Raw genomic sequence first — 62,384 nt, 5'->3', positions numbered from 1 at the left:
CTGCCCACCTCGGCCTCCCAAAGTGCTGGAATTACAGGTGTCAGCCACCGCACTGGCTCACAAGTGTTTCTTAATTCCCCTTTGTACCCCCTTACATGACCCAGGAAGGCTAGAGGGGGCTGGAATGGGAGAAATGCCCTCCTCCAGATGGGATAAGGCTCTGTGAAAAAGTGCTTTCCTCTGGGGAATAAGCTTTGTTATGGAGAAAGCTCTGGTTACAAAGATGATTCTCCCTTTCCCGCCAGAGCCACCAGAGGGTCTTTCTCAGTTCTTCACCAAGAGAACCAAGTCGAGTAAAACCCAGGAAAGCGTTGGGGGTGAGGGAGAGTTGCTCACTCCCATGCTAGTCCACACTCAACCTCCAGCAGTTCCTCAAAATTACTATTTAAGTTTTCCTACTAGCTATGGCTCCCATGGCTTCTGCTCCAATCAGATCTTGCTGACTCTCTGGACTCACCTCTCTCCAGATTTTGGGATGGCAGTTTGGCTTGCATACTCAGCTCTCTAATGGGACCAAGAAAGGCCATTGATTTGGTTTGCCCAGCTTTTTCTTGTGGTAAGGATAGGATAACTTTCAAACTCTATGTATCTGAGCCAAAACCGGAAGTGCTTTCTGAAGTATTTTTACAACTACACTAGGCTTCCTGAAGAGTTACGCACAAGTTTTTCATCTTAAAAGTCCACTGGAGGCAGTTACTAGGGATGAAACACCCCATTCCACGTTAGAAACATGGGTGTCCACATACAACACAATCTAGGGCCGCTTGGGTTTTGCAGTCAGACAGACCTAGGCTGGAAACCCAGCAGTGCAACCCTAAGCAAGCTTAACTTCACCACTCACTTATTTCCGCATCTGTAAATGGGTTGTCGGGAAGACTGAGGTAAGCCATGCATAATACTTAGCACTCAGTCTAGCCTATAGTGAGCACTACATATTATACTCTCCTGGTTTAAGAATCTACATAGGCCCTAAGGAGATCTGTTTCACAGACTCAGGTAAAGTCACTATCAGAAACCAGCTCAGCAGCACTCAACCTCATTCCCCATTGCCCTTTTCTGCCCTCTTTGAGCTTGACAATGGTTGAGCACCCACCACCACCAAACCACCACCTGACCCAGCTACTTGTTACTGAGGGCAAAGTAAGCCAGGCAGATCTGGATTTAAACCCTCATTCCACCACTGACTGGCTGTGTGGCCTAAGCCAGGCTAATCTCTCTTAACTTTTCTGCATCTAGGGTCAGAAGAACAGCTGAGTAACTACCTCCCTCACAGGCATGCTGGTAGAGCCGATGGAGGGAAATGTGGTCATGCAGGGGTGGTGACTGGCAGATGGCAATCACAAGGTTCCTCAATCTCTGAGCCTCAGTTTCTTCCAGTGTGAAACAGGGATGATAGGATCATTAAGGGATCTGCACTATACTGTGTAAAACTGTTCATTTAACCAGCACTGCAGGAATAACTGGGAATAAGGGCAGAACTGGAACCCGTATCTATCCCCTGTTCAGAGCCCAGTGACCTTCATTTTTTCCAGAGGCCTTAACCAGACAAACAACACAGGTGCTGGAACTATTCTGATACTCAGATGGTTGTCATCAAGAAAGAAGAGATGTCATCTGATGATTCTCACTTGTAACACACGTGCACACAGACACACACACCCCCAACCTCTATCTCAGATTTTATTTTTTTTAAAAAAGGCTCCAATACAAGGCCCCAGAATAGTGCATGCAAATCAACGACCCTCAAAGTGACAGTCATTGTCAGATAACAAGCACAATCTGCTACAGTCTGTGACCTGGTAAAGAGACCACCTTTTCATTTTGAGTCCCATCACCAACTATGACAATGTCCAACCTACTGCACAGCTCACAATGACTCAGAGATACATTTTAGTATCTGAACAGCAAAGACATATTGAGCTGCAAGTACAATGAGTAAGTATCCTTAGTGTATTAGACAGGGGGAAATACAAACAAGGCATAAAAGGGAAAAGCCAACTTCATCTGATGCCTGAATCCCTAAGTCTCTTCTATCTTTTCTCATGATCTGTGTTTAGGGAGATCTGCTATGCCGTATCAAGACCTTGCTCATTTGGTGATGAGATGGGGCTATTTGCCTTGGAAGACTAAAGGAAGGGTGAATATTCACATGAGGTAAGAACTTGAAGTTGTGGTTACAATACATTGGCCAAGTTTTCCCTGCTGTCAACCCATCTCTGTAACTCCAACTTTGTGCCTGCATGAATTCTGCGACATGGTACAGCTGATGGGTAGAGAATTCTAACTCCTGTGATGTATATATTTACAGGAGAAGATAATCATGGAAGAATTAAATGGAAGAATTCATAGAAGAATACAGCCATGGATAAACTTAATCAAAATAATATGATTTTAGTTTGGTTTAGTATATTCAATGAGTCAGTTTTGTTTGTTTTTCGTGAGATGGAGTCTTGCTCTTCTCACCCAGGCTGGAGTGCAGTGGTGCAATCTTGGCTGACTGCAACCTCCGCCTCCTAGGTTCAAGCGATTCTTGTGCCTCAGCCTCCCTGAGTAGCTGGGATTACAGGCGTCTGCCACCACGCCCAGCTAATTTTTGTATTTTTAGTAGAGACGAGGTTTCACCATGTTGGCCATGCTGGTCTCAAATTCCTGACCTCAGGTGATCCACCCGCCTCGGCTTCCCAAAGTGCTGGGATTACAGGCATGAGCCACTGCACCCAGCCGGGCCTTTAAAAATAGGTTCAAAAAATGTTTCTTGTGTGTTTCTCAATGCTTTTAGTTACTTACAGATTGTTACCTGAGGTGATTTGAGGGAAGGGGTATGTTTAGTGAATTAGTGTTAATCAAAATCACTAGCTAATTAAAAGAGAAATGTTCTCACAAGAAAAATAATTATGATGGAAAGCAGCAATTAGCTTCTGAAACTACCTGCTTTTCAGTTCATCCTCTTTTCAGAGAAATGAGAGCCTAAGCAGGGAGGAGCCTACTGGCCATCTGGGAAACCCTCTGGAGTATCAGAGAAATGTCATGGGCCTCAGGGAAGAAAAGAGGCCTGTACCAGGCAACATCTTAGATGCCTGGTTGCCAACTTCTCAAAACAATCCATAACCACCAGCAGGGCTGGTAACTGGCTGACATTCGTTAACCCACTCGTATGGCTGTTTGTGAACAGATCCCAAATGCAAAGGGTCCCCACTCCCCGTCTCCACACCCTATACAAGACCTTTTCATTCAACCAAAAGGATAAGAAATGTGATACAGAAATGTGAACATCAACACAAATACAGATTATTTTTTCATCAAGAGAGTTCAAACATTCCCATTATCAAGAGGGATCTTCACCAGAATGTAACAAAATTAATTTCAGCTCTCACACCAGTAACCAGTGAAAGTATGGCCTAAAGCTAGTTACAGGGCATAAAGTGACCAGTGGTCAGTTACTGTTCATTAGTTAAGATGAGTAACTGCAGAAACTCCACCCAGAGCTGAGCACATGTGGCTATCATGATGTCAGATGTCAGTTAAGGGTTATGTTCCTGTAAACCAAAGCACCAGAGCTAAATTAACAATTTCCCTTTCTGGTCTTAATTGACTAATAGTTAAGTACTGTGGGTGCTACCAGCACGATCCTGGGTTGTGCTTCTTCAAACATTTCAGTTTCTTAATACTAACGTTGGTAATAAAACATCTCATCAGGGCGGGCACAGTGGCTCACGCCTGTATTCCCAGCACTTTGGGAGGCCAAGATGGCAGATCACTTGAGGCCAGGAGTTCAAAACCAGCCTGGTCAAAACGGTGAAACCCCATCTCTACTAAAAATACAGAGATTAGCCAGGCATGGTGGTCCACACCTGTAATCCCAGCTATTCAGGTGGCTGAGACACAAGAATCACTTGAACTGGGGAGGTGGAGGTTGCAGTGAGCTGAGATCATGCTACTGCACTCCAGCCTGGGCAACAAAGTGAGACTCTTGTCTCAAAAAAAAAAAAAAAAAAAATCTCATCAGTGCCCCAGGTCAGAACACAATGAACCAAAAGGGAAGAAGGCTGATCAAATAGCCTTGGAAATTACTTTAATTTAGCTTCTGACTCTGGGAAGCTTCCCTTCTTCTGATGATGTTTTGCAAAAGCTTCCAGATCACCGATTCCTAAATTAGAGACCAGGCCTTTTAAACAGACCCAGATCAGAGTAACTTTGCCAAAGCTCTGGAGGGAGATTTCTCCAATGACAGACAATTGTTCCATCAGAACAAGGGTGGGGAAACTCTTCTCACAAGTAATACTAGTATCAACCAAAAAGTTAACCACTCTTATTTTCTAAAAAGCTCAGGACCAGATTCACATTGATACCCTGCACTGGCAGCTTAACTTCCTGAAAGAGACAAAAAACAACTTAAACTGAGAAAATAGACCCTGGTGAAATGTTCCCATCACCCCACCTTAAAAAGAGGTGCTGGGCTCTCCTGGGTCTAAACTCTCCCCTTCATAGCAGCACTTCCCCCTGCTATTGTACAGACAGGAAGCGCAGAGCAGGGGAGAGGCGGCCCCAGGTGAAATGGAACTCACAGCCTACTAGGGATGGACTTCTGTCAGAGCAGAATATAGCTCAGTGGAATCTATCTTCTCTGTCTTGGCTAAAGAAGGGCTCTATAAAGGCTGCCCTATAATACTGCAAAAGGAACCAAGACTAGGCAGTAGTAAATAGACCCAAGAGGTACACAGCAGCCATTTCTGCCCTGGGCCCAACAGAGCTGCATTTAGTTATATCTCGATAGTAAAAATGTAAAGTCCCTTCAAAAGGGGTAAACCTCCAATTACAAAAGACAGTAATAATAAACAGGAAAAACAGCAAATAAATGCTGATTCTCCCTGTTCTAGTTTCTATTCTATTATTCAACTGTAGTGGAAACACCTCAAAGTGCACAACACAAAACAGCAGATTCCTGCCCCTCACCTGTGTGCATCTGACTTCTCACCCTGCCACCTTCCCCATCCACCCTGCCACCTTCCCCATCCACCCTGCCTGCCCTCTGTNCTGCCACCTTCCCCATCCACCCTGCCACCTTCCCCATCCACCCTGCCTGCCCTCTGTCCTGCTCCACTGGCTCCTGCCAGACCCCTGGGCCCAAAGGTGCCCTCTCCACTGCCGATCAGTCAGTGCCCCCCTTCTGCTTGGCCAGGGTGTGCTTCAGCTCCCGCAGGTTCTCTGTCAGCACCTCTACCTCATCTAGGCGGCCACACTGCTTGGCATCAAAGATGTATGCCTTGATGTTATCGATCTGCTGCAGGAGGAGCTCTTCCTCTATGGGCTCCTCAGCCTCCGGCCCACTGTCACTGTCCATCTCAAAGGGGTTGGTACAGGTGGGTTCCTCAAAGGGGTTGCCAGGAACCAGAGGGCTTGAGGGCCTCTGCTGGGGATGTTCATCTTCCTCGTTGAAGGGGTTAAGAGCTGGGCTGTCTGGCTGAATGAATGGATTCCCTGCCACTGCCTCCTCCTCCCCGTCCTCTTCCTCGAAAGGATTGTACTCTTTCAGCATGCGGGCTGAAGGGTCGAAGGAAACCCCTGCAGCAGGAGGACTAGTAGTGCCCTCTTCCATGGGGCTGGAGAGGTCTTCCTCATCAAAGGGGTTTAAGGAGGGCCCCTCATGTTGCTGTGGCATGCTGCTCTGGGTTAAGAGCTCCTGGCCAAGGGCTGGGGGCCCAGACCACACTCTGGTGGGCTGTTGAGTTGAGCTAGGTGAAGGGGTCTTGGGAGCTGTATTGTTTGGAACTGGGGAAGAGCCTAGATCCAAAGCATAAGCAAGGTGGGCGCGAGGCTCTCTGCTGGGCTCCAGCTGAAAAGGGCCGATTTCTCGGAAGTCCAGGGACCGAGTCCGTGTGTGCAGGGATGCCACCCGAAACTGCTCCCTTTCTCGTTCCAACTCCCGTTCACGCAGCATCTGCAGCTGTTCCCGCTGCAGGTCCTCCTCCTCAGCCTGCCTCCGGGACAGCTCGATGGCCTTCTCTGTCTGCTGCTGGTCATACTCGTCCTGCAGCTGCCGCAGGTTCTCCTGCAGGGTGCGCACTTCATCCGTGCGGCCCGCGGCCTTGGCCTGCCTGATGAATGATGTGATGTTGTGGATCTGCTGGAGGAGCGGGTCTGAGTCCTCACTCTGCCCCTGACCTCCTGACAGCGGGAGCCAGCCCTCAGCCTTTCTCAAGGGGGCAGAGCCCCTGCGGAGAGATGCCACCTCCCCGTTGGCTGCTCGAGAAGCCAGGCCACTCTGCCTTTCCTCAAGCCTTCGCTGAGACTCCAGGGCAGCCTGGGGAGAGAGCAAAGCAGAGAGAAGAAATAGTCACCATGCTGGCAGCTGTCACCAGCTGTCACCCACCCTCTGTTGTCCCTCTATCCCTGTGCCAGTGACACTCCAATTTCTCACCTCAGGACAAAGATATCCAACTGCTAAAATCAAGTCATGTTTTTGTGTATATGTGGGCAGAAGGGAGACCCTGATTTTCAAAAATAAAAATAAAATATAATGAATAAGTTAGGGCATCAGATTTTCTCTTTCTCTTAGATTCACAGGCCATATACTCTTCTTAAACCTCTGAGGTCTGTTCCCCTCATCTACACTGGAATCTCACACAGCGTTAAATACACATATAATTTTCTGTTTAATATTGCATATACCAATATGTTCTACAAGGAACTTCCTAATGTCTTGGTCCTCTGCAACTTCTGCCATAGGGAGAACTGTCAGTCTCTGTGATATTCTAGCCATGAGAGAATCAGCAGAAGCTCTGAAAGAAAAATAGGACCTGGGGAGAAAAACAATTATTCTAGTTCCCATAGATAAAAGTGAGGCTGAAACACAACAGAAGAAATATGCACATTTGAGAGAGAGGTTCTGATTCACTACAACCCCACACAACCTGGGAGCTCACGGCAGCCTCTGTGCTTGAGAGCCACAGGAGGAAGCGGGCCCCGTATCCCTGGCTTCACTCACTTGTCTCTCCATGGCCCTCTTCCTCTCCATTTCCTCCTTCCTTTTCTTTTTCAGTTCCTCAAACTGTTCTTTGGTTGGCAGTGACATCAAACCAAGCAACTTTTCCTGCAGGGAGTGACAGACAATTTTACACTTAAACCCTTTTAGAGAAAAAATGACCCTTAAGCCCCATGATGAGAGTTTGCTTAAGCTGAGCCACTCTGTTCTCCGAGAGTGACATCATTTGACAGCAGCCGGAAAGGAGCACACTCTTATATTGGGTGAGAGTCAACTCCAAATGGGCCTGCATTTTCCTCATGAAATGATCAACATCAGATATCCCAGTTATTCACCTGGCTCCAATGTTAGCTTCTCTATGAGGTCTTGTCCCTGCCCATCCTATTAGCAAACCTCAATCCCAGTCCTCTCTCCCACACTTCCTTGCTGTAAATTTCTCCACAGCACTTTTGCTATCTTATATACTAGATATTTTAGTTGTTTGTGATCTCTCCCCTTCTTTAGAACACAAGCTTAATGAGAACAAGAACACTGGTCTTTTTTGTTCACTATAGGACATCCAGCACCTAAAACACTACCTGGTATATAGAGGCGCTCAATAAATGATTGCTGAATAGAATCACTAATCAAAGTGAGGAAGGACCTACTTCTCTGTATTACAAAGTCAGAAAACTAACCCAACAGGACTCCATCTATTAGATCTCTTTGTTGGCTGGGGGCAGTGTGGTTCATGCCTATAATCCCAGCACTTTGGAGGCCGAGGTGGGCAGACTGCTTGAGCTCAAAAGTTTGAGACCAGCCTGGACAACATGGTAAGACCCTGTCCCTACTTAATAAAAGAAAAAAAAAGAAAAAAACACTTTGTTTTAATTAAAAAAAAAAAAAAGAAAAAAAAAAGATCTCTTTGTCAGGGAGCCCCAAGGGTGGTTAACTGTGACTCTCTCAGAAGGGGCCTTCACGGGTAGAAAGACACAATTCAGACCTAACCACTTAGGTTAGTCTGCCCTTAATCAGCTGTTTCCTCCCAGCTGATGGCTCAGGAAGTCTCTTAGGAGATTATCCTAAGGAAGAAATACTAAGTACCAGTATTACTATCACGGCAACAATTAACAGCAGCAAAAAATTAGTCTATCAAATGCTCAACTAAAGGAAAACGGTTAAAGAATGGCATATATAGTCAATATGCACTATTGTAAATACTGTATATAAAAAATACAAACAGGAAAAAAGAAAACATACCAGAATAATGAGTGATTGTAATGGGGACATAGGATTAAAAGTAGTTTTAGTCTTCTCTGAAATCCAGATTTTTCTCTAAGTGTGGCATCATGCATTCATAATTTCAAAAAATAATACAATGTATAAATAGGAAGTAAACAAGTCACTGGCATGGATCTGCCTCTGGGGAAGCAAAAGAGCAGGACAGGCCAAGCATGACATTTATGCCAACCCAGGATGGCTTTACCTGCACAAAAAGTGTAGCTGAGTATCTGATCATTCTCTGCAACCGCAAATTGCTTGGATGTGGTGGAGGGTCCTGGTTCAAGCCCAAGGTTAAGATCTTCTTACTGAATTGGAACAAACACATGAATATAATGAGCACTGCCAGCTTCAGAAACAAGGGTGAAAAGTATAACATCTGGAGTTGCCAGGCTTTCATGCCAGGAAGGTGTGTAAAGATGGGCAAGTGACTCCATCGAAGTTTCCTTGAAGGCAAAGCCCATTTCTTACCCTTTGGCCCTACACAGGCCTCAGCACAGGGCGCACAACACTGTCATGGAGGGACTGACTACACATGCAGAGCCAGCTTCACAGGTGAGCAACCTATGCAACTAGAAAGGACTGGCACTTCAAAGAGCCCTATGCTTAGTTTAATGCTCTGCTGTTAGTGTCTTTATTCTTAATAATTTTTGGACAGGGGACATGCATTTTCACTTTGTACCAGGCCCTGCAACTACGTAGCCCATGCTGTATGTCTGGATGGACAAAAGCGCCTCATCTCATTCTCCCTCTGAGTCACTGTACTTCCCATAAATCAAAGGGCTAATTTAACCCCAATGGCCAGTCCACAGTTAAAAAGCAGTTGTGGACTTGAGCACAGACACAAAGAAAGAACCCAAGTTTCTATCTTTGCTCCGCAACTTTTGCTATCTGTGACATGATTCCTCACCTTTGACACAGGATGTTAATCCCTACCTCACAGGGTAACTTCAGAATAAATGAGCTATTCTAGAGAAAACAGCCAGTGACTAGCACATGATAGGTGTCAATAACTAGCTCCTCTTTCTTTAACAATAACAAACATTAGAAATCCTTAATGAAACAAAAGTCACTGAGATGCATTAAGTGCCAGAGTTGGCCCCTTCCTTGCCCTCCTCCTCACCCACTGCCCCATCACCAGAAGTGTGAGTGAGTGCAGGTCTACTTTCGCCATTTCATTAGAACAGCATCTTCTCCATTCCACCAGCGGGCAGGATACCACTTAATGGACCTTACCTTAAAGCGTCTATCAGCTCATACACTTTCTGCACTTCCACTCGAAGGTCACTGGCATGTTCCAGACTGTAGGTTGTCTCCCCAGCACTAAGGAGAAACCACAGAGACACGTGACCTAAGTTTCATAGTGCAGACTGGCCAGCATAGTGTAGAAGGACGCTAAAGGTGTAAGGCCTCACAAAGGCAGGTAATTCTCTAAAGGTGGCATTTCAGACTTTTGGATATAATGCAGTGTCCATCTCTTGGAATGATGAATCAAGTGGAAGTGACGTTTCGATTTGCAGACACAATAGGGACAGACTCAGGTTGACGCCTCCAAGGACTAGCCCTTATGCTCATCACCAAAACAAATGCGGCTGAATTTACTCTGGCCTACTTTCTCTAAACAATTCCACTGCCTCTAACAAGATGTAAGAAGTGGTTTACTAAATCAGTTGGTTACATTAAAAGCAGAAAACTACTTGGCTTTTCTCGCTCGAAGGTACCCAAGGAGGTTCGAGACCAGCCTGGCCAACACGATGAAACCCCATCTCTACTAAAAATACAAAAATTAGCCAGACATCATAGTGGGTGCCTGTAATCCCAGCTACTCAGGAGGCTGAGGCAGGAGAATCGCTTGAACCAGGAGGCGGAGGTTGCAGTGAGCCAAGGTCGCACACTGCATTCCAGCCTAGACGCAGAACAAAACTTGGTCTCAAGAAAAAGAAAAGATATATATATATATACACACACACACACACACATATACATGGTTTTGTTTTAAACAAGGCACATCTACTGCTACATGCATTGCTTTAAATGTGGCAGAGAGGCAACACAGGTTTAAGACAAAGTCAGAAAACTCTGAAATTAATAACACTGGATACCATAATTAATTCTTTTCCTCTAGGTTGGGAAAACACTGCTGGGATCTGACTCTAGTAGTTAGCACTTCAACTTCTAGGTCACAAACACTAAGCTTCAGAAAAAGCCATGCCCTTAAACAGGGATCAGCAAATTTTTTCCATAAGGAGCCAAATCATAAATGTTTTCAGCTTTGCAGGCCACAAAGTCTCTGTTGTTGCTATTCAACTCTGTCGTGGTGGTGCAAAAGCAGCTACAACCAGTAATCAAACATGGGCATGGCTGTGTTCCAATAAAACTTTATGCAAACAGGTGGCAATAACTAGTATTGGTAAGGCTAAAAAGAAAGTGAAACCCTCATACACTGCTAGTGGGAATGCAAAATAGTGCAGTCATTCTAGAAAACGATTTAGCAACTCCTCTATGGAATGTTACTCTATGGTAATATATAGTTAGCATAAAACCCAGCAATTCCACTCCTAGGTACCTACCCGAGAGAAATGAAAACATGTCTACACAAAAACCATAAAAACTTGTACACAAATATTACAGAAGCATTATTTATGACAGCCAAAAGTGGAAAAATACCAAATGTTCAACAACTGATGGATCAACAAAATGTCACAAGTATCCACACAACGCATTCATACAGATGCAATGAAGTACTGATATATGCAACAACATGGATGAATCTTAAAAACATTACACTTTGTGAAAGAAGCCAGACAAGAGAGATTTTATATTTATGATTCTATTTATATGAAATGTCAAAAACAAACAAATCCATAGAGACAGGAAACAGATTAGTGGTGTCCAGGGAGATAGGGAAAGGGCAGTGGCTGCTAATGTATGGGGTTTCCTATTGGGGTGATGAAAATATTTAGAATGAAGACAGTGGTAATGTTCGCATAATTTTGTGAATACACTAAAAACCACCGAACTGTACACTTTAAAAGGGTAAAGTTTATAGTGTATGAACTACATCTCGATTTTAAAAAAGAAGCAGATGTTGGCCAAGGGCAGTGGCTCACGCCTGTAATCCCAGCACTTTGGGAAGCTGAGGTGGGTGGATCATGAGGTCAAGAGATCAAGACCATCCTGGCCAACATGGTGAAACCCTGTCTCTACTAAAAATATAAAAAAATTAGCAGGGCATGTTGGCGTGCGCCTGTAATCCCAGCTACGCGGGAGGCTGAGGCAGGGAAATTGCTTGAATTCAGGAGGTGGAGGTTGCAGTGAGCCGAGATTGCGCCACTGCACTCCAGCCTGGGCGACAGAGCAAGACTCTATCCCTCCCCCTGCCAAAAAAAAAAAAATATATATATATATATATTAGCTGGGCGTGGTGGTGTGTGCCTGTAGTCCCAGCTACTTGAGAGACTGAGGCAGGAGAATCACTTGAACCCGGGAGGTGGAGGTCGCAGTGAGCCGAGATCACGTCACTGCACTCCAGCCTGTCAACAGTGAGACTCTGTCTCAAAAACAAAAAAAAAGCAGATGTCAGGATACATTTGGCCCATGGGCTGCAGTCTGCCAGCCCCTGCTCTAATGGACATGCCTACTTTAAGCCCTGACACCTCAATGTGACACTCAAGTGGCGTCTACCCAGGCATGAGCATGAGACCCACTGCCCTTCCTCTGCTCTGTCCAGATGCTGCACTCAGCAGCAGTACCTATTGTCTGAGGCCCTTCCCAAACCTGCTCAGTCAGAATAGCCAAGGTCAACTGAATGTGGCTATCTTTTTACAAGCTCATGTGATGGTAACATGTACCCCACTAAAAGACAGACATGAAGGTGATTCTCTTCATAACAGCCAAAAGTGGAAAAAAACCAACTTCAGCTGGTCTCAGAAAAAAAGCACAGTTGAAGTTAAGATTTTCATTTTTGGCTACTGGAGAACTGACCTAAGATGCCAGAAAACAGTCACCACTGGATTAGAAAAACATAGATGAATAGCTTACTTTAATGATGCTGCCATCCTGATGTATTCTGGAGCTTTCTGGTCAACTTTCTCCATGCAAAGTCGTAATTTCTAAGAACAAAAACAAAGCGGTAAGTGGTATGCTCAAGATACAGAAAAGCCTACCCAGAAGCTAGGCTCCATCAATGGAGATATATAAATGTTCACTTTTCCAACATATTAATTGTTGTTATCAATTTCCTGATTTATAGACCTACTTTCCAAGCAGAAAATTTTGTAGGAAGGAAAGAAAGAGAGAATGGAGCTTCTGACCAGATGTTTTGTTTTGTTTTGTTTTTTGAGGAGTTTTGTTCTGTCACCCAAGCTGGAGTACAATGGCGTAATCTCCGCTCACTGCAACCTCTGCCTCCTGGACTCAAGTGATTCTCATGCCTCGGCCTCCTGAGTAGCTGGAATTACAGGTGTACCGCCACCACGCCCGGCTAATTTTTATATTTTTAGTAGAGACAAGGTTTTGCCATGTTGGCCAGGCTGGTCTCGAACTCCTGGCCTCAAGTGATGTGCCCACCTTGGCCTCCCAAAGTGCTGGGATTATAAGAGTGAGCCACCACACCCGGCCAGATGTTTTTGAGAGGAGTAAGGCTTCCAGGGCACAAGCCGAGGTGTCTACCAAGACAAAAAGGAATTAGCTGCTACTTTCTTTCTCTGCCAAGTGATGCCAGGCAACATTAGGAAACCAGCACAAGGCATTGCCAGGGCTCACTTCAAAAGAGGAAGTGGCACAAGCACAGTGGGTATTCACAGAAATGAGATACCAGGTCATGAACTCCACACAAAGGATGGAGAATGGCTACATCTGCAACCCAACATGGGGCTTAATTAACACCATTTCTAGTAGCCTGAGTATTTACATGGGGATTCCAGAAACACTGCCATTATGACCTGCAGAACTGCTAACAATGACTATTCAGTGGTCATCAGACAAAAATATATCTTCCTCTGTTCAGAATGTTGCACAAGCTGCTTCCTCTGCCTGGGCTGATCTCTTCCCTGCATCTCTTACTGCCTGCCCACCCAGTCCACCTGGCTAGTCCTCCTCAGCTCACAGGTCTCACCTGGCCATTAAGGGACCAAGCCAGTCTCACTCCCAGATAGTCTTTGCACACTATTTCCTCTCAGAGTATGCATCTAGTAGGGGGGCTGTGGGATCGCTCATAGTAATGACAGCTGAGGCATTTGGACAAACTTAGAAGGGGACACTCAGTAAACTGGTAAAGTCTGAAAACTTGTAGAACTTTCTAAAACTTGGAAACACTCTTAGACTTGGGAGTCTAACACTCCCAAGTGAGTTTCCCGGGATTCTTCTGGCCCACTGTTTATGAACATCTCTAGCTTCTGCTCTCCCCACCGAACCTGTCTACACCACGTGGCAACTGCCCTTCCTCCTCTTGCCTCTGGGCCACCAAAGCCTCCACCCTCCTGCTTTCAAGTAGCCAAGGAAGGCCACTTGAAACAAGTTTGCTGCAACACACCCAGGATGACTCTGACTCACACAGGGCCCTAGCTGGGAAATCATAACATGGGCCTTTAACAGGAACTACAAATAATTCAAACGAACAACTTCCCAAAGCATTCTCCAGAATCTGCAGGAGTGTACATAACAAACAGCCAAAATCTGCCTAAGAAATTAGACCCAAGACCAGACAGCACGAATCACCTCGTAGAGCTTCACGATGTCGGGTGTGTGCTCCTTCTCATCAATCTGCTGCTCTCTCTTGAGCAGCGTGTCCTTGCAGTGTGTACAGCAGCGGATCCGGTCATCGTCCTTCTCATCCAGGACCGAGCTGACACTGCTCATGCTGCTGATGCTGCCTCGGCGGGAGCCATGGACACTGTTGGGTGACTGGCTGGGGCTGGTGTGGGTGCTCAGGGACTCCTTGCTGGCACTGGTGAGCTTGTCTGTAACCACAACACCAACAGGCAGCAATGACCCCCACAGCATCCAATTACCATACCCACGACCTCAAGGCGGCAGTCCACAGGTGTTTGATTTAGAGAGTAACAAGATCAGGCTCCAGCTGTGGGCAAGTACTGCCCCTCTGCCTTCCTGGTGTCAGACTCTGGTGGGAAAGGACTCCACTGCTGCCCCTCCAAATCCAAACAACCTTGCCTTTCCACCTGCCACTCTCTTCCATTTGCCTTGTGCCTCCAACACAACAAACATTCTCCCGGGAGATTTTCCTCCACAGCCTTCTCCCTATTCCCAAACATCTGGCTCCTATCCTCTCTGAATGGCAGGTCCTCCAGGAAAGCCTTTTCCAATTCCCTGAGGCAAAAACTATCCATCCTTCCCATCAGTTCCCACCACATTGCCCATTTTGGAGCACTTTCCACTCTTCTCCCTGTGTACAGTTACATGTACACCCCAGAGCTGCCCTAGGAACCTATGACTCTTTGTGGGTACAAACTGTGTCTTACTCACACTTGTACCCTTAACATATCCAGCAGGGCCACCCCACAGCAGCTGCCCAGTAAATGCTGGCTAAAGAGCTCAAGAGAAGAAGGATGAATAGTGTCCCAAAAAGGCTGCTTATAGTCTTATGTACATGAGACAGGGAGTTGGTCTCAGGGAGGAAGTATCAAGGTAAAGTGACCTGGTATATGTGAGAGTTGGACAGAAGAAGCATCTGTTTTTGTCCCCACATTATCCAGACACCCCATGGCCAACAGCATGCACAGTCAGCAGAACTCTCTAGTGTAAATTTATCCCAAACTTCCCAGAAGCCAATGAGATCATCTTCAGCAACTTCTACTCAGCTTGGTTGCAAAGTCCTGGAGGATCGGGTTCCACCTAAACTTTGTCCTCCACACACCCCCAACTATTCTATTTGCTCCTCTATTAACCTACCCTGGGCTTTCCAGAATTCCATGCCTTTGCTCCTGCTGTTCATTCTACCTAAAATGTCCTTTCTCCATCTCTTTTGCAATCCTACTCATCTTTTAAGGCTCTTTTCGAACATCACCTCCCAGCCCTAAGCATCCATGCTCTCACTGTCCCTGAACCCACAGCACTCAGCATCTCTCATATTATATTCGTCTTTTCTATATGACAGTGAGTTGTGTGTGACTTATCCCACAGGAAGGGACTAGCCCACTGTTTATATTCAAGACCCTCTTCTCAAAATCACACTTGCCACTTCCAAGCAGAGCAGACAAAGAGTTGGTCAGCCTCTCCTGAGTGCCTGACACAATCTCTTTCACTGTACATCTCTCTTTAGAAAGCAATTATTTATTTGTGAGTTTATGCCCCCTGCTAGATGCTAGACTCCTTGGGAGAATGAACAATGCCTTATAGGCTTATAGGCCAGAAATGGGCAAAAGATGACCTGTGAGCCAAGTCCAGCCTGCAGGCTGTTTCTATATGGCTCTCAAACTAAGTATAATTTTCACATTGCTATTTTATTTCTTTATTTATTTTGAGATGGGAGTCTCACTCGGTCGCCCAGGATGGAGTGCAGTGGCTCAATCTCAGCTCACTGCAGCCTCCGCCTCCCAGGTTCAAGCAATTCTCCTGCTTCAGCCTCCTGAGTAGGTGGGACTACAGGCACATGCCACCACACTAGGCTAATTTTTGTATTTTTATAGAGACAGGATTTCAACATGTTGGCCAGGCTGGTCTCGAACTCCTGACCTCAAGTGATCCACCTGCCTCGGCCTCCCAGAGTGCTGTGATTACAGGCGTGAGCCACTGTGCCCAGTCTAGTATTCACATTTTTAAAAGGTTGTTTAAAGAAAGAAAAAATGTCACAGCAACCATATGTGGCCCACAAAACTTAAATTTATCTACTATCTGATCCTTACAAAGTTTGCCAATCCCTGTTATAGACTACTGTATCTGCCCCTAGCATAGTACCCAGCCTGTAGTGGGTTTCACAGAATCAGCAACTTAATGAATGAAGATTCCCATGAGCCATTAATGTAACAAAAAGGTTCCACGGTCCCAGTGGTGATTAGCAAATAAGCTAGACCCAAAAGAAGATGAGGGTCCAGGGCCCCACCTCCAAGTCACCTACTTGCCAAGGGAAGGCTGATGAGCTCCATACACTTCTTGCACATAATAGACCCGCAGAGGCGGCAGTGGTGGCGGCGGTTCCGGATGCTGAACTTATTCCCACAGTCTGGACAGAAAGGGACATCCTGGTCGTTGACCCAAGGCACCACAGACTTTTCTATTGCTTTGGGAAGAGCAAACCAACAAGAAAGCAGGCCATTTTTAAAGAGAGCTTTGGTCAGGGAAAAAAGATAATAAGATGAATGTGAGCAAAGTTTTAAAGTTACCTCGAATCTTTGCAGATTCAGTATTTGTTCTGTCAAACGCAGTGAGCTGACCGGGAGAAAATATTGCCAAATGAAATTAACCAGGTGATGTATATATGCTCCACATTTTCCAATACATCAAGCAGGAAATAAGCACATTTGGATTTCTCAAGTCTCATCTGTCATCCCCAACTCCACAAAATCACAAAAGCAATTTCACATGGGACAGGGTATTAGTTTTATATCTAGAACCTACCTCCCTTCCTATGACCCACTTCTAATCTCTTTATTGTCAGTTACCCCTTTTAGCAATAATCAGGGGTAGGCAAGGATGGGTAGGGGCAGTGACTGAAAGCAATGGAAAACTCTCCATTCTCCACAGTGCTCCTGGACCCTAAAACTGGCCACATATTTCTGCCTTACAAAGTACACATAAAGAACTGTACTTGTGGTTGCTACTATGCCCAGCACACAATCCAGGTTACACACAACAAGCACATCCAGGATCAAAATACACCCGTGAGACCTGGTCACCGCTTCTTTGTTTGCCATCACACACTACACCTCACTGGGTGATTGTGCCTGGGACACCCAAAAGAAGAATCTGAAGGAAGAAAGGTTTTCTGGCACCTGAGTGGGATTCATAGGTGGGAAAAGGGAAGCTGAGCATGTGGCAAATTTGTCAGCCTGGGCCATTCTCTTAAGGAATGCTGGCCCAGGCTAGAACTGTCCACCACATCCTCTGCACCTCTCTAGAGAAGGTGTTTCTCTGCCACCATCAGCTGTATATGATATACACAACACATGTGATAGAAATGTGATTATTTTTTCCCAGCAAATGTGTATTTGCAGAAAAAAATGTTTTAAGACAACAAAATTTACCTTCTCTAACCTGATTATTAATTTATTGACTTCCACAACATAGTGGTCAATTCTAGCAGCTCGGTGTTTTTTGAAGTCGGAAAGATGGCTTCTCACAGCACCTAGAGGGAAGGAAGGGAGGGAGACAAATGACTTATAGTTTCTCTGAGGGAGCCTCTCTACCTTGCCACTTATCCCAATGAATTTCAAAAGCAGGCTGGTCAACGTAGCGAGACCCCGTCTCTCTCCAAAAAATAAAAAAATTAAAATAGCCAGGCATGGGCATGTACGCCTATAATCCCAGCTCCTTGGGAGGCCAAGGCGGGAAGATGGCTTGAGCTCAGGAGCTGGAGGCTTCAGTGAGTTATGATCCCACCACTGTACTCCAGCTTGGGTGACAGAGTGAGACCAATCTCAGAAAGAAAAAAAAAAAATTTCAAAAGCAAGTAAAAACCCTAAGATTTTAGAGTCGTACCAAAAATTTAAAAACCAGGAAAGCAAATGGAAGAAAATCTGCTGAATTGTTATCCGTGACCTTCGGAGGCCACCAAGTACCATATGAGAGACCTGAGAGTACAGTAAAGAGCATGGACTCTGGAGTCAGCCTGTGCTCAAGTTTCAATTCTGCCACACACTGTGTAACCCTGGACAAATTACTTAACATCTCTGTAACTGTAAGAGTACTCAATTATCAAATGGAATAATAACGGTATGTACTTCACAGAGTTGTTACGATGATTAAGTAAGTTAAAATTTGTAAAGTCTTAACTGACTCTCATGCCAATGTTAAATAAACCGGGTGGTAACATTATGGGCGATTTAAAAATTTTTGAATTATCTTACTGTTTTATAATTTATAAATTTGATACAATATGGTTTTTCCTCAGGATAAAGACAATTCTCAAAATGGCCAAAAAAATGTAAATGCTAATAGATTCCCTTGTGGAAGCTAGTTAAGCTGATACCTTCCTCAGTCCAGCAGCCAAAACCCAGGACAAATGTCTGCAACACAAAAAGCTTACTGTCCGAGTAACCTGAAATATCCCCTGCTCAGTCTCACCTGTTCCAGAAACATTGCCCTCAACCCTCCTGGCACTCAATGTATGTCTCCTTCCCAATGATCACCTATTCACTTATAAACTGTAGTGTAACAGAATTTGTCACATGCCATGCTTTTAAAAAAAAAATTTAATTGCCAAATAAAAATTGCATATATTCACCGTGTACAACATGTTTTGAAATATTTATGGCCGGGCGCGGTGGCTCAAGCCTGTAATCCCAGCACTTTGGGAGGCCGAGATGGGCGGATCATGAGGTCAGGAGATCGAGACCATCCTGGCTAACACGGTGAAACCCCGTCTCTATTAAGAAATACAAAAAAAAAAAAAAAACTAGCCGGGTGAGGTGGCGGGCGCCTGTAGTCCCAGCTACTCGGGAGGCTGAGGCCGGAGAATGGCGTGAACCCGGGAGGCGGAGCTTGCAGTGAGCTGAGATCCGGCCACTGCACTCCAGCCTGGGCGACAGAGCGTGACTCCGTCTCAAAAAAAAAAAAAAAAAAATATTTATACATTGGGAAATGGCTAAACTAGCTAATTACCATATGCATTACCTCATATACTTATCACTTTTTGTGGTGACAACACAAAGTCTACTCTCACTGACTTCCAAGAATACAAGATATTTTCATTAACTATAATCAGGCCAGGTGCAGTGGCTCATGCCTGTAATCCCAGCACTTTGGAAGGCCGAGGAGCGTGGAACATTTGAGGCCAGGAGTTCAAGACCAGTCTGACCAACATGGTAAAACCCTGTCTCTACCAAAAATACAAAAATTAGCTGGGCATGGTGGTGCACGCCTGTAGTCCCAGCTACTCAGGTTGCTGAGGCACGAGAATTGAACCCAGAGGCAAAGGTTGCAGTGAGCCGAGATCACAGCAGCACACTCCAGCCTCAGTGACAGAGGAAGACTCCATCTCAGAAAAACAAACAAACAAAAAACTATAAATCAGCACCTTGTACAACAGATCTCTCGACTTATTCCTCCCGACTGAAATTTTGTATCCTTCGATCAGCATCTCCACATTATACTCTTTCTATTTACTTATTTTTGAGACAGAGTCTCACCCTGTCATCCTGGTTGGAGTGCAGTGGCAAAATCTCTTGGTTCACTGCAATCCCCACCTCCCAGGTTCAAGCGATTCTCATGCCTCAGTCTCCCAAGTAACTTGGATTACACACATGTGCCACCAAGCCCGGCTAATTTTTGTATTTTTAGTAGAGACAGAGTTTCACCACATTGGCCAAACTGGTCTCAAACTCCTGGCCTCATGTGATCTACCTGCCTTGGCCTCCCAAAGTGCTGGGATTACAGGTGAGCCACTGCACCTGGCCACACATGCTATACTCTTAACCATCCACATGTCTTTTCTACCCTAATCATACTCTAACATCTAATTAAACTTTAGTTTAGAATTCTTAGGGGTGACCATAAATATTAACTACTAAAATTTGCCATTCATTTAACCTACAATTTGTAACTTCAGTTACTGCAACTGGCAACTTAATCAGAAAATCCCTAGTAATCTCACATTGGCAATCATGAAACAAGGTATCACAAACAAGCTATCATAAATAAATATTAACTTACAAAATTTGCCATTCACTTGACCTTCTACAATTTGTGACTGTCTTCAGTTGCTGCAACTGGCAACTTAATCAGAAAATCACCCCAGTAATCTCACATGGGCAATCATGAAACAAAGCTAATAAGAATTCATGTGTCCAAAATTTCTCCTTCGTGTTTTGGATTGGCTTTCATATGTATCTCATAATTACATATGTATAGTATTATTCTTTTTTTTTTTTTGAGACAGAGTCTCACTCTGTCACCCAGGCTGGAGGGCAATGGTGCAATCTTGGCCCACTGCAACCTCCGCCTCCCGGATTCAAGCAATTCTCCTGCCTCAGCCTCCTGAGTACCTGGGATTACAGGCATGTGCCACCATGCCTGGCTAAATTTTTTGTATTTTTAGTAGATACAGGGTGTCACCATATTGGCCAGGCTGGTCTTGAACTCCTGACGTTGTGATCTACCCGCCTCAACCTCCCAAAGTGCTGGGGAATTACAGGCGTGAGCCACCACGCCCGGCTGTATAGTATTATTTTTAAAGCAATTTTCTCCATTCTCCAATACAGTAGCAAATAGCCACAAGTGGACATAGAACATTTAAAATGTAGTTAGTGTGTGGTACAGAAGTGACTTTTAATTTTATTTCATTTTAATCTATTTAAACTAAGTAGCCCATGACTGGTGGCTACTGAATGGACAGCACAGTTGTAGGACTTTCCTTATTCAAAGAGACATCTTCTATAACGGCACTAAAAAGGTACAGTAGATAAGCCTGGGTGAATTTCGCTTTCCTTCTTAGAGCTCCAGTTTCCTCATCTATAAATGGGAAAAAGGATCATTACTTCACAAGGCTTTTGTGAAAGGTGAACAAGATCATAAACATGAAAATTTAATAAATCACAAGGGAATAATTAATAAATAAAGGAATAATTACCCATTTCATGGACAGAAAATATTTTATTATATTAATGACTGTTATCATTAGATGGTTAAAGGATATGTAGGCAAGTATAGTAGCTCACGCCTGTAATCCCATCACTCTGGGAGGCTGAGATGGGCGGGTCACTTGAGCCCAGGAGTTCGAGACCAGCCTGGGCAAAAAAGGACCCTGTTTCTACAAAAAATACAAAAATTAGCGAGGTGTGATGGTGTGCACCAGTAGCCTCAGCTACTGAGGAGGATCACTTGAGCCTGGAATGCAGTGAGCCATGATGGAGCCCTGGACTCCAGCCTGGGCGACCCAGTGAGTCTCTGTCTCAAAAAAAAACCACAAAAAAACAAAAACACAGATACGTAAGATTAGATAGTTCAACTAAGTGTGTGTGGCATGATAAATAGGTTTATTGAGATATAATTCACATACATACACCATTTAAAGCAAATTCAGTGGTTTTTAGGATTTTAAGAGTTGTACAATCATCACAATAAATTTTAGAGAATTTTTATCATCCCAGAAACGTGAAAGTAGGTAGATGGTACTATAATTATTCAAAAAAGTAAGCTGCATAACCCAGTGCCTGTCACTGGGCAGATAATGTCCTATGTGAGAGGAAAGATTCGTTAATGGACTCTGTGCCTAGGCTGATGTCCGAGAGATATGGATTCATACCCCACTTCTGCAGTTTACTCACTGTTTGTCCCTGGGCAGGTTCTCATGAGGTGCAGTGAAGATCTAACGAGACCACGGGTATAAAGCATTTAATGTAATGCCTAACACAAAGTGGATGCTCAGTTGGTTCTCTTCCATTTTCTCCCCTCAACAAGGGAATAAGGTCCATTAGAAGCTTAGACCATTATGGTTTACTGATGCCTCCTCAACTTTTAAAACTTTACCTAGAACATAGCAGATGCTCAATAACCACTTGCTGAATGAATAAATGAATTTTCTTACCAAGCTCCTGGGGTTCCCACATGTAAGGATCAACCCCTCCATAGCTGAAAGACTCATATCCTTGGGTCCCTGATTCTGCTCGATCATCCCCTTCTCGTTTCAACAACCTGTCCTTTGCTTTCTTAGCCTTCTGGACAAGACCTTGAAAAATGGAACAAATAATACAAATGAACCATGAAGAACGCCCAGTAAAGAGTCAAAAGAAATCTCAAAAAACAAGAGTTAACAAAATAATTATCATTTGTTTAAAAATGCACCAGAAATATTCAGATCCCAAGTAAAATGCAGGAACAAGCACACAAACACTATACTACAAATACCACAGAGCAATACACTGGTTAGTCAGTATTAGCATTAAATTGGTTTAGGTGGCCGAAATATGGGCTAAATTACTGCTCATTGCCAAACTTAAGAGCACAATTAAATAAAAGTGCTAAAATCAAATTTGATGAGGAAAACAGGGTGATGGAAGTGTTTTCTTCTTTATCTTAATTGGAGTGGTGGTTAAGTGGGTATATACATTTTTTAAAACTTTTTGAATTGGGCCAGGCACAGTGGCTCACACCTGTAATCCCACAAGGGAGGCGAATTACTTGAGTCCAGGAATTCAAGCCAGCTTGGGCAACATGATAAAACCCCATCTCTACTAAAAATACAAAAAACTAGCTGGCTGTGGTGGCATGCACCTGTAGTCCCAGCTACTTGGGAGGCTGAGGTGGGAGAATCACCTGAGCCCAGGAGGTCGAGGATGCAGTGAGCTGAGATTGTGCCACTGCACTCCAGCCTGGGCAACCAGAATGAGATCCTGTCACCAAAAAAAAAAAAAAAAAAAGAAAAAAAATTTAAAATAAAATAAAATAAAAGTGTACACTTAAAAACTATACCTCAATTAAAATAAAGTTTTTTAAAAACCAAGTTCTATAGTACTAATTAATTTACCCCAGAAACTCATGAGTAAATTCTTCTCATTTACCTCCAGGATGGGATTCAGCTAAACCTCCATCCCTAGACTGGTGTTGCCCATAGGCTTAACCAGACACAGAGTTCTTCCTTCCCCACTACTGCCCACGCACTTATTGAATGCATGTGAGAATATTTGCAAAAAGCTTCAAGAAACAGATATAACATCTACAACATAACACAAACAGAACCAGATTTGGTAAGAAGAGAAAATGAACATTTCCTATATTTAGACCTTGTATGTACCAGGCACAATGCAAAGTGCTTGCAAATACATCATGCCAGTTCATGCTCACAATGTTATAAGGCAGGTAACAGCCCTACTTACAAATGAGGAAACGACATCAAAGACGGGGAAGAACTTGCTTCACCCAAGATCACAAAGCTTACAGATAACAGCAGGGCTGGAAGTAGACACCTCATGTGTCTGAAATGAGAGCTCCAGCTCTCCCCAGCTAGTGCTGATTCACAAACTATGCCTCTGCAGAACATGGGTTCTGCCACCTGTGCTGGTGAAGAGAACCACCTGTTAAACTGAACAATCAGCTGGCGGGGGCAAAAAAAGAATTCTCAGTTCTAAGTCGCTCTCGCTCTCTCATGAATGTTCTTTAATCTTGGATGAATGCTACCCCTTTCTTCTACCAGAATCTAGTAGAAAATATCAGACTGAATATAAAATGATATCATTACTTTTACCTTTTATTTATTTATTTTTCAGAGACAGGGTCTCACTCTGTCACCCAGGCTGGAGTACAGTGGCACAATCATAGCTCACTGCAGCCTTGATCTCCTGGGCTCAAGCGATCCTCTTGCCTCAGTCTCCTAAGTAGCTGGGGATCACAGGTGTGCACCACCATAACTAGGTAATTAAAAAAAAATTTTTTTTTTTGGAGAGATATTGCCTAGGCTCGCAGGCAGAGGGTGAGATTGATAAGAATACACTCGTCTTCTTTTAATACAGTGAAGCCAATAAGCAAACTTTCTGATTATTGGTCACTGTGGGACAGCTTTGTCCAAACTGGAAAAATACCAAAACAAAAGGACATCCTTTAAAATGCACTAAAGTAGTTTTTTTTTTAAGACAGAGTTTCACTCTTGTCACCCAAGCTGGAATGCAATGGCAGCTATCTCAGCTCACTGCAACCTTTGACTTCCAGGGGTTCAAGGGATGCTCCTGCCTCAGTCTCCCAAGCAGCTGGGATTACAGGCATATGCCAACACACCCAGCTAATTTTTGTATTTTTTTTTGTAGAGACAGGGTTTCACCACGTTGGCCAGGCTGGTCTCAAACTCCTGGCCTCAGGTGATCCACCCACCTCAGCCTCCCAAAGTGCTGGGATTAAAGGCATGAGCCACTGTCCCTGGCCTAAAGTAGTCTTTTCTAGTAACAGGGGAGAGGAAACTGCCTGATGTGAACAAAGGGTCTAGCAAACAGGAATGTGAGTTAGCAAATAACAATTCATTTTTGCAAACAAGACTAGAGTATCAGGTTAAACAGGCAATCTACACCATTAACCACATTAGGAGACAGCAAAACTACCTGGCAATCTTCCCAGAATGGACATAGTCCTTCCACAGGAGGTCAATTAAGAATAATCCCATATATTTTTAAAAACAATAACAAAGCAAGAAGCCACAGTCAATTTTCAGCTATCTTTTCTTCTACTTACTGAAAATGGGCTAAACTGGAGCTGAACCAGGACTGGGTCTCGAATCCACAAACTTTTTACTAATGACTAGTCTATCTTTTCTTTTTTGAACTGCCCCCAAAAACTAATACTAAGGTTCACTCTTTTGGCTTTAACTTTTCACTTGCCTAAAACTAACTATGTCATAACATTTCTAAGAATCAAAAGACCAAATGGAGAGGTAATCTGCTTTCTAAAGGGCTTTTCAAAAAACCTTTCATGTCAATCCTTAAAACTTTACTTTCCTGATTCTGAAATGCAGAAAACTGCAACATAATCAAGAATTCCTTTCTAACTAAAGATATGATCATTAGTAGTACTAGAGGTAGAGATGTAGGGGGTAGGGCAGGGTGGGAGATAAAGGGAAAACCAAGAGGATCTTTTCTTTCTTTTTTTTGAGACAGTTTCACTCTGTTGCTCAGGCTAGAATGTGACAGCCTTGATCTCCCAAGCTGAAGCGATCCTCCCACCTCAGCCTCCTGGGAATTTGGGACTACCAGTGAGTGCCACTATGACTGGCTAATTTTTTAAAATAATTTTTTTGTAGAGATGGTCTCGCTATGTTGCCCAGTCTGGTCTCCTGGGCTCAAGCAATCCTCCTGCCCTGGCCTCCCAAAGTACTAGAATTACAGGTGTGAGCCACTGCACCTGGCTGAAGTAACTTTATTTTGTTTTTTGTTTTTGAGTCAAAGTTTCACTCTGCTGCCCAGGCTGGAGTGCAGTGGCATAATCATGGCTCACTGCAGCTTCAACCTTCTGGGCTCAAGGGATCCTTCTGCTTCAGCCTCCCAAGTGGCTAGGACTACAAGTGCATGTCATCATACCCAGCTAACTAAAAAAAAAAATTTTTTTTTCTCTTTTTTTTTTTTTTGGTACAGACAGGATCTATGTTGCCCAGGCTGTTCTCAAACTCCTAAGCTGAAGCGATCCTCCCGCCATGGCCTCCCAAAGCGCTGGGATTACAGGTGTGAGTCACTGTGCCCAGCCAAGGATCCTTTCAAGTTTCTTTCACAAGGCACAAAATTTCCATTCTATTTAGTATTCCTTAAATAGATTCCCGTATCTGTATTCTCTAAATAACCTTAAACACTCTTCCTCTTAAAAAAGGGTCAGTGAAGGAATCGGGGAACATTCTCTAACCTCTCTACCCACTGGCATCACCAGTTTTAGCAATGGCATTGTATATGACTTAGTTCAGCTGACACCAAGACTAGAAGCTAGTTGAAAATGATGGAGGCTCTTCCTTTGGTTGGCAAAGGAAACTTACATAATCAGGTTTTTCAGTTTTGTTTTTGCTTCATTTCCTCCAGGAAGCTGCAATGCACGCTGTGATTGAAACACGGGGCCTCTCACCCTGTGATGTCACATGCAAACGGCAGCACTGGACATAAAGATGATAGAAGACCTACATTCCAGGCCTAGCTCTGCAATTCCTGTGTGACCGTGGATAAGTAACTCAACATCTCTTGAGCCTCACTTCACTTACTATCTATAAAATAAGACCAATCACCTTCTTGCAGAGTTGTTAGGAGAGTCAGATGAAATAATAATGTCTGTGAAAGAAACTCTAAAAACTATAAAGCACAGCATTTTTTTCCCCTCCTAATAGTTTTGGCTCTGCTCTACAGCCAGAAGCCACCTCATCCACCATAGCCCTCAGGATTTCAGAAATGTTTGCCTTTGTTGTTTTTGGATAGAAGTTGCAACTGTTTATGCTTTTAGAAACTCTTTTTTACTGAACAGAAAAGTGAGATAGAGTGGGACTCTAGGGACAACTATGTGATTACAAAGTACATATGAGTCACCTGTCAGAAAGCCAAAGCACACTTAGAAATACATGGTCATTCCTTTCTTTCCCTCCCAATAAAGACTATGAATACAGCATCCAGAACTTTTCAATCTCATGGCCTTCAGAAATGCTGCCAGCTGTGAGAAGCAAGTTAGCTGAAAACTACAAAAATAAGTTCCAGAGAAGCAGCATCTTTGTTTTGTGTGTGTGTGTGTGTGTGTGTGAAAGGGTCTCTCTCTCTCTGTTGCCCTGGCAACAGTGGCACGATCATCACTCACTACAGCCTTGACCTCCCTGGGCTCAAGCGATCCTCCTACCTCAGTCTCCTGAGTAGCTGGGGCAACAGGCGTGCACCATCACATCCGGCTAGTTTTTTTTTAAATTTTTTTGTGAGGTGGGTTTCGCGATGTTGCCCAGGCTGGTCTTGAACTCCTGAGCTCAAGTGATCCACCCACACTGGCCTCCCAAAGTGCTGGGAATAGAAACATAAGCCACTGTGCCTGCCCAGAGGAGAAGCATCTTATCTGGAGGTTAGAATTTGATGTCCAGGAAATACAATAAACATATGTATAGTCAAAAGTACCTTTGAAAAATTCTTTCCACAACTCTCTCAGATCTGAGCTCTTGGAAGCTCAAAAACCAAGGTTTTCAGATTGTTTCTTTTGTTTTTCAACTACGACTTTCCTTTTTCTGGGCTACAGAGGGCAAGATACCAGTTGGGGAAGGAAGGATGGTGGGTAGGCTTAAATTTGTGACAGGTAAAATGGGTGCATAATGTGCCTCCATCATCATAGCAAAGGAAGAAATTCCTCTCCAAATTCTATTAGGCTAGTAGTTAGAGAATAGTCAAGCCAGATCACAGCAATTACATTTACTAGATTCAAAGTCAAACTGTGTTTCACTGAGTGGCTTTAGATAAGTTATCTAATCTCTTTGTGTCTGGTGCAAAATGTGGCTCACAGCCACACAGTTATTGTGAGGATTAAATGAAATAAATAAACAGGGAGACTCTGAAAATGCCTGGCACATGACAAACACTAGTCATTTGTTTGCTACTACTATTATCATATTCCCGTGGCAACACTGAAGCTGATGAGAACTATCCCGTGAGTTAAAGCTCTCAATGACAGCAGGGTATAGGCAAGGTCCTATATAGTATATATATGACCCAGCAAGGTCCTTGCCTCTTACTTTTAATTTGCCCTTTGACATCACGGTCTTCGCCCGAGTGTTCTTCCTCATAATGTGAGTGAAGCTGATAGAAAGACTGCAGATCCTTCAGGCACAGAGGGCAGAGGAAGCCCTCCCTCACTTCCCCTGGGTCATCCAGAGAAGCCATGGCGGTGCCGCTCTCAACCCTAGGAAGGCAGGGATCTCATGCCAAGAGTCAGCTTGATTCCTCCCAAGGAATCATAGTTCCCACAGCATTAGCTTAAGCAGCACACAGACGGTGAGGAAGTAGCCTCATGGCCCTGAATGAGGTTTCCTCTCTGGAATAGGAGGAGCCTAAGAAAGAAAAGAAGAAGGGAAAAAAGCCAATTCAGGCAAACTGGTAGCAATTGAGTACTTTCTTCATTCTTTTCACAGTTCAACAGGGTACTTAATGTTTGTTCAGTGCAAGTTTGAGAAAACAAACTCTTTCTCAAATCCTTAGACCAAGCAAGCTGCAAAACCTAAGACGTGAAAACATCACTGGACAACAACAACTCAATTAAGTGGGAAACCCAGATTCTTGAAATAAGCAAATAATACCTTGGCAATTCTCTTACATTCATTCCAAATGACCCAACTTCGTAATTCATATGCCACTTTAGCCACTGGGGGAATGTCTGAAGTACTTATCAACAAGCAGAAGTTTTTACTTGATGCTGTTTACCTTGATTGTTTATTCAACCACATATATTAAGTTCTTGATACTTGTAAGACACCTGTGTTAGAAATGCAAAGATGAAGACATAGTATCTCCCATAAAAACATAAAAAAAAAACAAAATTCCTAACGTCAGTTAAAGAGAAACATTAGAAACCTACTAGTCAAAAAGAAAAAATTTATATTTGTGGAGCACTTATCTCTAATGGGCTTACTAGATTTTTTTTTTTAAGAGACAGCATCTTGCTCTGTCACCTAGTGAGCTATAATTGCTCACAACAGCCTCGACTTTCGGATTCAAGTGATCCTCCTGCCTCAGCCTCCCAAGAAGCTGGGACTACAGAAGTGTGCCATCACACCCAGCTAGTTTTTAAATTATTTATAGAAACAGGTTCTTTCTGTGTTTCCCAGGCGGGTCTCTAACTCCTGGCCTCAAGCAATCCTCCTGCCTGAGCCTCCCAAACTGCTGAGATTACAGGTGTGAGCCACTGCACCCTGACAGATCTTATAAGCCAGTAGGCGACAGTTAAGTAGCAAACCTGATGTTCTCACTGCTTCAAAAATAAAAGGCTGGCCAGGCATGGTGGCTCATGCCTGTAATCCCAGCACTTTGGGAGGCCAAGGCAGACGGATCAACTGAGGTCAGGGGTTCAAGACCAGCCTGGCCAACATGGTGAAATCCCATCTCTACTAAAAATACAAAAATTAGCCAGTAGGCGCCTGTAATCCTAGCTAGTGGGGGGACTGAGGCAGGAGAAATGCTTGAACCCAGGAGGCAGAAGTTGCAGTGAGCTGACATCACGCCATTGCACTCCAGCCTGGGCAACAAGAGTGAAACTCTGTCTCAAAAAAGTAAGTAAATAAATAAATAAAAGGCTTTGGTGTCTAAACATTTCAGGGCTTAATAAGTTACATTCTCTGTCTTACTGGCCCATGGCAAAGTCACTTCCAATGTCACCTCATCAAGACTCTCAGTCACAAGAGAAATTGAGACAAAACCATTCCACAAAAGCAGAGAAATTTCTCCCCAAGAACCTGGGGCTACAAGCCACAGTATATAGTGAGGGGGGATGTGTGACCCTCAGCTTTGGATGGACTGTAGAAGACCACTGAGGAGGGACTGCCTGGTCCTCAAAGCTGAAGGGTGGCAGCAACTCAGAAAATAAACAAATGAGGCACCAGGACCCTATTTTTCCCCTCTAGTTAAGAAACCCAGTGACTTCATACATTTTCCACTGAAATATAGTAGCTCTAGGTCTGGCCTCTTCCCTCCCCAGCCAGTGGTTCATCTGATGCTGACTGTGACAGCGCCCTTTCTTCCCATGCACTCACCCCAAACGACCACAAATCAAACACAAAGCCCACCACATCCATGCCACAAAACCACCCTTCACGCCTCAGCCCAAACCCAAACCTCACTTCCTCAAATAAATGCCTCTTACTCAGAGCATCAGAATGGACTTCTCCTTCACAGCACTCATCTCAATTTATAACCGCAGGTACATACGTGAAGTGACCAAGTAAGACTGAAAAATCTGGGAGGGCACAAACTCTGTATGTTTTCCCCTTCGCCGTCTCCCCAAGGTTTAGCACAGTACCTGGCACACACAATGAAGAAGCACAATAAAGCTCCATGAAAGAACGAACAAATGAATGAACTCCAAAATCATATAACTAAGCATACACCATAAAGAAACCACCGAATCGGACCCCACAACCGTAACTGAACACATACGCAAGCCCCTTGCACTCTTAAATCACGTAAAAAGTAAAAAACAAAAACAAAAACAAAAACCTACATGTTCTGCAACCGTACATCCAGCACGAATGTCACCCCGCCACATGCCGCATCGACGACATATCCCACAGCCGCACTCAACCCGCCCTCACGACCGCACACAACCACAACCCACGTAACTAACACGATTATACACACGTCGCATGACCACACACAACACGAACGACTCAACCCCGTGGAGCAGACATGACAACGTCACACACCGCACAGACACCACACAAAACACTCCAAACATCTCTACACGAACTCAGAACACAAACGCTTCAGCTTTACACAACCAGAGAATCAAACACAACCGCTCGGGAGACAAGCACCCACCCACTCCCCCCACAGCTGCACAACCAAACCCAAGTGTATATGCCCCGCGTAACCGCACAGGGCCCAATCATCACAAGCACACACAAGCGAAACGCACGGCCTGAAAGCCGCATCTCCCACCTCTCACGTCACACCCACCACAACCACACAGGGTCCACACCCACAGGGCCCGCCCATCTCCGTTCTGGAGGAGTCGTGTCCCCGTCCCTCAGACTAGGCCTGACCCTCTGTACCCGGCCGGGCTCCTGCGGACACGCAGGCCTGTCCCGTCCTCGGGCCCGGGCCTCCACCGTTCCTCACACAGCCGCGGCCGCCATCTCCATCGGTCCCTCGGAACTCGGCAGGTGCGCCTGCGGAGGCGACGAAACCGGAAGACAGGCTAGTAGACGCCTGTCGAGCGCCGAGTCTTCGAGGCAGCGAAAAGAGCGGATACGGATTCGAATCGTGGAGGGCGGGCCGGCGGCTTCTGCGCAGGCGCTTTCCGAAAGAGGGCGGGGACGGGGGCGGGGAGAGGAGGTGGGACTTGGTAATTTTGTGCGGTTCTTATGTCTCGGATTCCAATCTAGCAGCGCGTCAAAGCCAGCCACTGGCTCGGCACCCCATTGTACAGCTGGGAAAGCTGAGGCCGGTAGATCTTTGGCTCTTGACCAATATGCACAAAGAATAAGGCAGCCAAGGAGTCAAAGTTCCTGAGAGCTGGAGACAGAAAAAATATTCAGGGGACGTGGAGGCGGTGGAAAGTCCTAGAATAGAACCACATGAGAGTGGAGACTTGGTATGAGAAGGTGTATCCTGGGGGTGTACAGCATGGCCAAACCTGTGGAAAAGATGGCATTTTCAAAAGGCAGGACGATTGATCAGCCAGGACCTACCCCGTGCCTGCGCTGTGCTGGGTACCATGGGGTATAGAGAGTCAAAACCTCATCCCAGTACCGGAGACCTATTTGCTTTGTGCCCTGCACACGTTCTGGACCTTAGCAATGGCCAGGCTCCAGGAGGAAGAGCTGCAGAGAACGATGGGACGATTGGACGATCCTGGGCCTCCGTTTACATCTCTGCAGTGTTACTGGCCCTCTTTTACAGACGTAAAATGGGGATAATAATGATAGTCTCCGCCTCACAGGGTTGTGAAGATTGAGGTAATTGCACGGTAGGGGGGGTGTCCTGCATACTGGCTTTGCCCGTCTCACTTTCCCTGCCTCCAAAGAGTCTTCCCCACCTGGTCTCTGGACAGGAGCACTGCGCCTTCATCACCTTCCATTTAAGGACATGGGGCTCCGAATTGGGAGAGCATTGAGTTTTTGGAAGGCAATCACCAGTGAAAGGGCAGGGAACTAGGGGTCTAGAGATCTAGGTTCTAGCCCTTACTTTGTGGCTTTGAACAGGTCCTTTCCCCTTTCTTGGCCTGAGTTCTCCCATCTGTACAAAAGAAATTGGCGCCAGTGACTTAGCCTTTTCTCTCAATCTGATGGTCATTTTTTTTTTAACGTTACAATGTCGGCAGAAGCGAATAATGACTTCCGTTTGTTTACTGATACAGACAAGGAAGAGGTTTCCTAACCTGACAGAAGCGAAGCAACATGCCCAACTCCCTGTGTCCATCACTAGCTTCTGCCTTAGGTCCCCAAAACGAGGACTTTGGGAGTAAAACCACCCTCTTGAAAGTCTGAGGCCACAGAGGTCCCAGAACGAGCCACACTTACAGGCAGGACTACGTTTTGGGTCGGGCAATGAACGTTTATTAAACCATCACGATTTTTGCTTGTCATTTTATCATTTACAAAAAAACATCATATTTGGTTGGGCGCGGTGGCTCATGCCTGTAATCCCAGCACTTTGGGAGGCCGAGGTGGGCAGATAACTTGAGGTCAGGAGTTCAAGACCAGCCTGGCCAACATGGTGAAACCCCATCTCTACCAAAAATATAAAACATTAGCCGGGTATGGTGTCGCATGCCTGTAATCCCAGCTACTCAGGAGGTTGAGGCAGGAGAATCGCTTGAACCTGGGAGGCGGAGATTGCAGGGAGCTGAGATCATACCACTGCACTCCAACCTGGGCGACAAAGTGAAACTCCGCCTCATAAAAAGAAAAAAGAAATAAAGAAAGAAAAGAAAAGAAAAAAACATCATATTCATCATTTCATTTGCTCAAAAAAGCAATAGCAATGTGGCCTCACCTTGTAAGTTAATTCTGGAAATCACAATGGATTGAGCACTGCTCTTGATATTGTTAATGATAATCACAAAGACTTTCCTATATGCTTCACACTTCATCAAAAGTACTTTCTTTAATCCTTTAGGCAACTCTGACTATTTCCAGTTTGATAACAATAATGACTAATATTTACTGAGGGATTTGTACACGCCAGACACTGTTCTATGTGCTTTCCATATCTTAACTCATTTCATTCTCACACAACTCAATGATGTACAAACTGTACAAAATGTAATATTATTCCCATTTTATAGAAGGGAAGCTGAGGCACAGAGAGGTTAGGTGACTTGCCCAAGGTCACCAGCTGGTGAGCCTTGAACCCAGAGTCACCTTGCCTTGAGGCTTTCACAATCCCCACTTTTCCTTCCTCTGTGACGTGCTGATAGACTTCCTGTACCTCCTCAGCCTCCTCCAGCCACCACTCCTGTACTGGGCATAGAGAGGGGATGTAAGCCAATTAGTTCAAAACAGAAGTATGCATGTGCACACAGATGCTATGGTGTCAGAGGAGAGACCAGCAGAGTCCCCCGCAGGAATTCAGGAAAGGGTTCCCATAAGCGGGCAGCACGTGAGCATGGTCCCCGGTCCTCGGGTAGAAACGATTAGGAAGGGCCTTCCAGGCCAGGGGAACCGCATATGCAAAGGCATAGTTATGGAGAAGAACATGAGTCCTTTGAGAAACTCAGAGAGAAGTTCATTCACACACAGAGGGATAATATCAAGCCACTCCTCCTTGTTCCCAAAACTGTAGGCAGCCACTTCTAGTGAGAGAATCTTGGACACCTGGGTCTCTTCACGCTTGCCCTCTGCCTTAGGGTTCTCTATTTCTTTCTGTCTCTCTATCCCTCTATCTCACTTCTCACTTTCTTTTGGCCCCTTATTTGTCTAAGTTTATCCCAAGCAGCACAAGCCATCTTGCCCACATTAAAATCCCTGGGCAAGAAAATGAATTATGATATGGGTAACATAAACATCATTGGGGAAGGTCTGGGCACATCGTGTAACTTCCCGAAGTGCCAACTGCCCTCCAAGCTGGCCTGGCCCCAGCTTCCACGCCTCTGCCAGCTGCTGTGGTCGGAGCCAGCGGGTTGACAGGGTTGAGGTTGGCACACCCTGTCTGCTGGCACAGGGAAATGAGGGTGATGACGGACAGCCTGGCAGCGCCTTGCCTGGAGGATGGGGGCAGGGTGTGCTGGGCTGGGCAGTGTCCGAGGGAAGCAGGTGGCGGTTGCTGTGGCTCTATCAGGAAGGAAGTAGGGAATGAGGAAAGAAGAAAGGGAAGAGAAAACGAGGGGAGAAAGGAAGAGGAAGAGGGAGGGAAAGAATGACAAGAAAAAAGCCAAGATGGAGCGAAAGTCGACCTGGGTTTGAATCCCAGCCCTGCCACCTATGGCCACGTGAACCCTGGGCGGGTCACTTAAATTCTCTGAGCTTTGGTTTCCTCGTCTGTAAAATGAGATAATTATAGTACCCACCTCTTAGATTGGAAGGTTAAATAGCTTAATATTTGGAAAGTGTTAGGACAGCGCCTGGCACAGGGGAAGGACTATGTAAATGTTTGTTAAATAAAGAAAAAGGAAGAGTGGTGTGATTCAGATGCCTTGGCTGTTGTGTCATGCTGAGTCAGACAATAGCATGAGGGTATGAGGATCCAATCTGGTGTCATAGAAATAGCTTTGAGAGTCATGGCCTTGCCAGATGGGATGTCTACAAAAAGAACTCAGAATAGAATCACATAGCAACTGGATTCATTAAATCCAATAGTGGGTGGGGGAACAGCCTCAACAAACCTGAAAATCAGGAAACATGGAATTGACTTGGGAGATGTGAGCTGCAAAGCCAACCAATTTGCAGGTAGTGGGCTGGCATCCTCTTTGACAAAGCAGGACCACTCCCAGCCCATCGGGGCCTATGGCAAATAGGAAAGAGGTGCCACTCCCTTCTCTCCAACGGACACAACCCTGTGCTGGCACTCGAGCCCTGCATTTGGCAAGTGGGGCACAGACTGGATTTCAGCATCCACTTACCCCCACCCCACCCCACTCCCAACTGTGCTGCACACAACCTGCACGGTGGCCCTATGTGCAGGGAGAAGGACAATCAAGAGCACAGCATGGTCCTCAGGTCATGAGAAAAAGTCACGCTGGTTGTCTGCAGCTTCAGATCTCATTCCCTGACCTACATCTTCAGAGATATGCACTTTCAGCCAGTTGAGAAGTTAAGCTCAATTTTAACCCAGATTTGAAACAATCTGTGTGTATATGGTATTTTAAGTATTTGAGGGATTTAAGAGAGTTTGGCATGTTAGAACATCTAACACATTCGTCTCGTGACTCCGCTTTAAAATCTATAACTCAGCAAATGACTTAGGCTTGTGATTTTAGGTTCATTCAACAAACTATGTATTAAGCACCTACCTACATGAGTGCCTGAGATAAACAAAACCGACATTGATCCTTGCCCTCAGGGAGTCTACATTCTCATGGAGAGACACAGATCCTAAACAATTAATATACTAAATAAGAATATTATATAGCACATTAGAAAGTGGTAAGTGCCGTAGAAAAAAACAGAGTAAAGAGAACAAGGAGTGCCAGGTTGCAGAACTTATAGTGCGGTCAGGGTAGGCCTCATTGAGAAGGCACCATTTGAGCAAAGACTTGAAGAAAGTGAGCCATGTGGATCCCTTGGAGAACAGCATTCCAGGCAGAGGGAACAGCCACTGCGAAGTCCTCATGTGGAAGTGCGCAGGGCAGATTGAAGAAAAAGTAATGAGGCCAACACCCATGTTCATAGCAATCTTATTCACAATAGCCAAAAGATAGAGACACCTCAAATGTCCATCAACATGTCAACATAGAATAATCAAAAGAGTCAGCATGCAGTCTTTTTGTTGTTGTTTGTTTGTTTGTTTGTTTTTAGAGACAGGGTCTCACTCTGTCACTCAGGCTAGAGTGCAGTGGTGCAATCATCCCACCTTAGCCTCCTGAGTAGCTGGGACTACAGATATGCACCCCTACACCTAGCTAATGAAGAAAAAATTTTAGAGGTGGAGTCTTGCTATGTCACTAGCTCAGAATGTAGTTTAAAGAGAATTTACTCAAATGCAAAGGTTGAGGACTGCACCCTGGGACTGCACACTTCCAAGCTGTCTTGGAAAGTGCTCTGGAGAACAAACAAGAGGCTCGAGATTTTAATGAGGAAAAGGATGAGGCTGGGCACAGTGGCTCATGCCTGTAATCCCAACTACTTGGGAGACTGAGGCAGAAGGATTGCTTGAGGCCAGGAGTTTGAGACCAGCCTTGGCAACATAGTGAAACCCCGTTTCTAAAAAAAAAAAAGAAAGAAAGAAAATTAAGTTAGAAAATTAGCTGGGGCTGGGCATGGTGGCTCACGGCTATAATCCCAGCACTTTGGGAGGATGAGATGGGTGGAACACCTGAGGTCAGGAGTTTGAGACCAGCCTGGCCAACATGGCAAAACCCCGTCTCTACTAAGATACAAAAATTAGCCAGGCGTGGTGGCTTATGCCTGTAATCCCAGCTACTGGGGAGGCTGAGGCAGGAGACTCATTTGAACCAGCAGGCAGAGGCTGCAGTGAGCCGAGATCACACCACTGCACTCCAGCCTGGGCAACACAGTCGAGACTCTGTCTCAAAAAAAAAAAAAGAAAATTAGCTGGGCATAGAGGTGTGTACCTGTAGTCCCAGCTACTTTGGAGGGTGAGGCAGGAGGATCACTTGAGCCCAAGTGTTTATTATTATTATTATTGTTATTATTATTATTATTAGAGACGGAGTTTTCGCTCTTGTTGCCCAGGCTGGAGTGCAATGGCATGATCTCAGCTCACTGCAACCTCTGCCTCCTGGGTTCAAGCAATTCTCCTGCCTCAGCCTCCTGAGTAGCTGGGATTACATGCAGGTGCCACCACACCCAGCTAATTTTTTGTATTTTTAGTAGAGACGAGGTTTCACCATATTGGTCAGGTTGGTCTTGAACTCCCGACCTCAGGTGATCCTCCCATCTCAGCCTCCCAAAGTGTTGGGATTACAGGCATGAGCCACCGCACCCGGCCAAGCCCAGGTGTTTGAGGTTACAGCGAGCTATGATCATGCTACCTCAGTCCAGCCTGGGCAACAGACTGAGACCCTGTCTCAAAAAAGAGAGAGAGAAAAAAAGGACAAATCTGGAGAGCTTGCAATTACAGAAGTTGTTCATCAGGAATTCTCATTGGTTTACAGAAATAACATTGGTTAATGATTGGCTATACATTGTTGAACTATAGGGTGTAGGGCATTTGATGGCTCCTTGGTGTCAGAGCTGGCACAGCAAGTAGGTTCAAGAGGTAATTATTTAGCTCAAGGAAGAGTGAGATGCAACTGCTGCTACATTTTATTTTTTAATGTTTATTTGAGACAGGGTCTCACTCTGTTGCCCAGGCTGGAGTGCAGTGGCGTGATCATGGTTCACTGAAGCCTCAACATCCTGGGCTCAGGTGATCTTCCCACCTCAGCCTCCCAAGTAGCTGGGACTACAGGCGCCTACCACCATGCCTGGCTAGTTTTTCTATTTTTTGTAGAGATGGTGTTTCACCATGTTGCCCGGTTGGTCTCAAACTCCTGAGCTCAAGCAATCTGCCCACCTCAGCCTCCCAAAGTGCTAAGATTACAGGCGTGAGCCACCGAACCCAGTCTGCTATTACAATTAATTTTTTTTTCTTTTTTGAGAGGGACTCTCACTCTGTTGCCCAGGCTGGAGTGCAGTGGCACAATCTCAGCTCACTGCAACCTCCACCTCCCAGGTTCAAGTGATTCTCATGCCTCAGCCTCCTGAGTAGCTGGGATCACAGGTGTGCAGCACCATGCCCAACTAATTTTTGTATTTTTAGTAGAGATGGGGTTTCACCATACTGGCCAGGCTGGTCTTGAGCTCCTGACCTCAAGTGATCTGCCCACCTCAGCCTCCCAAAGTGCTGGAATTATAGGCGTGAGCCACCACGCCCAGCCTGCTGTTACATTTTAAATGCTTTTCTGGGCCTGGTAATTTAAAGGGGTTAGCATTTCTCAGAAAAAGGTTTTCTTTCCCAAACAGATGAATGAATAAACAAAACATGGTCTATACTTACAATAAAATATTATTCAACCATAAAAAGGAAATTAATTTTGATATCTGATACAACATGGATGGATCTTTTTCATTACATTTAGGGAAATAAGTCAGACACAATAGGACAAACACTATACGATTCCATTTATGGTGAGATATCCAGAATAGTCAAATTCATAGGGACAGACAATAAAATAAAGGCTACCAGGGGTGAGGGGAGGGAGAGTCATTGTTTAAAGGGTACAGAGTTTTTATAAGGGATGATGAAAAGTTTTCAGTATAGATAGTGGAGCTGGTTACACAACATTGTGACTGTATTTAATGCCACTGAATTGTGCACTTACAAATGATTAAAATGATAAATAGTGTGTTGTGTATGTTTTACCACAATAAGCAAAGTAATTGCTGGGCGAGATGTCAGAGCCCTGGGAATGGAAAGAGATTGGCTCGCAGGTAGTTAAGAAGAGTTTGCCCACAACAGTATAGGATTGAAAGGGAAAGTTTTATGAGATAGAAAGAACCCTGCATCAGAGTGCGGCCAACGCCTCAGCAAGAGAGGACTGTGCGAACCACAATGGATTTTCCTTAGGGGCATTTATGGACCTTAAAGCAGGAGCTTAATGGTAATTTGGACCATATTAGCCACATCAGTCATAATAAATGGAGGCTGAGGCAGGAGAATCACTTGAACCAGGGAGGCGGAGGTTGCAGTGAGCCGAGATCGCACCATTGCACTCCAGCCTGGGCGACAAGAGCAAAACTCCGTCTCAAAAAAAAAAAAAAGTTACACTTGTAGACATTTTGGTGCCTTGATGTCAGCAAGGGTTGCACAATGAGTTTTGACATGCATGCATTCGGAGATGTACAGAAATTCTGGTTTCTTATACATTTTGGGGAAGGAAGCCTGGTACTAGATGCCAACTTTAGATCACAGGGAAGTCCAATTACTTCTGAATTCCTCAGATAAGAAGTGTTGCCTCTAGATGGTCTGCTTTGTGGCCACCAGGTGATATTTGCTCTCCTCAGTAATGAGGCCAGTGTGGCTGGAGCAGAGGAAGTGAGGGAGAGAGTTATGGGAAATCAGGTCTGAGACCTCAAGGGTAAGGGGAGATCACAGCCATCGAAGGGACTGTGGCCTTTACTGTGAGTGAGGTGGGAGCCAGGGGAAGTGCTGAGTAGGGGAGGGATAGGATGTGACCTCTGGCTGCTGGATTGGGAAGAAACACGGAGGTCAGAAATGCCACGTGTGCATGGCACACAGTAAACCCTTCAGAAATTCAGGTGACAGGATGCATGGTGAGTCCCTGGCAGGAAACACCAACTGTAACAGCGGGCACCTCTGGGGAGGGGAACTGGAGTGGCGGGGAGACTGACTTTCCACAATGTAGGCTCTTTTCCTATGATTTGAATTGCTTTTTTCCTCCACATGTATTTTTCTCAAAAATATCTAAATCAAAAAAATTAAAGGAAAGGAAAATAGGAGAAGACTGAAAAATCAGCAGAAAGCAAAACGGGGATGGGGTCCCCAAGCCACCCCTTTCCCCAGAGTTGTTTCCCCTTCGTGCCCCTCAGTTTGCTCTTCTGCGATAAGGGAGGCACTTGACAGGCTCAAAAGCCTCATGCCCAGGGGAGTCCGTTTGCCCCAACTCGTAGCCTCAAATGAACCCCGACCTTGCTCACAGTTGGGGATGGGCCCCCCTCCAGTTCCAGCTTGTGGGCTGTCTAGCAGGTCAGTGAGGGTTGTAAGGAGCCATATCAGCCACCAGGGGGCGGCATCTGGCCACTTTAGAACCTTGCAGGGAACCCGGGTGTCCAAAGCCAACGTGATTCTGCTGGTTCATCTCCAACGCCTTCCAAGCCTCCCTCCTGCTGACCACAGGAGGAGGCTGAGCATCCCAGCAGCCTGGGGTGGGGGACTCAGTCCCTCTACCACGCCTCTGCACTGCTGCCCCTTTCCTCTTTCAGGGGTTCCCCAAGTAGCTGATAACAGGGAGCCAGGATGCACAACACGCTGCCGTGTTCTGGACCAGCCTTGGACCTTCCACAGAGCCCTGGGTTATTTTGTCTCTGGGGCCCCACCCCTAAACCTGCTCTTCCCACAGCTCTTCCACCCATGTGCTCTGGCCAAGAACCGTGGAGTCATCCTTGACTTCTTTCTCTTACATCCCACTTTTTTTTTTTTTTTTTGAAACAGGGTCTGACTCTGTCACCCAGGTTGGAGTGCAGTGGCGCGATCTCGGCTCACTGCAACCTCTGCCTCCCAGGCTCAAGTCATACTTCCACCTCAACCTTCCAAGTAGCTGGGACCCCAGGCACTCACTGCCACGCCCGGCTAATTTTCGTATTTTTTTGGAAAGGGACAGCGTCCCACTTTGTTGGCTCAGGCTGGTATCAAACTCCTGAGCTTAAGCGATCCACCCACCTTGGCCTCCCAAAGGGCTGGGATTACACGTGTGAGCCACTGTGCTCGGCCTCACATTCCACTTCTAACCCATCAGCAAGTCCTGTCAGCTTTTACTTTGGAATGGATCTAGAATATGCGGAATCTAGAATACACTTCTCACTACCTCACTGCCTATATACAGAGCCCTTGACATAAGTAACTGCATGTTAGAAAGATTCCATCGTACATTTCAAAAGGCATCATGCCAACAGGGACAAGATGTCTGCCTCATCAACAGAAACTGCACCCAACCAGGCAAGGGTATGGCCACACACACTTTTTACTATCAGCTTTCACCAGAAGACTCAAGGACCATTTTAAAAAAAGCAGGACTTCAGCAGTTCCACTCAGACATCTCACTAGACACTGTCTTGCTGTCACTCATGGTCAGCACCCGGCATCTGCCACTGAAGACTCCACCCAAATCAAGGACTCTTCCTTGCAAGACACTGATGACCGTCAGGATCAGCCCAGAACACTCTCCATGTTCACATCAGTGAACCAGTCCAACTCTCCTTGGAATGATTCATTAACCCCTTTTCCTATCCCCTTTCCCTTGGTGTTAAATGTTTGATGTGAAATTTTTAATCTATAATATTTACATACTAGTTACGTATACTGCTGTGATGGTTTGCAATATTGACTGACCTGTGGATTGGCTTGGACCTATGTGCCCGTGGCTCTGACTACTGAGTGAGTGGGTAATACTAAGAATTGCCTCCTTGGGAACTCCTTGTAGCTCATGGCTTTTATGATTGAATAAATATCAGTAAAAGTCTGACCTTGGGAAAGGCACAAATGTGTGTGGACCTGGTTATGTCTGACCTTGCACTGCTCACAACAATTAGCATAGTTAGCAGCTGTCCTTCACAGTCAGACAAAGCGATTCTCCCACCTCAGCCTCCCAAGTAGCTGAGATTACAGACGTGCACCACCACAGCCGGCTATTTTTTTTGTATTTTTTTGTTGAGATGGGATTTGGCCATGTTGCCCAGGCTGGTCTCAAACTCCTGGGCCCAAGAGACCTGCCCACTTTGACCTCCTAAAGTGTTAGGAAAACAGGTGTGTTTCTTTCGTTAAAGACAGACCACAGATGCAAACTGGCTCCGCTTTATCTGTGGGATAATGGAGCAAACACCATAGTGCTCGCAGCTACTCAGGAGGCTAAGACAGGAGAATCACTTGAACCGGGGAGGTGGAGGTTGCAGTGAGTCGAGATCACACTACCACACTCCAGCCTGGGCGACAGAGCGAGACTCAGTCTCAAAGACAAACAAACAAACAAAAAACAAAGATTCTAGAATTCCTCAAGGAAGGAAGAAAGATGTGATTACAATTGGCATTTCAAATAACTTTAATAGGCCAGTATGGCCTGTCTTAAAACAAAACAGGAGTTATAGACTATTTATTAAGGAAATTTAAATATATTCTCACCCAAAATGCCTGAAGCATTTCCAGATGTAGAAGATGTCATTAATAAGATCACTAACTCCAGTGGCAAATACTATGTAACCATAAGCAGTCACACATGTTCTTTGCCATACCAATAAACAAAAAAAGTCAGGAAAATAGCTCCTTTACTTGGGAAGGCAAAAAACACCCAATTTAAAAGATTACTGCAAAGATAATTAAATAGTTCAGTAATAGCTCACTTCATTTCATCATCACACAGAGATCAATTAAAGTACATATCACTAAAAATATCATACATAGGTGACATTATAATGGTAAACAATGACCAGGAAAAACTTAAGCAAAAAAATTCCCAAGTAACAACACACTTAAGATCACTAGGATAGACTATTCATACAGATAAAACCATAGGCCCAGACACCAATTGCAAATTTTTAGCAGCACAGTGGTCACCAGAAGGGGAGAAAAATCCTGATCACAGTGATAGATAAAATAAAAGTCCTTGGCTGGGTGCAATGGCTCACACCTGTATTCCTAACACTTTAGGAGGTCAAAGTGGGCAGGTCGCCTGGGCCCAGGAGTTTGAGACCAGTCTGGGCAACATGGCCAAATCCCATCTAAACAAAAAACACAAAAAAATTAGCTGGCTGTGGAGGTGCAGGTCTGTAATCTCAGCTACGTGGGAGGCTGAGGTGGGAAAATCACTTGAACTCGGGAGGCAGAGGTTGAGGTGAGCCGAGATCGCGCCACTGCACTCTAGCCTGGGTGACACAGTCAGGCCCTGTCTCAAAAATAAAATAAAAGCCCTTAAGGTGCCAAACAGCACACAGGAAGCACGAAGATGAACAGGTTTTCTGGGTCCTGGAGGCAGTCAGTGTACATCTCACTTAAACATCAGCCTGAAACCAATTACAAGATAACCAGGACATCCTGAGACCTCACATGGGGAAGCGAACAGACACAAGCACTTGAAACACTCAAAGACTACATCGCCACATTCCAAACACGGCATCACCCATCTCCAGATTCACTACTTAAGTCAGGAATTCTGATGAGTGATGAATATGGAACATAGTCATTACAGACCAAGGAAACCAGATTCTATATCCTTCCTACCGGTCAGATTTGGACAACAAAATTCCCATACTCTAACAACAAATACAGCCCATTTCAAAAATACATATGGCTTACACATGAAACCGTCAAAACACTGAGCCTCTGACTGGCAACAACAACATTACAATTAGATGCCATATGCTTCTCCTTCACAGGATAAAACTGAGCCCTGGGGAACTGACAGGTATCCAAATTGATCCCAAGCTGCTCACATGGAAATGGTATACCTTGGGTGGAGACACCGGCATTAAGGATAAACCAGACCTCCTCACCAAGGACATTCACAAGACTGAAACAGACTTGCTGGAATTTATTTTGAGGACAGGGACAATCCATGCCAATATAGGTAAATGGGGCCCAGTCTGGTCTAATGTCTTGCCCAGCACCTGGTTTACAGAAGGATCAGCCTTTGTGATCCAAGGCCAGCAGAGCACTCACATCCCAGGACTACAGGATCCCAAAGGAAGCAGGTATATCGCCCTCTGCACAGCATGCAGACCTGATTGCTTTTGTTCTAGTAGTAAGACAGTGTCAGAAAATTTTTAAAAATACGTTTTTACAAACTCTTCTACAGTTCCAGATGGCATAACCCTACAGTCACACAAATGGAAATAAAATAACTTTTTTTTTTTTTTGAGACAGACTCTTCCTCTTGTTGCTCAGGTTGAAGTGCAATGGTGTGATCTTGGCTCACTGCAACTTCTGTCTCCCGGGTTCAAGCAACTCTGCCTCAGCCTCCTGAGTAGCTGGAATCACAGGCACGCGCCAACATGCCTGGCCAATTTTTGTACTTTTAGTAGACTTAGTATTATAAGTCTGTAATCCCTTAAGTAAGTAGACTTATAATAGTAGCCTATAAGTAGGCCATTATTATTCTTATTAAACAATGGATCCTATATTAAGTAAGGTAATGCAACCCAGTCGTGTTGGCCAGGCTGGTCTTGAACTCCTGGCCTCAGGTGATCTGCCTGCCTCAGCCTCCCGAAGTGCTGGGATTATAGGCGTGAGCCACTGCACCCAGCCTTTTTTTTTTTTTTTTTTTGAGAAGAGTCTCGCTCTTGTCATTCAGGCTGGAAAGCAATGGTGCAATCTCAGCTCACTGCAACCTCCACCTCCCGGGTTCAAGCAATTCTCCTGCCTCAGCTTCCCAAGTAGCTAGGACTACAGGCGCCCACCACCACACCCAGCTAATTTTTGCATTTTTAGTAGAGACGGGGTTTCACCATGTTGGCCAGGCTGGTCTTGAACTCCTGACCTCCAGTGATCTGCCCACCTCGGCCTCCCAAAGTGCTGGGATTACAGGCGTGAGCCACCATGCCCAGCACAAAATAACTTTTAAATTAATAGTAAGGACATGTGGTCCAAACCTTACTGGGGGGAACTATATAAATTATAAAACAAAATTAAGGTATTAATGTATCAGTACACCAAAAAGATAATTCAGTGACCACAAAATTTAGCGATCAAGTGGAGGCATTAACAGGAAACATAACCATTGACACACAAAGCATACCCAAGTTAAAGCAACACAGAAATCCAGAAAGCTCGTGGAGACATTCATTACCACCTCTACAACTCAGGAGGAAATCAGACAGGACTGGGATATACCAAGGGACCCTTAGTAGCTACTAAAACCAGGAGATGGCTTTAAAATTAAACAGGCAATGGAAGCGGCTTACACTCCACAAACACTCCTATAATTACATAAAGAAAAAGGACATTTGGGCACACACTCACTGTATAGGTGGCCATCAGATGGAAATCAAAAGATGGCACGACATCATATGTAAAAGGTTATCGCTAACTGAGCAATGTGAAGCCTGACGCCGTTAACTTCTGCTCACAGATGGATTTTATAGGACCATGAAGCCGCTCCTACCTGCAAATACACGCAGTAACAATGGGGGCTATATGCATGAGGATTAGCACAGCAATAGCACCTGGCCGCCCATTGCCTATATCTGTGCTGGCACATAATGGGCCCTCAACAAACATTTGTTGAAGGACTCAATGAGTGAATGTGCAATCTCAGGCAAGTTGATTAATCTCTCAGCCTCCATCTCCAAGTCTCTAAAATGAGGATGATAACAGCCCACACCTCACAGAGTAATGGTGAGATTAAATGAGATAGTGCACGTAACACAAGTCACAGGGTGCCTGGTATACAGTGGGCACTTAAGGAAGGTCAGCTGTTGTTCTTCGTTTTTAAATTTTTTTTTTTTTTTTTTTTTAGACTTACTCCGTCGCCCAGGCTGGAGTGCAGTGGAGTGATCTCGGCTCACTGCAACCTCTGCCTCCCGGGTTCAAGCAATTCTCCTGCCTCAGCCTCCCAAGTAGCTGGGATTACAGGCGTGTGCCACTATGCCCAGCTTTTTTTTTTTTTTTTTTTTTTTTTTAATAGAGACGGGGTTTTACCATGTTGGCCAGGCTAGTCTCAAACTCCTGATCTCAGGTGATCCTCCCACCTCGGCCTCCCAAAGTGCTGGAATTACAGATGTGAGCCACTGTGCCCAGCCTCTTTTTAAAAAAAAAAAAAGAAAGAAAAATTTTTCTGAGCTCTGTAATTGAGAAAATGTTATTATTATTATTATTATCATCATCTTTTTTTTTTTTTTTTGAGACAGAGTCTTACTCTGTCTCCCAGGCTGGAGTGCAGTGGTGCAATCTCGGCTCACTGCAAGCTCCACCTCCCACGTTCACACCATTCTCCTGCCTCTGCCTCCCGAGTAGCTGGGACTACAGGAGCCCGCCACCACACCCGGCTAATTTTTTGTATTTTTAGTAGACACGGGATTTCACTGTGTTAACTAGGATGGTCTTGATCTCCTGACCTCGTGATCCGCCCGCCTCGGCCTCCCAAAGTGCTGGTATTACAGGTGTGAGTCACCATGCCCGGCCATTATTATTATTATTAAACCATGGATCCTATATTAAGTCAGGTAATGCAACCTGATATAACAAACCAACTCCGAGATTCTGGTGACATAACATAACTGGTAATGGCCAATGCTGGTGTCCCTGGCAGGGAGTTGGGGTCCAGGGGGAAGGCAAAGGAGACCTCTCTCCATGGAGTCATTCATTCACAATAAAGCCACTGTCATTTTCAATATGGAGCTTCCAAGGTCACGTGGGAGTTGGTGTCCAGCCAATAGATGCAAGAAGAGAGAATGGAGAAAGTACCTCCACTTCTCAACCATCTGAGAGGAAGCAACTCATCATTCTCTCACCTTCATTGGTAAGAAGCAGTCACACAGTCCCTCCCAGATGCAGAGAGGGCTGGGAAGTGCAGCCCCTGGCGTGGCAGCCACATCCCTGCAACAGCCTGCACCAGGAAGAGAAGCACAGATCTCCGGTGGACAGCTGGCCATCCCTGCCTGAAATTCTTTCACAGGTTGAAACCATCCTTACAGGGATAACAAGAATTACATGCTGGGTCCTGGGCAGAATATATTTAATATATATTAATTTATGTCATAAATAATTACATAATATTTTTAATATATGTGATATATTACAAACATATTTAATAGATGAAGAATATATAGAATATATTTAATATATGTAATATATTAGAAACATATACTATATGTTTGTAATTAAGTGTTAATCTGGCTGCACTTTGGCCCACTTCTTTGGAACCAAAAGTCGTGTAGCACTAGACACTGACCATTTGCAAACCTGTTGTTCCTATAAATAGAATCGCTGGGGTTAGAATCATAAGGCTTTTATTTAAGAATTGCTTAAGATGTTCTTCAGTGCCCAAATTCCAGCAGAGAGGCTGAGGACAGGCAGCGTGAAGACCCCACAGGGGAACAGGATCAGCAAGAGAATGCAGTTTCTTCATCTCCCTGTCCCAGGACTTCACCCTGCATTCTTCGAACAATCAACGACCTCCCCACTTTGGCCCACTCCAAAACCCTTAAAATCCCTAGTCCTAAATTCTCTGGGGAGGCAGATTTGAGGCTTCCTCCTGTCTTCTTGTTTAGTTACCCATAATTATTGAGCCCTTTGCTGCGATCCCTGGTCTTGGTATACTGACTTGCTGCATGTCAGGCAAATGAACGCATTACAAAGTGAAGTTCAAACTCCGTGAAAACCTCTGGCTGAACCTTTGTCAGGCTGTCAGGTCACCAAGTTTAGTAAGCTGGTGTGAGAGGCTCCATCCAAATACCCACAGTGTGTACCCCAGTTGGTACCTAGTGTCACCAGCCAGGGAGATGATCCCCCTGGATTAAAAAAAAAAATCTCATGGCCTCACCTCCTCCCTTCCTCTCTCTCTCTGCTCCCTCCACACCTCTCTCTTTCTCTCAGTCATGAGAACACAAGCTGTCCTAGCCTATCTTTAGGGCTAGGTTTCTGCCTAGTACTTTCCTGCCCAATAGATCAACCCAGTATGGCAGAACACAGTGAACTTGCAAGGATCATAAGACCCTAAAAATGTTGAAAGACATGGAAAAGCATCTGGGAGAGGCCAGGGCTTTTCCTATGCATTAGGGCTCCTTTCCCACTTTGCGGGTAGCCAAATCCCACCTACTCCTCACTGGGTGCTCCTTCTCACATCCCCATCATTCTTGGTGTTGTAGTGGACAGCTGTTGCTTTTTTCTCAGTGGCATACAATTATCTTTCTACATAACATCTCCATGTCCTGGGGGAACCACCCTCCCTGGTCTCAGTCTATCTCAGGTAATTTTCTTTTCTTTTTCTTTTTTTTTTTTTTTTTTTTTGAGATGGAGTTTCACCCTTTTTGCCCAGGCTGGAGTTCAAGGATGTGATCTTGGCTCACTGCAACCTCCGCCTCCCAGATTCAAGTGATTCTCCTGCCTCAGCCTCCCAACTAGCTAGGATTACAGGCATGCGCCACCATGCCTGGCTAATTTTGTATTTTTTTTTTTAGTAGAAATGGGGTTTCTCCATGTTGATCAGGCTGGCCTCGAACTCCCAACCTCAGGTGATCCGCCTGCCTCAGCCTCCCAAAGTGCTGGGATTATAGGTGTGAGCCACTGTGTCCAGCCTCAGATAATTTTCTTAATCCAAATGCTACAACATTTGCCATAGAATCCAGATTGAAAACCCAGCTAGGCCCTGTCTTTGTGCAGCCTCCCACACCCCCACTAGCCTCTCATCTCTGCAGAGCCTCCTTTCTTCTCTAAAGCTCTTGTGCCCATCTCTAATAAGCTTCTCAAAAATCACTGTGCACAGGGTATCTTCTGGGAAGAGAGAGAGGCCTCCTGTGCTAGGCACTGGCCTGCATAGGCTGAGAGTTAGGAAGCTGGTTTCAGGAGGGGAGTCACCTATTACAGAAGCTGTAGAGTTGGCTATTGTTGTGTAACAAACATCCCTAAACTTACTGACTTTCAACAATAAGCATTTACTTTTCTTAGTTCACAGATCAGCTGGGCAGTTCTTCTGGCCTTGGCTGGGCTTTCTTGTGAATCTGAGATTGGCTGTGGACTGAGGGCAGGGGAAGCTCCGTGGGTCTTAGCAGAGCTCTCTCACATGTTCCGGGGCTGACTGGTCTAGAATGGCCGGAACCAGGATAAATGAGTTCTCCTCCATGTGCTCTGTCAACTGCCAACAGGCTGGCCCAGGTTTATTCACAAAAAGATAACAAGCAGAAGCACAAAACATCACTTGAGGCCTAAGCTCAGACTGTCACATTATCATTTCTGCTGCATTCCAGACTTTTACTGGCAACTCCCAAGGCCAGCCTAGATCCAAGGAGAAATAGACCCAACTCTTTCTGGAAGGAACTAAAAGAGGCAGAGGGTTTGCCAGGCTGCCATGACAATGTACCACAGACTACAATGTACCACAGACTACTAAATGTCTGTAAACAGCAGACATTTATTTCCTCATTCTTCTGGAGCCTGGAAGTCTAAGATCAAGGTGTCAGCAGGGTAGGTTTCTTCCAAGGCCTCTCTCCTTGGCTGTCTTTGCTTTGTGTCTTCACATGTTTTTCCCTCTGTGTGTGTGTGTCCTAATTTCCTCTTCCTGTAAGGATTAGGGCCCTCCCTAATGACTTTGTTTTAACTTAATCACCTCTTTAAAGACCCTGTCTCCAAATACAGTCGCATTCTGAGGTACTGAGGGTTATGGCTTCACCATAGGAATGGGGGGTGGGGCATGACTCAGTCCATGATAGAGACTGGGCCATTTTTGTCCTCAGTATACCACCAATACCTAGCTCTATTCTAACTAAGATGATAACCTGCAAGGTGGCTGTTAGTCACCAATTTACACATCAGGAAGCTGATGCTTGGAGAGGATAAGGGACTTGTGGGGTCAGGACGGAAGCCTTGGTCCTCCTGCCTGACAGGCTTTCACATTCTCTTTTCCCCACTCTGGTATGTAGCAGGGGAAGGCCGTAGGGTGGACGTGGGTCATCTGGAGCCAGTTATTCCTCTGGCATAAGCTGATAGAAGGAACAGGGCAGGAGCCAACCACGTGGTGCCTCCAGGGTCCTCTTCCCCACTGGACCCTGCCTCATGGCAAAGCAGACACAGAGAACACCCGGTTCTCCTTCCCTTTCCCTGAAAGCATGCTGTCATTTCTCAGAAGTGTGACCCTTGAGTTCGGGACCCTAGGCGCACTTCACAGAGCCTTGGGCAGAGTGCCATTCATGGTCAGTTCCAGACACAGGTTTCTAGCTCTGACGGTGTCTTTCCCACATGCTAATCAGACTGTGTTCTATTCATGGCAGAAGCTGTGCGGCTTTCCTGCCACCCTACCTGTGCACCTGCCATTCCTCTGCCTAGTGTGCCCTTCCCTCTTCTCCTACCTCCTCTAAGTCTGACAAACTCCCATTTCAAAGGGTCTGCTCTGCTCCAACCCTCCCAGACAGAGATGACACTTCATCCCTTGTGAGTCCTCAATTACATATATATATGTCCCAGGTCTGTCATCCCAATTAGATTGTGGGCTTCTCCAAGGAAGGAGCCCTGTTTTAGTCATCCATGCATCAACCACATCCCAGCTGTGAGAACTTGAGTCAGTTATTTGCCTTCTCTGTGTATTAGTTTCCTCGCCTACAAAATGGTAATAAGAAGAACCTTCCTCTTATTGCATGAGGATTAAAAGAGTTAATAGGTGCAAAGCACATAGAACAGCGCTTGGCACTCAATAAATGTGTGAGCTATTAGTATTTTCTGTTCTTTTGTTTGTTTGTTTGTTTTCTGAGACAAGGTCTCTGTCACCCAGGCTGTAGCAGTGGTGCAATCATGGCTCACTGCAGCCTTGACCTCCTGGGCTCAAGCGATCCCACCTCAGCCTCAGAGTAGCTGGGACCACAGGCATGCACAATCATGCCCAGCTAAATTTTTTTCTAATTTTATTTTCTGTAGAGACGGTGCCTCCTTATGTTGCCCAGGCTTATCACCAACTCCTGGGCCCAGGCAATCCACCCGTCAGCCTCCCAAAGTGCTGGGATTATAGGCGTGAGCCACTGCACCCAGCCTATTATTTTCTTCATTACTTTCCAGTGTGCTGCATAGGACCTTACAAATGTGAGCTATTATGCTTTTTGTTATTATCCCTCAGTGCCCTGCACAGGGTTGGGCCCAGGAATTATTTGCTGAATGAATTAATTACTGTGCTATGAATGACATTTACCTTCCTGAGCAGAAGACCATGTGTGGGGATCGTAAGACTTCAATCTGGGATAAAACAGGAGCATTACCAAGTGCATTAGACATTTTAATAAGAGCCTCCTCCACGCCCCCGTGGTGTCTGGCCTCTGCCTTCAGCTCGTATTTTTGTTTGGGCCTGGGTGGCACTTTGAGGATCAGAATTTGGGGCATCGTCTTTTGACTGCGTCCTGAGCCCATGCTCCCAGCTGCCTGCTTTAAATAGCCTCCTCTTGTTAACTGTTCTTATTCAGCCTGGAGCAACCAACATTTCCTGTACTTTGAGGCCCTGAGTCCCGGGAGCAAATCCCACCTGAGCGCTAGCACGCGGCTCCTCCCGCCAGCAGGGGGCGCCCGACACGTGCCTTCCCCCGAGAGGCCCGGGGCGTTCCGGCTGGAACTTGAAAGAATTCTGATGCTGGCCTCACCCGTCAGATTGATCTGGAAGGCAGCGTGGACTTCGGGCTTTTTAACGGCCTCCATGTGATTCTGTTGCGCAGCCAAGGTGGAGCTCAGCCCCAGCCAGAGGCTGCCTTCCTCTCCCAGCCGCAGGGTGGGCGCTTGCCAGGGGTTCAGCGGGAGTCTCCCGTCCTCCATCCACCATTTCCAGGCGGCGGCACTTCCAAGCCTCTGAGCTGTTCCTGTGCCTCCTGCACAGTTTTGCCATATCCGCATAGTGCCTGTTCTTTCCCTTGAACACAATACACGTTTAAAAATTTAATCCCATTCGGCCAGGCGCGGTGGCTCACGCCTGTAATCCCAGCACTTTGGGAGGCCGAGGCGGGCGGATCACGAGATCAGGAGATCGAGACCATCCTGGCTAACACGGTGAAACCCCGTCTCTACTAAAAATACAAAAAAAATAGCCGGGCGTGGTGGCGGGCGCCTGTAGTCCCAGCTACTTGGGAGGCTGAGGCAGGAGAATGGCGTGAACCTGGGAGGCAGAACTTGCAGTGAGCCGAGACTGCGCCACTGCACTCCAGCCTGGGGGACAGAGCGAGACTCCATCTCAAAAAAAAAAAAAAAAATTTAACCCCATTCGAGGCAGGTGTGAAATGATGGGTTGGAGGCACTAGTCTGTTTTCTTTAATAGGCTTTTAAATAAACACTGCATTGTTAAAGCTTAAACCTATGTACCGCTCAGAATCCCTCTGTGCAAAACCAGGGGCGAACCTGCCATAGCTGTGGCAGAGCAGGGGCACCCAGCAAGGGACCGTGCGGTCGGGGAATAAAAGCTGACATCCAGAGTTGCACATAAAGGGGGGTGGGGGATCTCTCCCAGGTCAAGAATGGCCCGGATCTGCTATAAATGCTTAGAGAAGCTCTAGCAGAACACTCGAGAAACTTGTCAAAGTAGCTACCTCTGGATCTTCTGGATTTTTTTACTTTTAAAAATAAGTCTCTCTTTATCTCTCTCTTTTTTAAGAGACAGGGCGTCACTCTCTTGCCCAGGCTGTAGTGCAGTGGTGTCATTATAGCTCACTGCAGCCTCAAACTTCTGGGCTCAAGCAATCTGTCCACCCCTACCCCTCCAGTAGCTGGGACTACAGGCATCTGCCACCACACCCGGGTAATTTTTAAATTTTTTGTAGAGATAGAGTCTCACTCACTATGTTGCCCAGGTTGGTCTCCAACTCCTGCCTTCAAGTGATCCTCCCAACCGTAGCTTCCTAAAGCAGTAGGATTACAGGCTGAGCCACTATACCAAGTCAAAATAAGTCATTTCTAAAATTTGTCATGGGATTAGAGAAAATTAAATTAAAATGTAAAAATAAGTAAGTCTTTGAAAGGAAAGGAAAAGAAAAGGAAAGAAAAAAGAATAAGTTAACAGAAGGAGGTGTTCAAGTGGAGACACAGTGCCACAGCTCTGACTTTGGCTAAGAGGGCCCAGCCCTGTGCAGGCTGGAGAGGTGCAGAATTGCGGGTGGGGGCACCTGGGGTTCTGGTTACCTAAGACCATCTGAACTCTGCATGAGATACTTAGGCTTTCACAGGGCTCATCCAGGGGAGTTCCTGCAAACTAGCATGCCCCTTTGTTGGAATTCCAGCCCTGCCAGGGGCTTTCTGAAGACTTGTTGACTGTCATCCCATTCCTAGGTGCCTGGTCCTGCAAGAGAACCAGGCTGAGCCTGCCCAGGGCAAGCAGAAGGCCAGGAAGGGCCCAGTGTCTGTAGAGTTGGAGAAGGCAGCCTGTAGGCTCCTCTGCAGTGAGCTCACGGGGCCTGGGAGTCCAGAGGGTAGAGCAAGGACCCACAGGGATGTCAGGGGGCAGTCAGAGGGCGCCAGGTCTCAGCTCAGAGAGCAAAACACTTTCTTCCTGGCAGAGCTATGCTGGTTAGAACAGCTGTGCTGTTTCTGAGGGAGTGAGGTCCCCATCCCTGGAGGCAGGCAAACATGGACTGAGGAAATGTTGGGTGAGGGAGGTTAGGGAGAATTTTCCTACCTGCACTGACCTTTAGGCCTCTCTGAGTGCTGAGCTTTTGTGATCCAATTCCCTGACACAAGCCCTTCCTCTTCCTCATTTGCTGGTGGGCAACATGTGAGGGGAGGTGAAAGATGCCCTTTGCCTCCATGCCAGCTCCTTGCCTCCCAAAGAAGACCTAGATGGATTGGGAACACTGCCGTGGGATGATTAGGGAGATCCTCAGGGTCATCTGGCATCAAAGGGTTGTTTGGCATTGGTGCAAGAACTTGGTCTTTCAAAAGTACTTTCAGGAGCAACTGGGCGGGAAAAAAAGCACCTTTAGGAACTCGTGGAAACACTTGCTACCTCCAACCAGTGCCTCTCAGAGCAAATGCGGGGGGCCTCGGTCAGTTCCATGGCTCCTAGTTGGGTCTCCTGCACTGCTTGAGCCTCCAGGATATAAAAACTGCAATGAATTTAGTTCAATTCAAAATAAATTTAAAATTAAGTTTTGTGACAGGTAATAACAATCATATGGTTTCAATTCAAAAGGTGGGTAGGCAAGGTCATTTAGCCAAAAATGAGTCTCACTTTCATACTTCTCCAGACCACCAGGGCCTCTCCAGGGCAACCACCAATGCTTGGCATCCTCCCAGAATTCATCTGTAAACATGCAAACAAATCCATACCTCTCTCATGAAATGTGTTTTGAGCACCTGCTAAATAATAGGGGTGAAGGGTGAGGGAGCCCAGACTAGGGAGTCAGCCAGCTTAGGTTCACACAGTAGTTAATAATATTTGGCTGTGCCTGCTGGCTAAGAGCAAACGATTACTTCCTGGGACAGGCACTGCTCTGTGATCTTGCTGTGTGTTCTCATATTCAGTTCTCATCTTGTGCTAGTTGGGGGCCTCTGCAAAACAGACACCAGTGGGGGATCAGACGTGCAAGAGATTTATTGGGGAAAATACTTGTGAAGGAAAATGGGGAAGGAAGTACTTGAAGGTGGCCAGGTTTAGCAAACAAAAATACAGGACATCTAGATAAATCTGAATGTCAGATAAACAATGAACACATTTTACTGTAACTACGTCTCATGCCATATGTCCCATGCATACTCATATTTAAAAGTATTCATCGATAATCTGGCATTCTAATCTAACTGAGCATTCTATATTTTGTCTGGAGGCAACTGGGAGAGTCATCAGACTATGAAGCAGGTCTGACCTCTGTGGGAAGGAGAGAAAAAGAAGGAAGGTGGGGAGGGTAGTAGGCTGATAATGGCCCCCAAAGATGCCTGTGTCCCAATCCCCTGAACCAAAGAATGTGACCTTACATGACCAAAGGGACTTTGCAGATATAATTAAGCTAAAAATCTTGAGGAGATTATCTTGGATTATCCAGGTGGGCCCTAAATGTAATCACAAGTGTCCTTATAAAAGAGGGAAGCAAGAAAGTCAAAGGAGGAGGTGAAATATGTAGCAATGACAGCAAGAGTGACTCAAGCAGGCATGAGCCTGCTTGACCACCAAGGAATGCAGGCAGCCTCCAGAAGCTGGAAAAGGCATGAATTTGCCCCAAAAGCCTCCAGAGGAACCAATCCTGCTAACACCATGGCTTTAGCCCAATGAAACTGATTTCCACCATCTGGTGTCCAGAACTGTAAGATAATAAATGTGCATTGTTTTAAGCCACTAACATTGTGCTAGTTTGTTATACAGCAAAAGGAAACTCATACAGATAGGAAAAAATCTTACATTGCAACGTAGTTCTAAGTGTCAGCAAGGCCCATGGCAAGTCCTGTCTCATAGGAAGAGGCCTGCATTAGAACCCTTGACACTCAGTCACTGGCTGGGAGCAGCCCATGGGAACCTGTTCTCAATGCAAATGTTGTACTTCCTTCAGAGCGAAGCAGTTGAACAAGTCAATTACACTCCCATCCTTGGAAATTTGAGAGATGGATTTTTATGGCCGCCATACACTGCAACCCTATTATTCTCATTCTAACACCAAGAAACCAATGCCCAGAGAGGTTAAGAACCTTGACGAGCCGGCCGGGCGCGGTGGCTCAAGCCTGTAATCCCAGCACTTTGGGAGGCCGAGACGGGCGGATCACGAGGTCAGGAGATCGAGACCATCCTGGCTAACATGGTGAAACCCCGTCTCTACTACAAAATACAAAAAAACTAGCCAGGCGAGGTGGCGGGCGCCTGTAGTCCCAGCTACTCGGGAGGCTGAGGCAGGAGAATGGCGTAAACCCGGGAGGCGGAGCTTGCAGTGAGCTGAGATCCGGCCACTGCACTCCAGCCTGGGCGACAGAGCGAGACTCCGTCTCAAAAAAAAAAAAAAAAAGAACCTTGACGAGGTCACACAGCCTTTAAGTGGTGTTGTGGGAATTTGAACCTAAGTAGTCTGATTGTAGAGTCCAAACGATTTAACCTCAATTCTAGACTGCTTCGTTTTTTTTTCTTCTGTTGTCCCAGGTTTATTGGAAATGTTCATTATACCAGAGTAGAAAGATTCAAACAGCTCTATGAGGCGTTTTGAAATTCATCCCAACTGCAGGCTGAGTGACCTGCAGGTTGGACAGACTGCTGAAGTCCGGAAGCTTCAGCATGTCCTTAGTGTCAGGATCTGCTTCAGTGATCTCTCCACCCAGGCTGAGACCTCAGGAACAGAATTCTCTCTTCTTCCTCCCTCCTCCGGCAACCTCATGGAGCTGGCTCTCCCTGGGCCTCTTGAATCTGCTTCATCGGGTGCATAGCATAGCCTGCTGTCTGGCTGCAGAGCTTCCTGCCAGGAATGATGGTGATCTCCTTGCATGCATGCTTGTGTGTGTGTGTGTGTGTGGAAGTTGCTGTCCGGGTGCATGTAGTACTTCTTGGTGATGACCAGCATGCCTTCTTCATGTTTTGAGGGTAGACATGGCCTATGTTGGCAGATCCTTGCAAAAGAGGAACTTCAGGTATTTTTTTGAGTAAAAACTACTTCAAGCCATTTTTGGAATGAAATAGAGTGGCTACCAGAAATAGGTTGATTTCATAGCTGGGCATGGTGGTGCATGCCTGTAGTCCCAGCTACTTGGGAGGCTGAGGCAGGAGAATGGCTTGAACCTGTGATTGACTTGAGCCAAGATCGTGCCAGGCACTCCAGCCTGGGCAACAGAACAAGAGAGAAGAAAAGGAAAGGAAAGGAGGGGAGGGGAGGGGGGAGCAGGGGAGAGGTGAGGAGAGGAGAGGAGAGGAGAGGGGAGAAAGAGAGAGAGAAAGAGAGAGAGAAAGAAAGAGAGACAGAGGAGGGGAGAGAGAGAGAGAGGGAAGGAAGGAAGGAAGGAAGGAAGGAAGGAAGGAAGGAAGGAAGGAAGGAAGGAAGGAAGTTGATTTCATTTCAGCCAGACGTGGTGACTCACACAGCTTTGGGAAGCTGAGGCAAGCATATCACTTGAGGTCAGGAGTTCGTGACCAGCCTGGCCAACAATGGTGAAACCCCATCTCTACTAAAAATATGAAAATTAAGGCCGCGCGCAGTGGCTCATGCCTATAATCCCAGCACTTTGGGAGGCTGAGGCGGGCAGATCACCTGAGGTCGGGAGTTCAAGACCAGCCTGACCAACATGGAGAAAACTCATCTCTACTAAAAATACAAAATTAGCTGGGCGTGGTGGCACATGCCTGTAATCCCAGCTCCTCAGGAGGCTGAGGCAGGATAATCACTTGAACCCGAAAGGCGCAGGCTGCAGTGAGCCGAGATCACGCCATTGCACTCCAGCCTGGGCAACAAGAGCGAAACTCCGCCTCAAAAAATATATATACAAAAATACAAAAGTTAGCTGGGTGTGGTGGGTGTACCTGTAATCCCAGCTACTCCAGAGACTGAGGCAGGAGAATTGCTTGAATCCAGGAGGCGGAGCCTGCAGTGAGCTGAGATCCCACCACTGCACTCCAGCCTGGGCGACAGAGTGAGACTTCACCTCTAAAATGAAAAAAGGAAAAGAAAAAAGAAAATGAAATAGATTGATTTCAAAAAGATTAATCACTGAAAATAGCTGTGGTTGGAAATGGTGTGGAGAAATGAGTTCTCTGAAACCTCACGCACTTTGGGTGGGTGTATAAATTGGGAATGGCTTTCTATGGAGCAGTTGGCAGTATTTATGAAAATGTTAACTACCCATGCCCTTTGTCCTAGCAATTTTGCTTGTAGGTGTTCTATCCCACGGAAACTCTCATGTCTATACAAAGACAGGAGCAAGACTGCTTATGATGGCATTGTTTATAATCAGGAAGTGCTGAAAATAACCTAAATATCCATTGATAGGGGTGTGCATAAGTGACTTTTGATGCACCCATGCATCAACCATTATAGTGATTTAAAAGAACAAAGGAAATTCTAACGACTGACATAAGGAGAGCCCTAAGATGTGCGGCGGCATCAGAAAAGTCTTGAGACAATAGTGTGCAAATATATGTGCATGTGACTGTGTACAAATGTAGGGAAAATGATCTAGAAAGTTACAGCCCTGTCCCCTGTTGCCTGGCATGTTTCAGAAACAGTAAGGAGGCAAAGGAGGCTGGTGTGAATGAGGGGAGAGTAGGAGGAGCTGCGGTCAAAGAGGTCGCAGTAGGCAGAGGAGATTGTCCCTGCCAGGGATCACCAGTCATTGGCTCTGGGAGTGCAGGACCCTCCCCCTTGGCCACCACAGTGCCGCTAGATCCACCAGCTCATGCCCAGAGTTTCTGGTTCTTCCCTGTATTAATCATACCTTTCTATCTTCTGTGTTTCTGATGCTTTGATATCTGGGGCCTTGGTAACCGTGGAGGGATTGCTCCTCCCAAGGATGGCCAAGAGATAGTAAAGGACTGGCCTGTGAGCGTGCATTTCACCTGCAAACTAATCAATGCACAGCCCCCACCCCCACCACCCTCTTTATCTCTGGGCTCTTTCACTCTGGGCCACTATTCCCCTGTCCTAATCACTCCAGGGCCAGGTACCAAGCATCTAGGGTCAGACGCTATGCCCCGAAGCCTGCTGAAATTATTCAATCTAGCCAATCCTAAGCCGGCTTACCCTGCCTCACCTGGAAACTAAAGTAAAGGATCTTGCCCCATTTGCCCCTCAGACCCTCTGCCTCCTAACCGACCCTCATGCTCCTCCTTGTGGCCCTTGCTGGCATGGCCTGCCCCCTCCTCTTGGGACCTGTGAGTAACAAAGTCTCTTTTCCATGGCAGTCGTCTCCTAAGCTGTTGGCCTCACCATACTTGAGTAATAATAAGACTTATATCTATATTTGAGACACACCCCACAGTGTGTGGGATGGAAAGACTTCAGAGCCCCCAAAGTGACCAAATGGTGCCAGAGGTATAAAAGAATTAATCCTTCATTGGCCACAGAGCCAAGGTTGACTAATGAGACCCAGGAGACAGGAGGGATCTAGGTGGATATACCCCCTCTCCTTCCATCTTTCTCTGGACTATGTGAGGCTGGATTTCTCCTTGCAGTCCTCTTGGAGGTGTTCTGTGTGAGGTGGGTGTGCCTCCAGAGCAGCCATGAGGGTGATGGCCTCATGGTACCACCCATCCCATGGCCTCCCTGCTCTCTTTCTGGGCCTGTGATCATCCTGGGCTCATCTCTGGGCTTGCACCACCCAAAGGAAGCAGCCATACATTCACCCTTGTCCTGAGTCCCATTTCTAGAGAAACCAGGCTAACCAATTTCAAACTGTGAACCGTGGCAACATCTTCGAGCTGGGAGGTGGGGGGTTATACAAGGAAGTTCTAATTTTGGCTCTACGTATCTGTATATTACATACATTTTAAAGTGATAATGTCTTAATTTATTACCTGAGTAAATTTAAAATATTAAAAATGATCATAAGCTTAAGGGGTTAAAAAAAGAAGGAAAGAGCGGTGTTAAGTCAAGAAAATGCGTGTGTTGGCAGCAGGAGCAGGCCAGCATTGTCTTTTACTGACTTGTCATTGGTTTTGAAGCTTTGCTCTGATAGAAGCCCCAGCCCAGTGACAGAGAAGGGGCCTCTTACTCACAGACCTATCAGCACTTGTTGCCTTTGACGCCACATCTCTGTCTCCTCTGGTGTACCCAGCTTCTGTCCACCTCCTCCTCCTCCTTCTCCCCAGCTGTCTTCAGGAGGTTTTCATCAAAGGACAAGTATGGAGCTCATTTGTCTCTGCCTGGCCCTCACTCACACTGAACCTCCAGGAGCTAGAGGCTTCCTGCGATAGCTGTGCCCCTCAGAAAAGCAACACTCAAGGGATAATGTAGGAAGTGATCTTTCAATTGTATAATTAGTTCAGCTGGGTTCAATTACTAGTTCTGTCATGACATTGCTGTGTGACCTTAGGCAAACTGCTTAATCTCTCTGAGCTTCAGTTTTCCCCTATGTAAAATAGGGATAAAATAGTATCTACCTCATAAGGTTGTTGGGTGTTTGAATATATCTGAGACACTTAACATAATCCTGAGAGTAAATATTCATTTTTGTTTTTATTTTTTAGATATATGGTCTTGCTCTATCACCCAGGCTGGAGTGCAGTGGCGTGATCATAGCTCACTGCAGCCTTGACCTCCTGGGCTCAAGCAATTGCCCCACCTCAGCCTAAATGTTCATTTTCATCATCAATAATTGTTATTATTAATCTCCTCATTCATTCATTCACTTATTTTCTTTTTTTTTTTTTTTTTTTTTTTTTTTGAGACGGAGTCTCGCTCTGTAGCCCAGGCTGGAGTGCAGTGGCCGGATCTCAGCCCACTGCAAGCTCCGCCTCCCGGGTTTACGCCATTCTCCTGCCTCAGCCTCCCGAGTAGCTGGGACTACAGGCACCCGCCACCTCGCCCGGCTAGTTTTTTGTATTTTTAGTAGAGACGGGGTTTCATCGTGTTAGCCAGGATGGTGTCGATCTCCTGACCTTGTGATCCGCCCGTCTCGGCCTCCCAAAGTGCTGGGATTACAGGCTTGAGCCACCGCGCCCGGCCCATTCACTTATTTTCTAAACTAACATTGAGTGTCTACTGTATGCCAGGTCCTGTGCTAGTTTCCAGGCCGAAAAACAGAGATAAAAATACTTTTCCTCTATAGTGACAGGCTGATTTGGAGCCAGCAATAACAAAGAGTTAGGTTAGACACCAAGAAGAACCTCCAAGTATGACAGGTTAGCAATTCCAAAAGTGGAAAAAGGGGAATTGAGGGAAGCTGGACTCTTCTAATGGGAAGAGAAGTTGGTTCAGAAACCATCTGGACTACTGATACTTTTACAACCCTCTGAACCACACTGGCAGGTTGCTGAGCAGGAGAAGAGGAGGAAAGATGTATTTTCCAGGTAACACTTGGTGCGCCTGAGATAAGCCCCATGAAATTTACAGCATTTTCCTTAAGAGGCAGATGACCAGTATTTCGATTCTTAAGCCCAGCAGGCCCCAGCCTGGCAAGATTGGGATAAAGAGAAGCTGATGAGAAATAAATGAAACAGGTGCCAAAATTTCTTCTTCGCCAATAAAAGAAAGTTACAATTTAAAATTGGCCATGTGTCTGCAGGAAGTGGGAGAATGGGATGTGATGGAGAGAACTCTCACAAAGCCGCCACGTGAGCACTTATGGCAACTCTCTCTATTAGCTGAAGGCCCCTGGAAGGAGGGGTGGCTGGGCACACAGGGGCACCAATAGCTCAGCAGGGGCCTCTTTCTCCTGTAGCAGGTGCAGGAGCCCAGACCACATGGCAGTCGATTTCACGGAGCACCGCAAATACAGAACTCTAGCATGGTTGCAAAGGACTGCATTAGACCAGTGGTTCTGACATTTGGGCATCAGAATTCCCTGGAGGACTTTGTTACAACACAGATGGCTGGGTCCCACTCCCAGAGTTTCTGATTCAGGAGGTCTGGGAGTGGGACCCGAGAATGTACATTTCTCGCAAGTGTCCAGATGACGCTGGGCCACGCTCGGAGATGCACTGCTTTCCATGAACTTTTAAGGCTCTTTCTAATGCCAGGATTCTAGCACAAGGTCCACTCAGCTCTGGGAGGTGGAAGCCAAGAGGAGGCACCTAATGCAATGTGGAAAGAGGGAGTGGGAGGTCACAGAGGGCTTCCTGGAGGAGGAAGTACCTGCATTGAGTTTGAAGCAGGGATTTTCCTGGTGAAAAAGAGAGGCAGAAAGAATTCCTGGTAAAGGAAACAGAATTGAGTGGGCTGAGGAGAGAAGTGGTTTGGTTTGTGACTGGTTGGGGTGTGTGGTGGGGGCTGTGGCCAGGGCAGTGGGCAGCATCCAGATTGCAAAGGGCCTTGAAAGGCAGACCAAAAACCTTCACCTTCATCCTGAGGGCCAGGGAGTGTTGCTGAGGGCTGTGAGCAGGAGGGCGATATAATTAGATGTGACTTTTAGAATGATTTCTCTGCAAGGCAGGGGAGGAGGCGGTTCAGTTGTGACTATTTATCTCCTTCCCACAGATGAAGAAACTGGAGCTCAGAAAATAGAAACGGCTGGCCCAACACCACGGCTTGAGAGTGGCACAACTGGGACCCACCCTGGTGTGCCTGATACTAAGTGTGCACTTCTGCCCGCCATTCTGCAAGAGTTTGGAGCAGGGGGACATGAATCCCAAACCTGGCTCTGCCCAGTCTATTGGGGCCTCAGGGTTCTGACAGGGATCACAGTCTACCCTCTCTTGGCCACTGGGAGGACCAGTGAGTAAAAGGACAGTTTATTACAGATGCAGCTTTAACACTGGTGCAGTCATAGGAAAGCGGGCTGAGCAATCAAGGGAGCTGGGGGAGGCGGGACAGTGCCAGTCCAGAGGAGCCTGGGCTCTGTCGTCAGAGCCGCAGCTTTGTGCTGACAATGATGTCCTCAGAAGTGCAATGTTCCCTGAATCATCAGGCCCAGACACAAAGGGGCCTTGCCCCTGCCCAGCCCCTGTCAGAGCTGCTGCTTCTCTCTGCTCTAATGAGGGACGTTCTCTGCAGAGGCAACAGCAGCCCCACTTCTAGCTCTGCTCTCAGCCTGTGCTAATGAGGTATTTGGAGAGCCCTGGAGGTCACAGGGACCCAGGGGCTTGGGAGGGGAAATTCATCATGGGCAAGATCACACTGTGACCCACAGAGGGACACTTACACAGTACCTCCCAGTGGACGTCACAAAGCCGCCATGTGAGCACTTATGCAGTATACTCATCATAGCCAGCAGACCCACTGGGGGCTCCTTTTACTCTCCAAACCAGTGGTTCTTGACCTTCCTGGATCATAGACCCATTTGAGAATTTGGCAAAAGCTCAAAACTCTTCCCCCAACAAAAATTAAATGCAAACCAATAAAGTAATAATCCCAAGAGCTGGCATGTATGAATAATCTGCTACATACCAGGCACCAAGTTAAGAGTTAACACGCCTTGTCTAATCTTCAGCACGCCCTAGTAAGACAGGTTTACCATCTCCACTTTGCAGGTAGGTGGACTGAGACACAGAGAGGTTGTTAGTGCCTAGAGGTGCTATAGCTCGTTAGTGTACTCGTCAGACAGCTGGCTGAACTCATACCTAGGTCTGTGTAACTCCAAAGCCTGTGATTTAACAAACTCACTCTGCCACACGTATTCATGTAGACAAGCATAACGGTTTCAGGACATGATAAACCCATGAAATCCCTGAGCAGCATCCTTCCTGAGTGCCAGGGACATAATTCCCTCTTTCCCTTCTCAAA

At 46.0% G+C, this 62,384-nt stretch overlaps 1 protein-coding gene across 1 annotated transcript; it reads right to left on the bottom strand.

The window, feature by feature from the left end:
- Positions 1 to 1,663: 1,663 nt before the first annotated feature.
- RBSN (rabenosyn, RAB effector) lies at positions 1,664 to 30,679 on the bottom strand. The gene is made up of 13 exons (XM_025377639.1): positions 30,597 to 30,679; positions 27,570 to 27,884; positions 21,942 to 22,082; positions 17,443 to 17,543; positions 16,582 to 16,627; positions 16,317 to 16,478; positions 13,961 to 14,202; positions 12,284 to 12,354; positions 9,479 to 9,565; positions 8,448 to 8,550; positions 6,986 to 7,090; positions 5,063 to 6,301; positions 1,664 to 4,983 (listed from the first exon to the last, which is right to left on the bottom strand). Exons 2-12 carry the CDS (start codon positions 27,715 to 27,717, stop codon positions 5,150 to 5,152), a joined length of 2,358 nt encoding a protein of 785 aa, XP_025233424.1. The 5' UTR covers positions 27,718 to 27,884; positions 30,597 to 30,679; the 3' UTR covers positions 1,664 to 4,983; positions 5,063 to 5,149.
- Positions 30,680 to 62,384: the final 31,705 nt, after the last annotated feature.

This window comes from Theropithecus gelada, chromosome 2 (assembly GCF_003255815.1).
Source record: "Theropithecus gelada isolate Dixy chromosome 2, Tgel_1.0, whole genome shotgun sequence".
Classification (NCBI taxonomy): domain Eukaryota; kingdom Metazoa; phylum Chordata; class Mammalia; order Primates; family Cercopithecidae; genus Theropithecus; species Theropithecus gelada.
The sequence above is the reverse complement of the archived record's forward strand: the minus strand, read 5'-3'. Positions and strand labels throughout refer to the sequence as shown.

Bases quoted from the DNA above. Each gene is read 5' to 3' on its own strand.
- RBSN (XM_025377639.1), bottom strand. From the start codon at position 27,717: ATGGCTTCTCTGGATGACCCAGGGGAAGTGAGGGAGGGCTTCCTCTGC. The intron at 16,479-16,581 runs GTAACTTTAAAA...CTCTTCCCAAAG, and splicing joins TGAATCTGCAAAGATTCGAG to CAATAGAAAAGTCTGTGGTG. The intron at 8,551-9,478 runs GTAAGGTCCATT...GTTCCAATTCAG, and splicing joins GAGCTGATAGACGCTTTAAG to TAAGAAGATCTTAACCTTGG.